The following is a 72089-nucleotide window of genomic DNA, read 5'->3' as shown; positions in this document are numbered from 1 at the left end:
TCGGGGAACCGAGTGCTCGGGGGTCACTATTCACCTCCCCGAGCACTCTCTACCGAGAATGCCCTTTCTTGATCCTCGGGGAACCGAGTGCTCGGGGGTACTGTTCACCTCCCCGAGCACTCTCTCCCGGGCACGCTTGTACGAATCCTCGGGGGACCGAGTGCTCGGGGGCCGCTGCACGCAGCCCCGAGCACTCTCTCCCGGAACTTCCTTCAGTGGGTCCTCGGGATACTTGGGTGCCCAGGGGGCCACCGCTCGCGGCCCCGAGCACACTTCTCCCGGTACTTAGCTTTCCTGATCGTCGGGGGACTCGGGTGCTCGGGGGCCACCGTATACCTCCCTGAGCACTTTCTTCCCGGCACTTAGACTTTGCAGATCATCGGGGAACTTGGGTGCTCGGGGACCACTGACTGTGGCCCCGAGCAACCTCTTCCGGGACTTAATCTTTTTTACCTTGCGGAGGAGACTCCGCGGGATGGCGCCACGTGGCGGATGCTGGCCTGGCCTCGGGATTCGGGGAGCCCCAGTTCCTGATTCACCGACAGCGTGGCTTATCCCTGTGGCTCTCATGAATATTTGCACGGACATCTGATACCGGAGGGCTACACCATGGTCGAAGTAGATGAGGCAGTTGATCAGTACTGCCATGTTGAGGTGGACTACCCCGCAGAGGAGGGGGCAAACACTATAGGAGAGAATGTGCACACATTCATCGTGTGGCAGAAGGTCTATATAGTGTTTCCACCAGGGACAACTCCCGAGACTCTCTACTCTCCACTACACCCCGGGCCGTCATCGCCTCAAAGATCTCCCTCTCCTTAGCCATCTCCCAAAAGAAGTCCACCTCCCCAGCCATCACCTCGAAGAAGTCCATCGCTCAAGAAGCTAGCACGATCAAGAAGCTAGCCATCAGCTTAGAAAACAAAATCAGGTTCTGCAACATTTAAGCAGATGACATCATCTAAGAAGTCGGTGGCATCTAAGAAGTTAGCAGAACCTAAGGATGTCTATTCACTCACTGCCGAGGAAACAAAAAGGATTGTGGACGCCAGTGTCACAGCTCATTTTCATCCTCCACCACCTCCACCGAAGCCTATTGTGCCTAAAGATGCCTTGAATTTTTTCAAGAAAATGGCCAAAGCTAAATAGACGGGGTTGGCTTCAAGTAAGCCGCCGACTGACTATGAATGCATCAGCAAGATGCAGGCCAAGAGCAAACCAGGCCCAATCATTAAGGATACTCTAAGCATTGCGGACTTCTTGGCTTCTTCTAGATTAACAGCGGAAGAACTAGCACGACTTACTATAGGAGTGGATATATCAAAGTCGGATGTTATATGGCCATTTGAGTTGGGAAAACCTTTGGTCAAACCAGATATAGAAAGGAACCTTACAACTCAAATGCGTCGATTACATCAATGGTACTTGGAGCAGTCCAGGTAGGGTTTTCAGGAGTTCCCCATGAGATACAAAGAAGGATATTTCCTTAACGGGGATGGTTTCTTCTGGTTGGAATTCTTGCACTTGTATGAACTATACAAGGAATATGCCCTCGATGTGGATATAGTCAGAGCGTGGACTTTGTAAGTGACTTATGCATATAATTCACGTTATATGATCTTGCACCTTATAATTGCATAGCTAACTTCTCTCTTTCATAGAATGGAGATCCAAGCATACGAACAAGACTTAGATAAGAAAGTAGGATTCATCGATCCTGGCCTTGTGAACTAGAAACTTGTAACGAAGAATACAGAGTTCACCGAGGCCTACTTATTGAAGTGTCTTCTTCACCACCAATACAAGAAATTCATACTATTACCCTACAGGTATGAGTACGTGTTTGTGCTCAAGGGCGTCCTCATTTTATAGGTAACTCGATTCTAGTATTAATTTTCTATGGTGACATATTCTGTATTTTTCATTGGATCCTCTTTGTCATCCACCCAAACTTGAGAAAGATCATTGTGTTGGACTCAGCAAAGAGAGATCAGACAACTTACCAATATCTCATTGACATGCTAAACAGGTTAACTCGATCATTTAATCTTCTCGACGATTGCATCTAAATTTAATTGGTATTCATATTCATGTACAGGGTGTACATAAGATACCGCAACAAGAGTGTTATCCACTTTCATTCAGGAAGGAGTACGCTGTAAAAACCAACTTTCTGATACACAATACATATTCATGTCTTGAATAAAAAGGGTCAATTCATTCCACTGACGATTCCTTTCCTCTTGAAGTGTATGAGGCAGCCACCCAGCAACAATCTGTGCGCGTTTTATGTTCTTACTTTCATGCACGCATTCAACCCGGACGGAGACGCTGTTAGGTTCAATGACCTTGAGGTATGAAATAACATATTGATGCCTTCTTTTTAATTTTTAAACGTGTTCAAGGACTAATTCTTTCGGTTCTTCAAACGCAGCACTCCAAACTACGCATAAGTGTGTTACAACCTGCTGAAATACATGCCCTTCAAGAATAGATGGTCGGGTTCTTATTGGAACATGTTATCAACCCAAATGGCGAGTTTCATTAACCGATCATGCCGTCCACGCGTGCGAGACCTTCAGATGACACCTTACCTTCAATCAGAGAGTATGCGACAAGGAGGAAGGCTACCAAGGGGCTTGACAATGTATTCTATTTCCGCAATTCACACAATATTAATGAATGACATTACTTGTTCTACGATATGTCACCGGTGTGTCAATGACATGTGGGACCAGGTCCCACTTGTCATCCTCACAATGGATGGCATATCATAGAACCAGCACTTTTTCAGTTGTAAATTGTAGATTTTTCCATTTATTAATGAATTATATGAATTACTATGTATGATGCGAAGTTGGTATCGTCGGACGACTCTTGGACACAATGACCTTCCAACGATGATATGAAGGAGGAGCAAGAAGCAGTGTCTCGTAAACGTGCCCAAGAGGAGGAGGATGAGAGGCTAGCTTGTGAGCTGTGCATTACGGAGGAGCAAGAAGTAGTATCCCGTAAACATGCCCAGGAGGAGGAGGATGAGAGAGTGGCCCATCAATGTGCTGCGGAGGAGGCCAAAGGCTCAAAACCTATAGGCGTTCAGGCGTTAGACTTTGATGTCTTTGACACGCCGGCGAGCCTGGATCATAGGCGACGCTGCGATCGATCAGGTGTTCCTGGGTCCTCCGCTCCACCACCATCGGCCCCACGGCATCCCCGGATGTACTCACACCATCAATCGTTAGTGCGGGGACACGGTCCTCGTCATGGGAGAGGTAGAGGGATACTAGACTGGCTCAACTCAACCGACTTTTCAGGGTAATATTGTTTGTTTGTCGATGCCTAACTTGTAATATGTGTTCATTACTATGTATTAATGAAGGTGTTTTTATTATTGATTTACAGTAAATATATGTATCATTGTATGCATGTATTGAGAGAGAGACGGAGAGATTGAGGAGAGAGAGAGAGAGTACAAAGAGGACAGAGAGGAGGACCGTGGAGGGGGGAGAGGGAAAACATTGCCGGCTCAAACCTTCGGCCGGCAGTGATACCCAAGGCATCACACTGGATGAAGGATTCAGTCGGCAGTGATAACCCCCTTCACTGCCGATCCACTGAGCCAGCACTAATAGAACTCGACTATCATTGCCCGTTGCCCACTGCCGACTCCAAAACTGGTAGTGAATGGGGTTTTGGATTCGGCAGTGAAGGGGTTTTCTGCAGTAGTGATTAAAAGTATATGGACATAAAAAAAACTCAGTTTATGGATGCTTTGCTTCCTCGACAATGACACCAAAAGACTTGTTGCCTGCTGGCTGTGACTAGCACAGGAATGCTCCTCTAATGTCACTAAAAATAATATGTCAATATTTCCCCCCTATAGTGACCCTAGGTTTAATATCGATCCCTCGAGGAACTGTGAAGGTCTAACCGTGACCTGCAGAATTTCTCCAACCATTGTTGTAATGGGGGGGGGGTATAATTGAATAGAAAACCCTAGAATTAAAGTTTTGAATAATGTGACTAACAATTAATACTACAGTGCAATAAACAAATGATCACATGATTAATACTAGACTTTGGTGCGTACAGGGCTGAGGGCATGTAGGGCTAGCAATGGGGTGGGCTGGGTCGGGTCCCCATGGGTTTTACCCCTGGCAGGGGCAGGGGCGAGGGTGGGGCCAGATTTTCCCCTGCGAGGCTCACGGGTCGGGGCCCCGATTTCAGGTCGGGGCTGACACCTGGCTATTGTCGCCACTCACTCGCACACCTCCTGGCCGCCGTCGCCTGCCCACGCCCGCCGCTTGCTACTCGCGTCTATCGTTTCCTACCTGTGCCCGCCTCCCACAGTTGCTTGCCCGCTGCCACCACCTGTGTCCGCGTCCCACCACCGTCTGCCCGCCTCGCGTCCACCGTGTGCGGCCTCCCCCCGCCTTTTGCGCTGGCGCACCTACCTTAGGCTCCCAGCCACTGCCACCCTTGCAGGTCCCTGTGCGGGTTTCATGTCCTAACTGGATTTGAGGCTGGGGGCATATTTCCACCTGTTAGGCGAATGAGTTCAGGTTGGGTTTTTTGTTTTGGGTTTTAGGTCAGGTGCGTCCTTGCTACACCCAGCCCAACCCATCCCGTTGCTAGGCCTAATGGCGTGGCAGTGCAATATAACTAATAATGTGTATAGTCAGGAGTTCATCTAGTACATACATATGCTTCATCACTTGCGCGATTCATCCTAATAATATTTGTCCTCTCCTCTGAGTTTCTTGTGTCCCTTTTAGACAAGAGAAATAATCCTTTGGTGCTAACATGATGCTATCATCGCACACCTCTATTAAGGGATTAGATCCCAGGATAACGTCTTACACTTCATGATGATATCATGATTCCCTGTAAGTACGGGTGGAAATTTTCCCCATGGGGGTGGGGATCCATAAGGATCATATCCATCCTGAGTTGGGAAAGTTTTGGGCCAGATTTTCCCTCATAGAGACAACAGGGAGGGGGCCTTGAGAATGGGCTAGGGTGGGGTCAGGTTGGGTCTCCCTTTTGCCCCATCAGGGGTCGTGGAGCTCCAAAGCTTGGCATAGATTTTTTTCCCATTTGCTAATATGAAGCTCAAAAGCCCACTCGTCTAAGTCATACATACTCCTGTCTCCCTAGGAACTCTAACTCCTTGAACCCCATCCAATTTCCTTCTCATAGCCACTAGTACTAGTTAGACCGAGATGTCAGCGGGGGGGGGGGGGGCATCACTATCACATATATCAGTCCATGTTAGCCATGTTGCCAAGTAGTTAAATTACAAATTGTGATGTACACACATTCTCACATGAGATGATTATAGAGAGAATATTTTTCTGGCATAAGCATCTCTTGCAGAGCCCCTACGAGGTTCAGGGACCTGATGGGGTGGAGGAAGGGGACAACATTTGACCTAATTTGTTGTTCCGAGCTGGGGCAGGGCTGATGGTTTAGGGGTCAGGACAGGGATGAGGGAGCACCGCTCCTGACCCGCCTCGCCCCATTGCCACCCTTACTTGCGAGAGTGCTTTCCTGTCTCTGTCACCGAGCCCCGATCACAAATGGGTTGTCTATGTAGTCGTTTCCTTGACTTGTGATCAACAAACCTAGGATAGGAGTAAGACAATTAAAAGGAGTCGCATAGATACATTTATGTTAATACTATTTCCAATGTACACTAATGTGGTGCTACATGACACCTATATGCCCCCTGTCCCTAAGGGAACTACTCAACCAATGCAATAATAGAAGAACAATAAAGAAATACAAGGAAGAACATCATCATGATAAAGATATGAAATAAACACAATGATAGATGCAAACGTATTAACTCCCTTGATGGCGATGATATAGTACACCAAGAGGCAATTGTTTATGGACTAGTACAAAGGTTCTAATGGTGGAGATGGATGTAGATGGTGGCGGCGAGGATGAACCCTAGATATGGTGGTGTGGTGGCAGTGTGGTTGTGATACAATGATGCCTTTGATGTGGATGGTTGCCTTCTCTTTATAACCCTTGTGGAATAGGGTTTTGTGCTGCCTCTGGAAGATATTCCATCTCAGAGCCTTCATGAAAGTTGTACGGTTTGACAAACCAATCTTGATGGGCACTAGTACGATTTGGTAGTACGGTTGCTATAAGAGATCGTACCATACCTCTCTAAACCTTCTGGAGACTCCGTTTAATGTGTGCTTGGTGCAATTGTCTTCCATTTCGTGAGATCTTGACAATTGTGTTCCATGATTTGTGCACTTATCCCTTTTCCTGTGGTTTTGATAATTAAACATAAATCTTGTGCATCTGGTGATTCATCAAGGTTACTTAAACAATTATTAACCATGATATGTATTAAATCGTAGAGAAATATTTAGGGTGCATCAAAACTGCATAGGTTATATATACATGTGTACAAATAAAAATACAAGGAATGACCTGAAGGGTAAGACCCATTCAAAATGGAACCAGAGGACCTAGATTTTGAGGAAGGACTAGAGGAAATCATTGACAAAGGTAAGTACTAACTCCTTGACCATACTGAATCCCATATTTGCAATCAATAATCATGCCAACTAAAACTTGGTAATTATATGCTTGCACAATATTTATTTTACTTAAAAAATTGTTCTAGTTATTCCTAAATATGTTAGAGCCAAGTTCCAGTACCACATACCTTATGAAATGACAACCCTAGGGAAGACCCATCATTTGCTATAATAATGATTACTTCATCTTGATAATAACATATTTGTCAAGAATATATGTTAGATACTAACATGTTTGTCATCTTGATACTAACATGTTTCTAGTTATTCCTAAATATGTTAGATACTAACATGTTTGTCAAGAATATATGTTAGTAGGTCTTATGGATGCAATACATGAAGAAGCCACCACAGCCGAGACAAAGTTGGACTGAATTGGAGAAATCCCAGGAAGATTTACCTAACCGGATGGTACGGTCTTCTGAGTGTTGAACTCACTGGAGCATATTTGGCAAAGGGGAGAGAGGTGTGAAGACCTCATCGGAAGGTCCGGTGAATAGAGAAGATACACACCGAAGCATTTTGTCCAGAGAAGGTTGCAGCCATTGAAGTTGAAGATCAAAGCACCAGATGGTCTGGTGATCAATGTGTTGCATACACCGGACAACGAACAGTGCAAAGAGGTAGAACAAAGTTCAACACATCGGATGGTCCGGTGATGAAGGCTGTGCACGCCAGAGCATTATTTCTAGAGAGGGTTGCATTGGCTCAGTTGGCTGAAGTCAACCCACCGGATTGTCTGGTGATGAAGTGATGTGCACCGGATGCTTACACCAGAGAAATTTACACCGAGAAGAAGGAAATGCTCGGATAGCTCAGGATAACTCACCGGATAGTTCGGTGACAGAGATGAAGTATACACCGGTATGTCCGATGTTCAAAGAGGCTTGAGTGAGGTTCTAACGGCTAGTTTATGAGAGTGTACTCACCGGATTATCCGGTGTTAGTACTATTGTTCTCACCGGATAATCCGATGTTAACAACTTTTCTGAGCCATTGGGTTAACGGTTAGTGCGCGAGTTTGAGGCTATAAATACCCATCCACTCAGTCATTTGAAGTAGTGATGTGCTACTGGAGTCCAAAGAAGTTCATGTGTACCTGAGAAGACATCTAAGCAACCAAGGTGTTTAAAGTGATTATCCAAGGCAATTAAGCATAAGATTAGAGAGTGTTTAGTGATTATAGGATTAGAGAGTGTTGCTAGGTGATTGCTGCCTAGAGAGTGAATCAAGGAGTGATCTAACCTTGTACCAGGTGGTACACTAGCACCTTGAAGTCTTGGTGACTCGCCGGTAAACTTGTTGACCCTCTGACTTGGTGTGAGAGGCGGCAAGGTGATTGTGCAGTGACACAAAGACCCTTGCCTTGGTGGCTGAAGCTTCGAAGTGATCACGGCGGCAAGGAACCGGAAGAGAGGCTAATGGTAAGACCTTGCCTTGGTGGCTTGGTAGCTCATTCGGGTGGAGGCCTTGTCTTTGTGACTTGGTGGCTCAAGAGCCGTGACCGGGTGCCGACCGGGAGCATATCCTTTGGGAAGCTCTAATGTAAACTAGGGGTGGCATTCATGCCATTGATACCATGAGAAAAAAAATCCCATGTGCGGAGTTTGCTCTCTATACCTTATTTATGTTTCCACTTTTACATTCTTGCAATTTACCTTCTTAGATAGGTTGCAAGTGCTTTGATTGGTAGAGTAGATACACTAGATAAATCTAGATCACATTTAGATAGAAATTGATATAGGTTTATCTTGTGTTATTTTTGGAGCCTAAATAGTTCTAAGTGTCCTAATTCACCCCCTCCCATCTTAGGACGTCACCGATCCCTTCACCTATCCGAATAGCCGTGCCCATAGTTAAGGATGCACTATGGTTTGGTCTCAATGATTAGCTTTATAGTATGAGTCCTCCTTGATACGTGAGTGGACCATGTGCCTGTGTGGTGGCTATGTGCCCCTGTTTTTGGAATTTACCGGCTTGGACATATTGAATTGGTCTCATGTTGACTAACTTATCAGGATGAATCGTATCTCCCTAGGTCTAAAAGCCATAATTAACTATTAAACCTGATTTTTATTCAATGGCTTTAAAATACGGGTTACACCTAATTCCACTACATTTAAAATTAGCTATCCACTCAAAACTAAAGCCCTATAGCCTTGTCCTTGACTTTTACTCCTAAGCATCTATCAAACTTTTTGAGTAATGTTAGGACTTGTTGAGTACCTTTCTTACTCAAACTTTCTTATTGAATTCAGATAAAGAAGCCAACGCATGAGTATTATGAAATATGTAAGATTAAGGCTACGTCCGCACCCAAGTTGCCTATAGTATTAGGCTCAATGAGTTTTCCACTGTTGAGTTCTCTTTTGGATGGCTTGTCTGTTGTGGATCTAAATAATCCTAAGATGCAAGGTTGTGGTATGGCTTTATTCAGGTAATATATTTATTCGAAGTATACCTGTGATATTATTCTGTTGTAATATGTGTATATCAGCTACTGATCTAGGGATTGATATACGGGGTCCGACACATGTGTGATGAAATGTTTCTTACTATTTTTGTGCTACAATTTGTATTTTTGTTCAGTGAAAGGATGAGAGGCTTTCTTTGCTTTCTAATTCTTTAAGGCAGCTATTTGGTGCCTAGCGTTCTTTCTGTTAGTGTTCCTAACAAATGCATTGATTATACTGGTTCTTGCTTCGTTGTATCAAGTGAGCGCAGACTGAAGCTGCCATTATAGACGATGTCTCCTCTATTTTAGATTTCTTTTATTCCAAAAAGTAACATGATTTAGATTTCACGGCTATTGCTTAGCATATATATCCTTTTCTATAGCTGATGTCCATAAGCTTGGTTTTATCCTGACAAGAATAAAGGCAAAGTTGCTCAGGACAAAATTGAGCAATACAAACATTGGTAAAAGGCCCAGATAAAAAAGAGAGATATTATGCTATCTCTAACCCTTTGTTTTGCATTTCCATAAATTGATGCTGGCATCGCGCTCAAATAGTTTTACCGTCAACTAATAAGAACACACCAGCAATATGGCTTGCTCTCAGTGGGATATTCAATGACATGTTAATTTTACAACACAGAATAAGAATGTGTTTTTATACTATTGTTGTTTTGAATATATTAGCAGGTGAGTTAGGATGCTGTGTGTGGAAACTTAAAAGAACTGGACAGTAGTAGAGCTTCTCTTTTTAGTTTACTTAAGTTATTAATTCCAGTCTCCTGTAATCATGTCTATCTGCTTTTTCTTAAAGAGGAATTTATAATTTAGGTGCTTTTAGTTCATTTCTGCTGGCAAGTATTCCACTAGGGTTGAGATATGCTTGTAAAGGCTTTCCTGGCGACTCTTATTTCGTATAACTATTTTTCATCCTTCATACAGTGTTGCATTATCCATTGGTGAAAACCCTTTGAATCGGTGAGCCCCTTTGGGGATGTACATTGAGTTGTAATTTGAACATATAGGTCTAATGTATGAGTGACATGATGTAAGTGACATGCTTTTCTACAAGACATTCTATGAGAGATTGACAAGATATAAGCGACATGTTTTTCTACAAGGTTAAGACATTCTGGGCGAGATTGACAAGATATAAGCGACATGTTTTTCTCACCACTACAAAACCGGTAAAAAATAGCGCCCCATCAGTGCTGGTTGAACAGTAACTGCGACTGAAAATGTATCAGTGTCGGTTTTGAATCTCCCGCGCGTGAACAATTATTGAGCCGCTAAGAACCAGCACTAATAGTCTGTTTCAATGCCGGTTTCATCCACCAACCGACGCTGATGTTTGCTACAGTATAAAGCCCACCTTTTACCCCAAGCACGACCAGAACAGAGCCACAACATGCCCAAGCAGAACAACATCGGCCGTCATTTTTGCTATTCTTGCGGTTGGAGCATTCAAAATTTGGAGGAACCAAAATGCTCTAAAGTTAGCAAGATGATCTATATTTTATTTTTAAATAGATTTACTTGATAGATTGCTCTAGGGTTGATGGTTGGTACTTATTCCATGGTGATGAATTTTGAGATTTAATTTAGGAAAAGTTTACAATTTTGTCATTGTTAGATGTATAGAGATGATCTACATTTCATTCTTAATTGGATTTAGTTGCTAGATTGTTCTAGGTTTGAATTTAGATGGTTGTTCCTTAGTGTTGAATTTTGGAAGGAGCAAGAGATCCAATTGAGATCTAATTTAGAGAAAGATCGCAATTTTGTAATTGTAGATGATGTAAGGAGTAGATTAAAGTCACATGTAAATATATGTGGGTATGTATATTAAAATCTAGCTCTAATTTTCTAGTATGTGGATTGCGTATATTTTTACAGTCTTGAATTTAAATACTAATCCAATGGATTTTCTCTATTCATTAATCAACATAGTGAATTTAACACAATTGATAGAATATTGTGCTGTAGAGATGGCATGTTCACCCACAAGTCACAATCAAATACGACAACCTTTGGAAGGCGGGTTTAGTTACGACCCGGCACTTATGCTTTATGTATATAGGCAGCACTTAGAACCTTGCTCGGACCATTTAGCATTTTTGTTCGACACGTCGCCTCCTTCGCGCTATGTCGTCGTGCCGCTCCTCCTCCCAATGCCACCTCCTCCCTGACACGCCACTCTGCAGCTGGCCGCCTCTTCCTCTTGACGCAACCTCGATGATGGTGGCGTCCTACCTAGCGACCTCCTCCGCATGACCTCCTCCCTGGTGACCTCCTCCCTGTTGACCTCCTCCATCTTCTTCCTCATGGCCAGCCGCTCGAGCCCCCACTCTTCGTTGACTGCCCTGATCCCCATAGGTGAGCCTCCCCCGCTCCTGTGTGTATGTGATTAGGGTTGGAGAGCCTTTATGATGGCGATGCTCTGTGATGGTGATGCTCTGTGATGATTGATGCTCTATGATGGCGATGCTCTGTAATGGCTAATGATAGCTGATGCTCTATGATAGCATGCAATCTCTTTAGTTTTCTCTCTCTCTCTCTCTCTCTCTCTCTCTCAATGGTAACATTTGCAATATTGGTGAATGGTGATTTTCATATTTCTAAGGCCATGTATGATGACCTAGAAGGAAACACAAACCATTACTGCATTTACATTTTCATGGTTGTTATTTTTCAGCATTTTTCTGCTCCTAGCTAATTGCTGCCTTCATGAGATCATGCTGAAATATTGAATTAAACCATTCGTGATGCATGGACATGCCAATAAATGATGCAGTCTAAAGTGTGGTTCTTGTACATGTTTAATCATTTGAGGTTCCATTGTTGTACTTGTTCTAGCCTAATATGTTCCATTGTTGTAATACCATATAGTTTGTATAATAAAAACCATGTTGGTGCCAGTTTGTTCCCTGAATACCTTTGATGCACACATTATAATCATGTTGAACCTTTGATCCAATTTCTATTCACTATATTAATTTTTTTCTTAGGAACAACTATGTACTATAGGCAATTCCAGAATAATTCTCAAAAGGGTATAAGCATATAAACCCACGATTATATCATTATGATTGTAACATTGTATTGGTGAAATTGATGTAATTAACAACTCTACATGTCTGTGAATTTGATAGCTTCAAATGTTCTTTGATTGTACCATTTAACAGTTCACAAGTTATAATGTGTCTAGGCTACTTTTAAGTGGTAGCATCCATCTTATAAGAATAAAAGTTACTGAAATACTGCTCTATAATATCCTACTTGCTGGTATAAACTACAAAAAATCAATACAAGTATATGGACATGAAGCATTAGTTCAACTCATATAATCTAAAAAATTAAACATATTTTGAATGTAAACAAATATTAATAAGATGTCTACTTTGACTCAATGACCTCTTCAATCTTTAGCTGAGCAAATTTTGGAGATGTATAGATTGCAAATATATGTGGAACAAATATGTAATCTAAATCAAGTTCTTCTTGTTTCTAAAATTTTTATGTAGGAATAGCACATCCAAAATCCAACCGCCGTGCACGGTCCGAACCCACCCCTCCTCTGATACAAGACCCCTCCTCAGATCTAGGTCCAACCTCAGTGCAAGATGAGCCTACAGACAAAGATGTGGACTAAAAGGATGATGGTAGACTGAGTGCCTACCTCAACTTGGATCAACATGAGGTTGAGACATCCACTGAATCTGCGCATGGCACGGCCAAAGATGATGCTCTGGATAGTTAGATCGATCCTGATGCTGATGCTCCGGAAGGTGAGACGTTCGGAGAAGAGAGGAGTAGACGAGGTCCCAACAGGATGCCCGATGGATGTTTTGTCATCACGGAGGTCAATTCAGTCGGGAAGCCCATAAGACCTTAAGTTTTTCTGGGGTCGTTCAAGACAACAATCGGGTGTCTCGTGAGGGGCCATGTTGCAGTCACCTATAGAAGTTGGAGAGGCAGACTAGATAACAAGTGGGTGGTTCTCAATAACATCAAGGATTTGATATGGAGCAAGTTGGCAGTAAAGTTTGAATACCCTAAAGGATACAACATGGCCAAAGTGAAGAGTCGTGTCATATTAAAAATGAGCACCACGTTCAGGAGTTTCAAGGGTAATCTATGGAAAGAGTATTAGTTGAAGGGTTGAGCATCGAAATAGGAGGATTATCCGACGATGGAACCATTTTGGAGAGATTTCATAGAGTACAAGCTATAATAGAAAGCAAAACTGCTAAGTGAGGCAAACAAGACTAACTCCGACAAGAACTTATACCCCCACAGAACTAGCTCACGTGGGTACATGAGGAAATACAACGAGTGGGGAGAGATGGAAGAACAAGTAACCTGTGATGGTGCCACACATGCGATGGCCGATGGGATTGAACGAGCAAAGCACTATCTATACGTGGGAGGGATGGCTTTGTCAGTAGAGGGCAACCTAATCTTCAAAAGCAATAGAGAACAGGAAGTGACTCAAAGAGCTACAGATGCCCACACTCAGTCTTCCCAAGACTGTTTTAGGCTAGAAAGGGAGAAAGACTAGCTAACCTTGGTATTGCGAACCAAGGAGCACCCAGGTCACACCAGAGGCAAGGGTGTGATGCCTTGAAAAGAGGGATTCCTATAAGATGCTGAAAATTATAGAAGTAGGAAGAGAACAAAAGAAGAATTGGCAGATGTGTTCGCTTTAGTACGACAAGAACTTGCACAAGAGCAACAGATGACAGACGCCAAAATTAAAGAAGCACTTCGGAGAGGAAACAGGGAATAGCAAGCCGAAGATAATGCTTTGAGCCCTAGTGGTCGTCAGAGCAACTACACGTCCGTGGGGTTTCTAGAAGAAGAATTGACCCATTACCCCAAGGATGTCATCACAGAAAGCAAAGTGTGCAAGCTTGTCGTGCCCACCTTGAACATTACCACCACAGTGGCTATGGAGCAGGTTGACCAATGCGTGGAAGGGGCTCTCTTCAAAGATCTCCCGATACCGCAGAGATACGTCAAGGTCCATGTGGACTCCGTACGAAGGACATACCATAAGATTGACATGGATTACCCTGAAGAGACGGGTTCCGAGAGGCTCAGATCAAATGTAGGTAGTTTTGTTCTGTTGCACAAGTGCTACATAGTGTTTGAAGAAGCGACAAACGAGCCGACTAATGAGGATCGGACTCACTACCTAGAATATCTCCAACTCCTCCATGGTCACCATCATTGCCACCGTCACCAAGAAGATCTCCAACTCCTCCCTCACGGAACTCGCCACCACTTCCACCAAGAGAGCAAACTCCTCCTCCTCGAAAGTCGCCACCACTGCCATAAAGAGAGCCAACTCCTCTCACTTGGAAGTCGACATCACATACACAATCTAGGAATTGGAGTTCATCTCAGAAATCAACTTCATTCCAGAAGCAAAGGCCACATAAGAAGGTGGCAGCACTTGAGAAGTTACCTTATGAACAAACTGCAGAGGAAACTAGAGTGATAGTGGACACAAGTGTTAAGAAATTCTTTCAAAAGCCAAAATGTGAGAATAAAATACCAATCCATGCAAAAAAGCAGAAGTTTTTCTTGAAGACGGCAACACCTGTTGAGCCTAAGCGTAAATCAGACTAAGAGCGCATCAGTAGCAAGAAATACTTAAAGGAGTCTTCGATCGAACAGATGATACAAGAAGAAAATTTAGAAAAATTTCTTGAAGAATCCAAAATGAAAAGAGAGCATTTTTTAGATGAGTCCTTGGTACCAAAATCAACCGAGAGATGGAAATTAAAGTTGGGCGAACTATTATTCGTGGTAGATGTGTGACACAACCTAACATTTCGACTTCAAAAATTCCATATATGGTACATGAAGGAGTCGAGGGAGAGTAGACAAATGTTCGAGGCCAGATACAAGTATCGAGATTTCCTTCACGGGAATGACACTATTTTTATATTATTCAAGAAAATGTATAGAGTGTATCAGCAAGATGCCCTCGACGTGTCTATCATGAGTTGCTAGGCTCTGTAAGTGTATTATACGTATAATCCATAGTATATATTTTTGTACCATTAGATTGAATGTCTTAAAATTGAGGTATATAAATGCAGGACGGACGGCATCCACCATGTGGGATTCATCGACCCACATAAAGTAAACCTGGCAACGATCCAAAGCATACTAAAAGAAATCGAGGACTATGCATTGGAGTGTATTATAGAGCTACAATTGAATAAATGCATACTTTTATCCCACCACTTTGGGCATGTATTTTCCTCTATGAATGTTCTACTCTTTTTAAGCAATACAACGTTAGAAATTAGGACCAAATAACCTATGGTGACCTATGTGCAGTATTCACTGGATTCCCCTGATTATCTAGCCAGACATTAGCAAGATCATTGTCTTGGACTCACAAAATAATCCAACAGAAACCAACCAATCTGTCATTGACTTGCTACAAAGGTAAACTTGATCATTTCGTTATTGCTCTTGTAATCTTTGATTTGATTAAATTTAAGTCTACTTATAGTAATAATCACACACATATAGAGTGTACATATGATACATTAAGAAGAGTATTAGATACTGGTCATACGTGAAAGAATGGATAGTCTGATACAACTTCCCTTGTAGGAAGCAGGGCCCGGGCAACAATTTATGTACTTTTTATGTAATGGAATTCATGCACAGATTTACCGGAGACGCGTGCAAGTGACCGATGCTAAGGTATGTGGCATATATATTGATGATTAATTTTCATGTCTGATATATGTTCATAAGGATTGATTTCTTCAATTTTTTAAATTGCAGCTCCTCAAGCTGGCCACAGATTGACTCTTGCATATTAAAATCAACGCACTTCAAGAACAATTTGTCGGATTCATCAATGACTAAGTCATCAGTCCAACTAGCGAGTACCATAAACTTGGCTGATCAATCTCGTTACCTTCATCTAACAAAAAAAAAAGGCAAAGTTCAGACCCTTCAATTAACAAGAAACCTTAAACTTCTTATCCTTATGGTAATGAAACTTGACATGTATACGGTGTATATATATTGTGATGATACTTGATGTTTTATGACTTAAATTTATATGTGCTTGTGTATATATGTTGCGATAAAACTTAACATCTCATGAATAAAATTTATATGTACATGTCTATAAATATACCGTATATTATTGGCGACAACAACTATAATTTGAAAATAGGCACGGTATTGACGGCAACCGCCAAGATTTGAAAAGAACAAAAAACACGTATCACTGCTGGTTGGAAAAACCCGGTTGGAAAAACCAACCGGCAACCGGCAGTGATACTCCACATATCACTGCCAGTTGGATCCATGAACTGACAGTTATACTGATTTTCAGTGCCGGTTCTATACCGACACTGATAGTCACTGACTATCAGTACCTAATTAATGACTGTTCAATACCCGCTACTGATAATAATTTTGAACCACCATTGATGACCAGTTCTGTAATAATACCTATAAGGATAAGACACTCTAGGCGAGATTGACAAGATATAAGAGACATGTTTTTCTATAAGATAAGACATTCTAGGCGAGACAAGTTCATCTGCATGTCTTCAGGTATCTTTCAATGTCCTTAAAATGTTTTCAATGTTCGAAAAAAAATTATTGGTTCCGGCATCTATAAATACTGCCATATTTCTTTAAGCATGCATTATGTTGTCACTCACTGATGGAATGATGCTACTATTTATGGCTATAATAGTAGCTCTCTTTTGGTTCTAGGATACTCCATGACGATGTATGATGGCACCGCCTCTTTTTTTTGGACTGCTGCTTGCTGCTCCTACCTGTCTTTGGGACAAACAATCAAGATTACCAAATACCATGGTTACTGTTGGAATGCTACTGTAAACATGTGTCGGCTATTGTAAATGTTGTACTATTTAATCAAACTAGACGTGCCTGCAGAGAAAACTTTTAAAAAATGCACACACATTCATTGTTATGCTTCACACAACATGTGCATATTTTGGTGCATATATTTTTATATTATTGGCTGCAACGCACAGTCAATTAGCTAGCAATCACAAGTAAAGCAATCAACACAACTTGTTGGTCAGATTAACCTCTTGTCTAGGTCTTTCAGAAATGCATCTCCTGATCCCCAGTTTAATTCTTTCAGAACCATCTGCACTTGATCTACTGATTTATTCAGCTCAACCGGCATCCGTGCATCAATTCAAAATTATCAACTGATAATCTGCTCGATCATTCGCCTCTCACTACTGTATACTATTACATAATACCATATATATAGTATCTTATCAGTATCGATTCAATAGTAATTGACACTGAAGACGTATCAGTGCCGGTCTTTAAATTCCCACGCGCGAACAACAGCTGAGGAGATAAAAATCGGCACTGATAATGACTGTATCAGTGTCGGTTCTAGACACGAACTAAAACTGATACATCAGTGCCGGTTCTAGCTACGAACCGCCACTGATGATTATTACTGTCACAACTCATCTTAAAAAATTCATAATTTTTTCACACAAAGTTAGATGAGAAAAAACTTTATATAATAATTATAGCTCTCGATGAGATCTACAACTTTTTAGTTGAAAACTTTTTAATTTAAGATCATTTATATGCCCAAATAATTATAATAATATTACAGCAGTAATCAATAACAACTCATATTAAAAAATTCATAACATATTCACACAAAGCACGATCGATTTTGCCGTTGAAGGGGAGCGAAATTGACTCTCCCTCGTGAGCAAGGTTTTTCTAACCCAACAAGGCAAGGTGGCACTCAAAAGCGAGAAAAGTTTGACAGTTACAGACAACTAATGTTGCCTAGCAAGAATTTTTGCCGAGGATCCAAACGCACCTGAGTCGTAACTTGGGGCTTTCTCCAAGCCTAGACGTGGAGTCATCACTTGAGCCATTGCTTTGAATCCACAAGTGCTACGTAAATTTTTACCTAGTACATCTACTTTGCTCCACATAAACTCAAGTATCATAATTATCACCGTAAAAAAAATTATGCATAATGGTTAAATGATCATTTATAAAGCTTCTCGTTGCACACCTACGATCCCTTTAGGTCAGCTCCTCTCCTAGAAATCCTACAACATCATCCTAAAAGAGACTACTTTTCAACATGGACATCAAAAAGATAAGAATGGAGTGAATAAATAATAATATACAAATCATGACACCTAATTAAATCAGTGAATTCATACGCATGATCATCACTTTTCAACTTCCTATTTTTGACTTCTAGAATCATATTCATAAAACATGTTTTGTGTATGGGGTAACAAATAAATACCATGAAGGTTGGATCATAATGAATCCTGTGCCTCAAAATACATTAGTTAAAGAAAATATCGTGCCTAACGAAATCTTTTGCCTCAGTGCAACATTACCACTTTCTAGCTTCTCGTTTTTCTCAGTTTTGTTTCTTCGTTGAGGACAAATTTTACCAACAAATAAAATACACAGGTTCTAGCACCAACTATATAAAACAAACACCATGTACAGACAAATATGATGTGTCACCGCTTGCAAATTAAACCATATCATAATAAACTAAACACAACTTCTTATATTAAACAAAAATAGTTTGTACACGTGCATCCCATCCATATGGGCTCAAACATTCATACATATTTGCCATACAAACAAAAAAACATACAACAGTAAAACAATTATGTGCTATTTTCCTCACGGCACACCTACAGCCGTCCAAATTAATGACTAACAACTAAATTACTCTAAATCATAATCCCTCTTAAATCAATTTAATCGACCACTTATACTTAGGCTAACTTCAGCAGGTACTCCAAATGTGCTGTATCCAGTGCTACAATACTTTGCGAGGGGCTGTAGCACTGAAAATCAACTCCAGCAACATGGTATCGAGTGCTACAGCGCTGCTACAGTGTTACGGAGATATAACGGGTGCTGTATATTTGCGAAGTTGCTGTAGCACTGCACACACTGTAGTAGTACTGTTCATATGGTCTGCCAGTGGATCCGGAACCAGAAAACGCGGGGTTACTGTAACAGTACTGTAGCGACACTGTAATGATACTGTTTACAGAGGCCGACAGAGATCTGACAGAGAAAAAGAGAGTAGAAGGTAGGAAATAGTGTAGCTGCTGGAGATAAAAAAATAAAAGATATTGTAATAGTGATAGAGGATGCTGTAATAGTATTTTTAAAAATAAAAATTTAAAATAGCCCGCTGGAGATCTAAGTTCATCCAAATTCTCAACGGAAGTTCATGATACCCTTGCAACACAAAGAAACAAGGAAATTCAGACAGAACCTTGTAAGGGCATTCTAGTCATTTCAGAAATGTCTCCCATCACTGAGACAACACACTCAGTGTTCCATAAATGGAGTCGAATCATTCCCAACACATCATCAGTAACTCAAAAAGGAAGAACAGAAGAAATTCCAAGAGCCGGTAGAGGGCACATCACTCGACAGTGTCAGTCAGCTCAGCAGTCACTACCCCACCACCCTCTTCTCTTGACCGTCGCCGTGAGCTCGCTCTGCCCACTGCCGACGGCGACGGGAGCGGTGACTACCGCCACTGGGCCCCACCCTATTCCCCGCATACTTGACAAGACAACATGCTCTTGAAAGTCTTAAAGGCTCTGTTTAGTTCAGTTATTTTTCTTTTTCTACTCATAAGTAAAAAATTGAATCAAATAATTTGTTTTTAAAAATAGTTTTTATAAAAAAAGCTGTTATTATTATTAGAAATTAGATGCTGATCTGGAGAAGTTTTTTTAAGCTACTGAAGGATAATATTTTGAGGGTATTATATGTATTATACGTTTCATCCGTATAAAAACCAATTTAAAAGTAATTTTTCTATAATTAACCTTTTAACAGTAACTTTTAAAAACGATTTTTTAAAAACTCAATCCCAACCAAATATACCCTTAGTTTTGATTATTAAGAGTTGGCTACCGTGAACCCGTTTCCTGCATAGCCGTTGCTGTACAGTATGGATTTCAAGGCTTCATCCTTACTAAGAACATGAATACGATCAGCAAGAGCAATACCTTCTACTTTGTGGTAAACATGGAGATATTGCAACTTAACCACAATTTACCTCCCAAGAACAGATGTCAGTATGCTGTGCTGCGACGCGGTGATCGCGGATGGATCAAGCGTGCTTCGTCTCCTCCATTTACACAGTGTAGAGCTGAAATTTCTAATGTAGAAGTTTGAAGGAACAAAATCAGAACAAGTGAGAAGCATATAGAGAAAATGAAGGTTCGGTTTTTTAAATATGTAGGATCGAGATAAGCGACTAAAGAAATAAATAGATGTCTTAATAATTTTTTTAAAAAAATTGATAGCCTTTTCCTATTTTTAAACTCAACACACCTCAAAATCACACGTGGAAATAAGAGAGACAAGAACAAATACAGAACTTCCAAAACCAACGCTACTTATAGATAAATATGAACACTAAGTTTCGATTAATGCTAAATTAAGAGTCATAGTTCAAGAAAACAAGCAACTTGATAAAAAAAAACTACTAAACATAAGAAAACTAGCTCTTAGAAGAAATGATTCTTCAAGTTAATAGATCTAGCGGGTTGAAATGGTTTAAGACCAACTAATATGAGATGATTAACCCTTAGCAACTAGAAGAACATCCCTTACATGACTGAAAACAAAGCAGCTCTCTAGGAAAACAAAAATCAATAAGAAAACACCAAAAGTTTGTACGAAAATGAGAAACCAAATTGAAATATACCTTAATTTATACGTGATAGTGATTGACAAGGTTATTGATTTAGTTTGTCGAGTTTTGGATTGCTTGAGCTTTGTTTGAGTATTTTGATTATAGACTAATTAGAGTTGGAGTTAGAGAAATGTATTTGCTTGTCTCATGGTGCGTAGGTGACGGATGCAGCTTGACGGTCGACGGCGGATGATCGTGGCTAAGTGGATGCTTGGTGCCGGACAATCAAGGAGACCAGGCAGAGTTAAAGGTGATTCTAGTTGTATGGAGGTTAAGCAAAGCATGAAACGGAGGATGAAGACGATGTGTTGAGAAAGTTAAGCGAAAGAGATGTCGATACAAGTGACAACACGGTCTAAGAGATTAGAAGCGAGAGAGATTTGCCGACGGTCAGGATCATAAGACGGAGTACATATGTCAACATCAGAGCTCTTGCTTAAAGTTTAATCAAGTGGAATTTCACGTTTTGAGGAGCATGCGGAGGGTTTCACGGTTGGGTCTCAAAACCATGGGAGGATTGGAGGAGTATGTGGCACCATCGTGAACCTTGCGTCGAGACAAAGCTAAGTTGTGAAGGTGCCGTAGCCGTTCGATGGATGGAGCAAGAAATAGACTAAAATATCATCGATGATATGTAGGAGTGTACTACAAGAAAGAGGTATTTTGGTAACAAGATCAAGTTTTCTATGCATATAAATAGAGGGATAGTGCTATTAGAGAGTTTGAATCAGCCACTCGAGCCCTTTGTGCTACCCATTTGAGAGCCTAGTGCTAGGGCTTTAGATGAGAGCAAGACGAGTGCTTAACCTATGTAATATGTGAGAGTTTTTGAGAGAAAAATCCTTGTAATCCATCTAAAATGGGACTGATCTCTTTGAGTAATGAAGTTTATGTTTTTGCATATGCTTGAATTTCCCTCCTATAAGTCTCTCTCTATTTCCCTTACATATTTGTAAGTTTTCTTTTTTGGTTGTGGTTTTCTTTTTCTTTTTGAGCTTTAGTTTTTGTATCTTTGTGAAGTAATTTTTCTTGTTGTTAAAGGTATAAATGTTTATACTCATGTATTTGAGAGGGTCTTGAATTTACTTGTCTATAGACCATCAACTTAGAGAGTTATTTCTTTCGGTGACTGTTTTTTTTTATTCATTCAAGTTTTAAACTTTTATGCACAAAGACACAAGGAATGGTCCTGAAGAGCCTATGGTTCATATTACAACTGTGAAGTTATGTTGTCTTAGAACTTTCTTTCTTTCTTTTTCTTTCTAAATTTATGCTTCTGTTTGTGCGTTTTTAAGGAGCGTTGGGTGAACAAGAAATAAGCCATATATTTCGCAAAAAATTTGTAAGGTGCCTATTCACCCTCCATTCTAGTCGCCTATCTCGGTTCTATAGAAAACAAGAGATCCAAAACTATGAGACTAGAAGGAGATAAACTCAAGCAAAATAAAAACACACTCTTTATAAAGCTCAGAGAAACACCCTCTTTTGACAGATTATAAAGTATTTTTCTCACAAAAGCTCTTCCCTAAATATAGACTAAGCACTCATCTCTTCCTCTCCACACAACACAAGTGGAAGGCTCGCAATACTCTCAAAGATTCTCCTATTTTCACCAGCCATACCCCTTTATTTATAGGCCTATGAGGCTTACTTAACCCTTAAGCAATCATGTCCATAAACTGCTCTTCATTTACAATGCGCTCCCACCTACCATGAGGGTAGTTTTGTCCGAATTTTTCTCTATCCATCGAATGATCGTGACGCCTTCATGAATTAGCCTCGCATCGACACAAGCTTCGTGATGATGCCACATGCACTCCATCCTCTCATGGTTTTTGCGACCAAACCAAAAATCGCCTTGCATGCTTCTTAAAGCGTGACTCATAACCACTTGTATACACCTTATACAAGCATCCTGATAACGACACGTGTACTCCGTCTTGCGATCTTTACCACCGGTAACTCTCTCCCGCTCCTGATCCCTTAGGCTGCCTTGTCAATTGCACCGGCATCCCTTTTCGTTTTACTTTGCCAACACGTCGTCTTCATCCTCAACCTCATGCTTTGCTTAACCTCCATGTGTACTGCTAGGATCACCCTTGACTCCACCTGGCTCCCTCGATCATGCGGCACCAAGCTTCCCGCTTAGCTCTGATCTACCAGCCGTCGACCGTCAAGTTGCATCCATCACCTGCACACCATACGATAAGCAAATATGTACTTTCAACACCATTTAGTTCCATCACAAATTAGTCAAAATCAAAATCCTTCCAGAAATGAAACATATTTGAAAAATTATGAACGTCGGATAATCCGGTGTTCACTCCTCCTAAGCGTTAGACCATACAGCATGTTCAACTCAACAGACTAGGCTGCTGAAATTTTCTCTGCAAAAAATAGTCCGATGTGTATTCATGCCCATCACTGGACCATCTATATTCATTCTTGCTGGAACCTGTTTTGCACCCTCTTTGAACAAATTACTCTAGCGAAGCATCTGGCGTACATATTTCCCAACACCGGACCATCCGGCATATACAAGTCCATCATAGTTAGTTTGCAACCTCTCTGCATGAAAAGCTCTGGCGTTCACTGATGCACAAAGCCGAACCATCCGACGTGTACTTCACTCTTTGCTTCTTCGTTGAAATACTCCGGCATGTACTGCATGTGAACGCCGGATCATTCGGCAAGTTTATTTTCTTCAGCACTAGATCATCCGACGTGTATAATTTTCTCAACTCAGAGATATAACACGCTAACTCTATTTTCTCTGTAACTTTAGTTAATTATAATCATAATTACAGCACATAACTATGCTTATACAATCTCAAAATTATCAACCTAAATCAGCATCATTATCAATACTCATCACATACAAATTAACACATATTTCAACTTGGTTTTTTAAAGTATGAGGCATGTTATTTTGCACAAAGCTTCAGCTGAAATTGGCAACAGTAGTACTAGGAGCAGTAGCAAAGCAGAACAGAGAGCTTACTGCAAATCCATCTTTGATACGTGTACATTTTTCATCGCTAAATTTAGGTGAAAAAGGCTAAAGTATATTCCATCCGTTTCGCAATGTTTATCTATGCTTATTATTGTGTATAAATAAAAATACTAAAATTGAGTGAAAAATACAGTGAGATGATCATGCTACCCCTAATCAATGCAAGGATGAGAGCAAATAACTTATCAGCGTTGAAGTAAATATATGTATGCATTCAAGCGCATAGCAGAAAAATAAACCATAAAGTATTATTGGTTACCGCAATGGATAAATAATTTGAGACAGATACTCTAAGGTTATAGATAAATATTACGAAACGGATGGAGTAATTTGGTTTGATAGGCTTTGTAATCAAACATGAGTACACGAGGAAGCGATAAAATAAATAGATAGGATACCACATTAGTTTCTAAGACAAAATGTCGTGTGGCCATCAAAGTATATAGATTTCGTTGTTTTGATCCCCATGTGACGACTCCACAATTATGATATTGCAGTGTATCACTAATATGCTCAACTTATGATATCAAAAAATTAAGGAGAAATTACAAATACCCTCAACAAATCACTTAAAGTTATAAATACCCCTTACAAATAAAATAGTTGTATTTACCATCCCACCCTTGAATGTCGTGACGTGACCTTGAATATTGTATATAGGCTTCCAATATATGAAGTAAGGGATGAAAGAAGGTTTAACAAAATATTAGGGCCAACTAGACTTCTAATTTGAACTAGTTCATAAGCTAGGGATGAAAACGGATCGGATACGGATCGAATAGTTCATTTTTTATATTGTTATCTATATTTAATGTAAATACAAATACAAGTTCGAATATTCTTGAATGTGAGTACGAATCGGATAGTTCAAATTTGAATCCGCATTCGAATATCTACTCGATCGGATTGTAAACAAATATCCTACACATTTAACGATAAGAATTAACCCTTATGTGGCTGCAAAAGTTGTGCATTACAGGAGCCAGAGAATACCAAATCAGTCAACAATTAGGGCGAGTTTCCAAATCGAACTTTCACTGCTATCAGGTTGAGTCGTGAAGAGTAAATAGGCCAACTGCTAGAATCACTTGATTTCTCAAAGCACTGAGCACTAAATTTTAGGTGAGACGGAGATGCAGACGGAAACGACAATTTTATCTAATAGTAGCACAACATATTCCAATCACACTTCTAATAATATTATTGGCATTATCTTATAAGCAGGAAAAAGATTGAATAACTATGTAACCAAGCAGAGCTCGGAGGGGCACAAAATAATAAATTGATCATACTAATTATGAGATGGTGCTTACATCTGCTGGCTAGTGGCAGAGCCACGATTTTAAGGGTGTGTATTCGAAGTTTCTGAGAAAAATAAAATTGTTCAATAGCAATACAAAGTATGAAGGATCATAATAGCAAGAGCTCAAATATAAAATATTTAACATATATCCCAAATAATTTAGAAAGATTATAAAATAATAATAAATTTATAATATAACTCTATGGTCCCACTCGGAAGCGAGTTACGATAGCCTTGAATTGTTTGGTATTTAAAGAAATCTTCTCCCGAATTGATGCTTTAGATGTAATAAGCAAATTATATTTTTCTTGAGCTCCACTGTGAGCATTAGTGACAGAACCGACTGCCTGTCGCCGCCTCTCTGGCATCGGACGCCCACTGCGATGCAAGGGGGCGTGCGTCGTGCGGTCAGTGCCTTCTTGATGGTTAGCAGGTTACGAATTTTCTTTTTATTTACTAGTCATTGCACTTATCCATACGAGGGTGAGCCAGCGGCTGCGTGAGTTAGAGACAAAATACAGGAGTGGAACACATATGAGCAGAGTAGTAGAGATGGAGTGGTATGAGATAGGTAATTTCTGCGAAGTTTAGGGATAATATATAGGACTGGAGCCAGGATGTCATGCCTGGTACAAGAATCACTACATATATTTTTTAAATAGCAGAGATTAATTCGATTCGCATGTTTCGTATGTAGTAACACGGGAGTGTGCGCTACCAGCGAGCGGTAGCACGCGGGAAGCGGGCCCACGCGGGAGTGCAGGAGCGCGTGTGGAAGCGAGCGGCAGCACGCGGCAGCGTGCAGGAGCGAGGGCGCAGGAGCACGCGACGTGGGCCCATGCAGGGAGTGGAGCAGAATGCAAGAGGGAGCGGGATTTTTGAGAGCGGAATGCGGATGAGTGAAACAGGAACTGGTAGGTGTTTTTTAAGTAGTATAGATATATTTTTATTTTTCAATATTTGCATATATACATGTTCATTTTCAAAAAAATTGGATCTAACTAGTCATTGGGCCCACTCATGTGTGAGTGTCAACCAGAAGCTGCGGGAGGCGGCCGACTTATATGGCGTGCAGCACGCTAGGCAGGTGGGCGCGCGAGCTAGAGGCGAAACGCGGGAGCGGGATTTCTGAAAGCGGAACACATACGAGCATAGTAGTAGAGATTGAGTAGTATGAGGTGGATAATTTTTGTGAAATTTAAGGGTAATCTGCAGGACTAGAGACAGGACATCCTATCTGGTACGAGAATCACTATGTATTTTTTTAAGTAGTAGAGATATATCGTCATCTGTTAGAAGGACGACATCACTTATTCATGCAACGATGGACGACATCTTGAATTATCGTTGAGCGTTGAGGAGCGAACGTAGTGAGTTGGAGAGATTCACGAATGTGTCAGAGCCGATGAACGAGGTCTCGGCTCTAGGAGCGAGCACAGCTAGACGGAGAGATGCACGGTCCTCTCAAATCGCCTCCATCGGTATTGGGTAAAAATCCGAATCTAGATATCTGCAGCGGTTTACAGGGGATTAGAGGAGAGAGAGGAAACAACCGCTACTTAAAGGCTAGCCAGATGAAAGCCTAATTTTTTCCTATTAGTTAAATTGTGATTTCCTGTTAGTTCATGGGTCCTTCCTCATGGGTTAATAAACTGATATTGATTCAGTTTATTTCTAACACATTTACTGTTTTGAATATGATGGTTTCTGCTTTGTGAAATGATTGATTATGTTTTTTTGTTACCATCATTTTTACTACTTTGACTATGAGCGTTTCTGTTTTCTAAAAAGCTTAGATTATGTTTAATTAATACCGACACATTTACCGCTTTCTGCATACATTCGTTTCCGCTTTGTGGCACATTTACTGCTTTGAAGATGCTTTGAAGATGAATGATTCCTATTTCTGAAATGCTTGATTACGTTTTTTTCCGGCTTCAAAAGTAAAATTAATGTTTTTTTAGTTGTGGGAGTAAACTTTCGCTTCTAGTTGTGGAGTGGATGCCGTATTAATTTTCTGGTTGTTAGAGTAAACTTTCAATTTTTTCGTTGCGAAGTGGATGGAGTGTTGAATAGTTATTTAGTGCATCGGAGGTTAAATAGAGGTTATATATATATATATATATATATATATATATATATATATATATATATATATATATATATATATATATATATATATCGCACACTATATATGAAATTTTTCCAAAAAATGTATTCAGCTCAATACTTTTTTTGAAAAATAGATATTTTAGATGAATACCCTTGAATCAATGTAGATCCGCCCCCAGCTCCTGGCTCAACCTTCTGAAAGTCCTCCAGGACGATGGAGGCGGTGCGGTTAGCGACCTCACCGTCGTCGAGGGACGATGATCCCTTTGCCTCCTCCGTCGTCGACAGGTGCCGGGCGACGGGGAAGGGCCCTGCCGCTGCAGCAGGGCGGTCCACCAGCGCACGAAAGTGGTTTTGGATCGGTTTTTTCGTTTCGCTTCTTTCTTTTCGACACTGTTGGACGAGTCTAAATTTCGATCCTGCGGGATTTTGGCTTCATCCTTCTCTTGATCTCACGAACTTGCAATGTCACACTTCTAAAAATTTGAGTCGCACACACTTCGTCCTTCTCTTGATCTCAGGAACTCGCATGGATGGGGTAATATGAAAACAAATTAGGAAAAATGCGATAGCAAATTTGTACAATTTTGATATGGATGAAACTATTTTTCACAACTAATAAATAGTATGCTTATGGTTTGTAACACATATATTTCCAATAAATATATAAGCAAAAGAATTATCAAAAGGAATATTTATTCTACTATAAACATAAACTAAAGAGACCATTTTGATATTATCGCATGTATAATTTTGATGAAAAATATTTTTCACAATTAATAATTATAATGTAAAATATTTGCACAATTAATAATTTTGATCATAATTATTTTTCATAATTAATATTTTGTATGCTTGTGGTTTGTAACACATATTTAGTTTGTGAAAAGAATGCTCAAAAGGAAAATATTTATCCTTATAAACACAAACTAAATAGATTATACTAATATTTTACATAACTTTTTATAAAATAATGAGACTGGTAATATTGATCATAGTAAAGAGACTTGAAGCCAAGAAACTAGTATCGGTTTTAAGTCTGTAGTGAAATATTTGTAAGTTTGTTTATATAAAAGTTATAGCTCGATGGTATCTATAACTTTATCGGTTAAGAATTTTTCCATTTGAATATATTTAGATGCTCAAATAATTGGTGAAAGGTTTAGCTAACAAAGGTCAAAAGTAATACCTGTCCTACGCAAGTTAGTAATCCTTGTTAGCTGAGATTGTTGAAGAGCTTGCGCAGAGTTAAGAGGCTGCATGTTCGAAATCTAGGAAACACATGTGTGAGACTTGTAGCTTCCTTTGTTAAAATAGAACGGAACCGATAATAACCGATTTTCAAGGTCTGTGATTTTCCTTTTTCAAGTAGTGGGTGTCCGAGCGCGTGTGCCCACACCTCTAGGAGCCCGCTCTGGCTCCGCCGTGCACTGTGCTTCTTATTGAGAAATTACTGTTATTAGATGTAGTCTAGTAATTTTTTAAAGAACAATTGCAAAATAGAGATATAATATAGGAGAAAGACTGTCTATTTTTTATTCATCTGTATTTATAATTATGGGTGTTATTCGGTATATATAGTGCTAAAAACTGCTAAGAGATATAATTGAATTTTTAAGAGATCGAGACGGACCCATATTTAGTTGTGAAACTCTTGGTTTCTTAACACTCCCCTTTGTCACTTCTCGCAAAATGCATATGTGCTATCAAAACTCCTCAAAAACCTAGTGAAAAAATTAGAAGAAAGAGTATATAGCTCGCGACATGATCACACAAATTGCCTTATTAAAAACTTTAACATGATAAACTTTAGGAAAACTTATTTAAGAAAAAAAAAAGTACAATTCACCCGAAATACTTCATGTAATCTTCATGATTATCTTTAGGCACTTAATTTTCTTGACTAAGATTTAACTCTTCATATCAGTATTATGTAAAAATTCTGCTTCTAAAATATGCAACTCTCTAAGCCTCATCATCCTAATAACACAAACACATCTATCAAAACTAGATGCGGGGAGAGACTTAGTGAATAAATCTACAAGATTTTCACATGACTTGGTTTGCATTACCTTTATTTCGTTCATCTTATGCAATTATGAGCATAAAAGAATTTGGGGTTGATATGCTTTGTTAAGTTGCTTTTCACATATCCCGATTGCACATGTACGACACATGCAGCATTATCTTCATAGATAATGGTAGGGGTGTTAGTAGTGTTCAAACCACATGACTGTTTGATATGATTGATTCCTCTTCTAAGCCATACGCATTTCCGTGCGGTTTCATGTAAAACTATTATTTTCGAGTGGTTCATTGAAATAGATACAAGACTTTGCTTTGATGATTACAGGAAATTGTAGTTCCGCCACATAGGAAAACATAGGCAGTCTGTGATTTCACTGTATACGGGTCTGATAGGTACGCAGCATCTACGTATCTAACCAAACTTAGGTCATAATTCTTTCGATAGAACACTCCTAGATCTTTGCTACCTTGTAAGTAGTGCAGAATATCCTTCAAACCCTTCCAATACTTTTTAGTGGGCTCTGTACTGTAGTAGTTTTACTGCAAACACTATATCTAGTATAGTGCAATTAGCCAAATACACCAACACACCTATTGCACTTAGTATGGGAATTCCGGTCCCAATACTTCCTCCCCCTTCCGACCATGGGGTTTTAGCAAGAAATAATTTTTTAAAACCAAACCGCTCTAACACCTTCTGAGTGTAGTTTGATTGATGTACAAAGATTCTATTTGACACATGCTCTAGCTGCAGGCCCAAGCAAAACTTGGTTTTACCCAAATCTTTCATTTCGAATTCAAACTTCAAGTATGAACTTGCTTCTTCTATTTCTTCTTCTGTACCGATGATATTCAGATCATCTACATATACAGATATTATGCGAAATCCATTATGGGACTTTCTTATAAATGCACAGGGATAATATGTGTTATTTGTGTAGCCTCGTTTTCGAAGACATTCACTCAAACAATTGTACCACATTCTACCTGATTGTTTCAACCCATATAGCGACTTCTTCAACTATACGCTATAAAAGTGTCTAGTTCCTCTATCCTGATTCGGCACTATTATTCCTTCAGTACCTTCATATACATATCTGAATCTAGGCTCCTATAAAGATATACGGTCACAATATCCATCAATTTCATTTTCAACTCTAGGTTGACTACCATTGAGATTAAATATCTAAATGTAATGCCACCCATCACCGGGGAATAAGTTTCTTCATAATCAACGCCTGGTTGTTGAGTGAAACCTTGTGCCACTAGTCGTGCTTTGTACCTCACAATTCCATTCCTTTAATTCATCTTACGAACAAAAACCCACTTGTATCCTACTGGCTTGATGTGGGGAGGTGTGTGGTATACTGGCCCAAAAATCTTTCTTTTGTTCAGGGACAACAGTTCAGCTGTTAGCGCCTTCTATCAGTCTTCCCAATCTGACCTCACTACATTCAGTGAGTGATGCTGGCTCAGAGTCATGATTTATGATTGTGACAATTTTATTTGCGAAGTATGCGTCAACTATTGTGGTTGCTCTATTCTAGGATTCCCCTAAATTCATATAGTCTATTGCTATTTCATCATGAGCTACACTTTTAGGTGCTTCTACATCTTGTTCTTCATAATTTCTTACTGTTGGAGTAAGGTCCTTTAGTTTACTAGCGTTAATTTCAGCGCACGCATTTTTGCTGGTTTCTTCCTGCGTGGAAAAATTCAAATCCGGTATGCCTACCTGATGTTCCATACCATCACCAGGTCTCAACTAGCTCCCTTTCTTTTTCCTTTGAGGCACTCTTGTGATCGGCTGTAATAAGCTCTCATTTCCCACTTACACCAGACATCTCTGGCTATTTGGACATGAGAAACCGAATTTCTTGTCATTTTATTATTTTTCGAAGCTCCTAGGACAAGATGAAGGGTACCTTCCTTTGCTACTTCCACCCTCTCCGGTGCATTGCATGCAGGCACATGCGACTTAGTCACGCTCTTCAAATCACAAAAATAATCAAGTAGATTGTTTTTAATTTCTATAAATCGATGATTTTCTGTACTTCATCATTTGCTTCACTAGTGCAAGGATCATGTGCTGCAATTCCTTCAGCTTACCGTATAATTTCCCGACATTTTTCATCTAAGGGTATATTTCCTCCCCCTAATGATGGAAAATTATTTTCATCAAATATGCAGTCAACAAAGCGGGCCGTATGCAAGGCCCCATAGCGGTTCGCTGTGGCAGCGATATCGGCACATGAACCATTCATCCAGGTTTGTAAATGGGAATTTTTTGGAATTATCCCTTGCACTAGTTGCATAGTTGAATGAATGTTATAGGGGTATGGTCTATAATTAGTGAGATCTGTTGCATGTAAGACTGCATATCCCTAACATGTAGCAGGCAAATTATAATGCTGTAACAAAGGTCTAGCAATAAACTTTATTCTTTTAATCAGTGCTTCGGCTAGTCCATTCTAAGTGTGGACATGCGGTACAAAATGTTCAACTTTAATTCTCATACCAGTGCAATAATCATCGAACGCTTTATAAGTAAATTCCCCAACGTTGTCCATTCTGATGGACTTCACTCGTTGGCCAAGAAAAATATTCCTGATTTGTATGATCAGTGAGATCAACTTTACGAATGCGTGGTTGCGAGTAGGTAATAGACATACACACGACCACTTCGATGATGCATCTATTAATACGATAAAGTGTTCAAACATGCCAGAAAGCGGCTGAATAGGATCACAAATATCCTCCTGGATTCAGTCCAGGAATGCAGGGATTTCATCTTGTACCTTCAAGGTAGACAGTCTTATAATTAATTTCCGGGTAGCACATACAGGGCATATAAATTCTTCCTGATTCGGGAAATTCTTCATATTTATGCCATGACCTTGTTTCTCATCATTCAAAGACCAGGGTGACTTAATATTATAAGGAGAATAATTCTGCACTATGAAACACAGTCTTCGAGGTAGTGAATACTTTAGGTGCCTTAATATGAGTGTAGTATAAGTCACTGCTCATGGAGGAACATTTTTTTAGTATTCTCACTTCACTATCACGCTTAGTAATGAGTAGGTGCTCCCTACCATCTTCTTCACCAGTTTCTACCTGAAAATTGTTAGCGTGAATATCTTTAAAATTTAAGACATTTCTTTTAGATTCAGGGTACAACAATGCTTCTTCGATGTACAAAGTAGTTCCCATAGGTAATATAACTATGGCTCTTCCAGAACCTACTATATAATTATCACTACCAGTGACAGTCATCACTTTCTAAACTATTTCTAATAGACTGAAATACATATTTTCTCTTAAGATGGTGTTTATGGTTCCGCTATTTACAATACACACTTCCTTCATGTGGACGCTGCACATATTCTATACCAAAAAATATTATTTGCAGCTAAGCTTGCTCTTCTTGAGCTCTCATTCAATCATTTAATCCTTCTAATTTAGCAACTAAGTAAATATCTAATTACTCTAATTCTAGATAGAGTTCGTGAAATATCCGGCCACTTCATCTTCAATGGCTTTCTTTTTCGCTTCATCCATTATTGCATCATCTATGGTAGTGGAGGAGGACAAAGTAGAGGCATCCACATCTTTCATTGGGAGGTCTTTCACTGCCAGTGCGGGAGCGTTATCAACTTCCATGTGAGATGCTTCCCTTTCAACTATTGTTGCTTTATCCACTTCCATCCCCACTGCAATGGTGAGGTGTGCTTCAGTCTACTCCTTTTTCTTCTTCTGGTATGCTTCTACAATATGCTTTGGTGCTTTGCAGATTCGGGACCAATGGCTCCAAAAACCGCACTTATAGCATGTCTGTTCTGCTCACTATATGGCTTGACTTCTTTCTTTGTCTTGACATTGTCATCACCAGGTTTGACTTTGTCTATCACCACTTTCTTTCCTCCCTTCTCCCATTTCTTATCGCGGTTCTTGCGTGCTTTGAAAAAGCTATGATTGACTTCTAGGCCACTGCTCTTCCCTTGCGGCTGGGATAAAAAGTTCTTATTTATGACTTCATCATGAACTTCATGGAGTTGCAACACATCAATCAATTCAGAATACTTCTTATAATTCGATTGACGGTGATTGCGTGCGAATTCTGCCACATTCGGGTGGAAAGTGGAGAGAGTCTTCTCAATTTTCTCCTCTTATGTGATCTCTTTCCCACAGAGACACAGTAGTGTGCAAATGCCGTACAACGCGGAGTTGTACTCTCTAACACGCTTAAAGTCACAAAAGCAGAGCCGGGCCCATTGTTGCTCCGTGAGAGGCTTGATGGTGTACTTAAAGCGCTCAAAACGCTCTTGCAGTGTGTCCCATAGTGCCTTAGCGCTGGTCATTGCCATATACTCATCCTTCAAAGTAGGGGAGAGATGGTGGTGGAGAAAATGAATGCCTGATCATTTTCATCCTCTGTGAGAACCATTGCACTACTTATTCCTAGGCCAATGGCAGTGCGATGCTTTTTAGCTCCAAGTACAATCCGGACATCTGATACCCAAGTGAGATGGTTGCAGGTATCTACACACAACTCTTCGAACTCCTTGTTCGTGAAGCCAACCATCTTCATATTTTAAATGACACAAGTATTACTACTAGTAAGGTTGCATCGAGTTACTAAATATGATTATTGCAAATTTCTAGTATTTTCTATGCTATTACATGAATTTTACTGGATTTAAACGCATAATAGGCAGTTTAAATAGTAAAAAAAATAACATAATAGAAACAATAATAACGGAATTAAGTACTACATAAATACTAAAACAAATACAAAAGCAAATTCCAGGGGTATTTCTATGCAAACATAGGGCTTCTAGATAATTTTCAAAGTTAACAGGGGCCTAAACGCAAAATTTTAGGATTACGCTCAAATACTGGAAAAACCAGGGGGCTAGAAGCATAATTCAATTTTTTTTTCTTTTCCTTTTCTTTTCATCGGTTTTCTTCTTCTTTATTGGGCCGACCTGCTAGCATTTGGGATGGCCCGACCCATACCGACCTGTGCGCCTCTATACAAGGGACGTCTAGGGTTTGGAAACCCTAGCCACCACTCGGCACTTTCGGTGGCCACCATTCGACAGTGCACTTTGCCCGTGAGGGGGCGGCGTGCTGCCCGGTTGGCGGCCCGGCCGCATGCGGGCGATGCAGAGCATGGCGGGCGTGCACAGGCGAGGCGGAGCGCGGTGCGTTGCGAGCGGCGCGTGCGACCGTCTTGGCGACGGCGCTGCTCGGCTGGTCAGCGACGGCTGGACTTCAGGCAGCCAGCTTCGGGAGGCGTCCAACAACGCTGGCGACGGCAGGCCGCACAATGACAGCTTTGGGCTGGGTGCGCGACGGCCTCGGCGACGACGCTGCTCGGCTAGCTGATGACAGATCGACTTCGGGCGGCAGCTTGCCAGTGCGGCGTACCTTAACAGCCAGCGGTGCGGAGAGCCCGTGCAGGGGCGGTCTGGTGGTGAAGGCGAGTGGATCCATTGGCCCCGTGGCACGGCGAAGCTAGAAGGCCACCGTCTTCCATACCGGCGGTGTGCCTGTAGATCTGTGGCGATGGCTTTTGAGCCACTGCGTTCAGTGCTTGAGGGTGGCCGCCGATTTTTGGCCAGCGGTTACGGGCCCCACCAGCTTAGCTACGCCGTGTTCATTGCGATGTATAGATTGCACACAACTGTTCATGAATACGCGCTACTGTTTATGCATATACACTACTGTTCATGCGATTTCAGATCTATTTAGAAGCAAAGACAGTAGTAGCGACAATATGTACCAAATCGATCGTACCTTTCAATTCTTGCGAGTAGATTCGTGTCACGTAGGGTATATAGGCTAGGCCATGACCTACCCGCTCGATGCAGTGCAGATCCATTTCGATAGCTTGGTCTCCAGCAGAGCTTCGTGCTGATAACATGTTGAGAAACCATTGCTACTGGGTGTAGTCCAATGATTCCTCGAGAGAACGATTGTAAAAGAGAGACACTATATAGAGAAAAAACCATATATCCTTTATTCATCTATGTTTGCAATGAGGGGTGCTGTCGGAGGGTTAACTCCTATCGCAGGGATCCTGAGGGACCCCTTTTTAGAGATTCGGCCGGAGGGATGATCCTGAATATGTTTGCCGGAGAAATAAATGGGTATAAATGCGATGGCTGGCGGGGTGGAATGATCTAGTGCGGAACGAAGTAAATGCACTGGGGTTTAGACAGGTTCGGGCCGTACGGAGGCGTAACACCCTACTCCTGTATGGATACTATAAATGCCCTGAGAATGTCCCTCAAGGATGTTGCTGGTTACAAGAATGTTTGTCTATCCTAGAGCCTGGGGCTACTTGTTCTTCAGTCTGTGTGTATCTGTTGGCTTTGGGTGCTCTTGGGCTTTTCGATCTTCTCTACTTCCTTAACTTCTTCAACCTTTCCTGAGCCAGAACCACCTGTCTTTGTCCGTGCTGCCGGCTGCCTTAAATACCTGCCGGTAGTAGCGTGCCCCGAATAGGAGGGCACGAGTTCCAAGGCACCATAAATGGAAAGGGCATCATCATAGCCTCTGTGCGAAGTGACCGGGGTGGAAAATACGCCCCGCGCCGGGTCATCCGTCACCATAAATGCACTGGCAACGAGCGCTGTGGAGAGGGCCCACCGGGCAGCCGCAGAGCGGCCCGGCGTGCCCGCCCTGTCTTGTTCTCCTGCCATAGCAGCACGGCAGACGGAACGCCTCGGCCCTCATGACGTTATCCCGAGACGTGCCGGATGGCACGGGATGGGACCCGTGCATTTAATGTCCCCATGTCCTTCTGCCAGAATGTGGCAGGAACTGACACCGAGCATGACGGGAGCAGTTGGAAGTGACAGGCCACGCACGCTCTTAAATGCGGCCTCGGGCCTTTGACTGGCTGACACCTCATCAGTGGCCCCTGTGGGGGCCACTGACGGAGGGGCTTCCTGGGTCGTCGGGGAACCGAGTGCTCGGGGGTCACTGTTCACCTCCCCGAGTACTCTCTCTCGGGCATGCTTGTACAGATCCTCGGGGGACCGAGTGCTCGGGGGCCGCTGCACGCAGCCCCGAGCACTCTCTCCCGGAACTTTCTTCAATGGGTCCTCGGGATACTTGGGTGCCCGGGGGGTCACCGCTCGTGGCCCCGGGCACACTTCTCCCGATACTTAGCTTTCCTAGTCGTCGGGGGACTCGGGTGCTCGGGATTCACCGTATACCTCCCCGAGCACTTTCTTTCCGGCACTTAGACTTCGCAGATCATCGGGGAACCTGGGTACTCGGGGACCACTGACTGTGGACCCGAGCGCCCTCTCCCACGTGGCGGATTGCTGACCTGGCCTCAGGATTCGGGGACCCTCGGTTCCTGATTCACCGACAGGTGCTGCCCCATATATATAGTGTTAAAAATCTCTAGGAGATAGAATCAAATCTTTCAAGAGATGAAGACTCATTTTCGGTCACAAAACTCTAGATTTTCTAACACTTCTCTTATAAAATGTCTTATAATACAAATCATGACATCTCAATCCTTTCATAAGATTCAGGTGCACGATCATCACTATTCAACTTCCTACTTTTCGCATTCTTACCTAATAATATTCACAGATATGTTCTGTTTTGTAAAGAAACAAACAAATACCTTGAACATTGAATCGTAATGAATCATGTGTCCTGAAATACATTAGTGACAAAATGCGCATAACTTATTTAACAAAATCTTTTGCCTTAGTGCAACGTTACCACTTTTCAGTTTCTCTTTCTGTTTCCTAGTTTTGTTTGATAGTTGAGGACAAGATTTACCGACAAACAGTAATACAAAAGGTTATGGAAAAAACACCATATACAAACAATATGATGTGTCACTGTGCTTTTAAACATCAAAATAAACTAAACACAACTTCTTAGTATTAGACAAAATTAGTTATTTACTTAGTATTTTCAACACCATCCATATGGTGTTGGAAATTCATACACACTTGCGATGCTAACGAACAAAACACACGGAATTGTTAAACATGTTCATTTTTGTCGTGGCACGTCTAGAACCCTCCAAGTTAATCACTAAATATTAATGCCTTGAAAATCAATTTAATCTGCCACCCATGCTTACTCTCACTCCCTAAACCTCAAGACCATCGGTGATGGCCTTGCAAAACAAAACAAAACAAAACAAAAGCTTGAAAAGAAATTCAGAGAGAAACTCACAAGGGCAATTTGGTCATTTCAGTGATGCCCCCGTCGCTGGGATGCAGACATATCATTCCCTGCAGATCACCGCACCAGTGACACAAAAAGGAAGAAAGCAGAAAAGCCTCCGAAACTTGCAGAGCCTCCGAAACTCCACAGTGTCAGTTCCTCGGTCAGTGCCCCACCACCGTCGCTCGGCCGTCGCTGCGAGCTCGCTCTGTCCCACCGCCGATGGCAACGGTGACGGGCGCGATGGCCGCCACCTACAGGGCCCCGATACCGGCCGCATTCTCTGCCCCCGGCGATCTCGGCCTCGGCCGCCGCGGCGCGGGGTCGCCCGGTTGGCGCTGCAGCGCCGGCGGGAGGTGGCTGCGGGCGGCGGCGCCGGCCGGGAGGTCGTTTGTGTTCTCGCCGATGGCCGTGTCGGACTCGCGGAGCTCGCAGACGTGCCTCGATCCGGACGCCAGCACGGTAGGCGATCAAAAGTGCCATCTTGGGGGAGGAGGGGTCGGATGGGTCCCCCAAGATTTTCATCTTTTCGCGTCGGCGATTTCTTTTTCTCGCCTTTGGTCTTTCAGTAGTACTTGCTGCGATTTCGAGATGTACTTTGCGCGTTTACGTGGGAAAAGATCGAATCTTTTGGTGTGCAAAGTAGGGAAATCGAAGGGTCGTTCTTGGAGTTCGATAACGGAGTCCTTATCTTATTTGATTCATTTGGATCAGTAATTTTTTTCTTATTTTTTCAGATGGGTAAGAAAACGTTCAATTTCAACTGCCTTTCCATGTCCATATATGTTGTACAGTTTTTTTTTTTTTGCATTGGTTTCCTTGAATTTCACTATGATCTAAGAAATGATGGAAAGATGATAGCGACACTTCTTCTATGTTAGTTGCTGGATGACACACCTTAGCGATGATAGTTGGTGGGAGGCCTTCAATTTATACGTCAAGGATCTATGCGTGGTCCATGGATTGTATTAAATAATCGGCTTAAGATCTAGAGGTTGTACTTTGCCGTTCACTTTATTAGATTTTCTGATAGAACCTGGGGTAGCAGTGCCGGACCAGTTCATCCGTACTCAGTCACTGAATGTTCTGGCACAATTTCATGTAATTTATGTAATTCATTTATCCCTGCAGAGTGTTCTTGGGATCATCCTTGGAGGTGGCGCAGGGACAAGGCTGTATCCGCTGACGAAGAAGAGGGCGAAACCGGCGGTGCCGTTGGGTGCCAACTACAGGCTCATAGATATCCCTGTCAGCAATTGCCTGAACAGCAATGTGTCCAAGATCTATGTGCTGACGCAGTTCAACTCGGCTTCGCTCAATCGCCACCTCTCGAGGGCCTATGGGAGCAACATTGGTGGGTACAAGAACGAGGGATTCGTTGAAGTCCTTGCAGCGGAGCAGAGCCCGGAGAATCCTAACTGGTTTCAGGTATCTTAGTCGTTTTGACTTCGAATATATCTATCACAGTATGTCATTCTGTCTTGGCATGCTAATCTTTAGTATCAGGCACATCACTGCATTTTCAGCTTCTGTGTATTATTGCTCCCTTGGATGACTAATCTTATCTATTTTGTCCTTAAACTATTTGCGAAATGGATTGGTGTTTTAATTTGGGCAACAAATACAGCTGCACAGGTGTGCAAATATCACTCACTTCGTAGTTAAACTTCAGAGGGTCCGTAAAACAGTAGGGGAGAAATAATTGATATGAACACTTTAGTTGATCAAAATAAAATAGCGTTGTGTCTATCTCCTGCTTTGGTTAACAGATATTTATTAGAGTTAATGCATCTCTTGGCAATTGATTTGAACTATTGTACTTTGTCACATCAGCACTTGGTGTTTAATAAGTGGAATTTGTCTTTATAAGTTCTCACGAGTTTAGAGGGTCAAATAGTTGCGTTTGGCTGGAACTAAAGTTAACAATGATGCGTGAAAAATATACGAAGCAAATGATTGTCTCTTCCGGTGCCCACTTACATGTTTTGTCCATTCTGTACTAAAATTCCCCCATGGCACTTTGTGAACTGTTGTGCTGATTTGTTTTGCTTCTTCCCATCTCAGGGTACTGCAGATGCTGTGCGTCAGTATTTGTGGCTATTCGAGGAGCACAATGTTATGGAGTTCCTTATTCTGGCTGGCGATCACCTGTACCGTATGGACTACCAGAAATTCATTCAAGCCCACAGAGAAACAGATGCTGATATAACTGTTGCCGCCCTGCCAATGGATGAACAACGTGCAACTGCATTTGGTCTTATGAAAATTGATGATGAAGGGAGGATAGTTGAGTTTGCAGAAAAACCCAAAGGAGAGAAGTTGAAATCAATGATGGTACAAACATGATAAGCCCTTTTCATCTCAAGACTTATTCACCCTGATAGTCGAAGCTATTTACTTATGTAATTGGGCTTTTCAGTTATTTGCTGATCGTTTTAATTTTGCAGGTTGACACCACTATACTGGGCCTTGATCCTGAGAGGGCCAAGGAATTGCCTTATATTGCTAGTATGGGAATCTATGTTTTTAGCAAAGATGTGATGCTTCGGCTTCTCCGAGAAAACTTACCTGCAGCAAATGACTTTGGAAGTGAGGTCATTCCTGGCGCAACAGAAATTGGAATGAGGGTATGCCATTCTCTCGAAACTTGTTTGTTTTCTTTCCCTCTGTTTTCGGTTCATTGTGAATTTGGGTATTTTAGTCAATCGAAATATTGCAGTTACATCATTTATTCAGAGATTTTGCTTTGTGTACTTAGTACTAGTTATTTTGCTTGGCTCCGATATCCATATTCCATATTATTATGTTTGCTTATTCTGCAATTGTGTTTGATAGGTTCAAGCTTACTTATATGATGGTTACTGGGAAGATATTGGTACTATCGAGGCATTTTATAATGCAAACTTGGGAATAACGAAGAAGCCTGTACCAGATTTTAGGTACGGTTTACATATGTCTACAGTAAGAAGTTAGGAGGGTGTATTTTTCTAGATTCACTACCTACTTATTTTGATCAAACATTCTTTATGCAGCTTCTATGACCGTTCTGCTCCAATTTATACGCAACCTAGATACTTGCCTCCTTCAAAGGTTCTCGATGCTGATGTGACAGACAGTGTTATTGGTGAAGGTTGTGTTATTAAAGTAAGGAGCTTTTTCACATGTTTTCCAATGTATTGCTTTATATTGTTTTCAGAGGCTTTTGTATTAATGCATTTTAGGGTCTTTTTAGTTAATTCATTGGATCCATTTGTCATTGCTTCTATGTAGTTTCTCACATTTCAATGCACAGACTTCCTAAATTCGTTCTTATTATTATTTTTGCCCCCTTTTACCTTTCTTTTGGCTAGGATTGCACAATCAACCATTCCGTGGTTGGACTCCGTTCCTGCATTTTTGAAGGTGCAGTGATAGAGGACTCTTTGCTAATGGGTGCAGACTATTACGAGGTAAAATAAAGTCAAACAGAACTCTAATATTGTGCCATGTATGTCTTGTGAGAACTTATCATGCTTTTTGTTCAGACCGAACATGATAAGAAAGTCCTTTCGGAGACTGGTGGCATTCCCATTGGTATCGGGAAGAATGCGCATATCAGAAAAGCAATAATCGACAAGAATGCTCGTATCGGAGAAAATGTGAAGGTATTTTATACATATCTAACTCTTTTTAAGCAGCTGATATTTTGTGTATCTATTGACTATTGTTCAACTATTCATTACTTTGGAGAAAAAAGAGGAAGTAATCCAGCATCTTCATTTAAATATAAAAAGGTTTCTCTTTGTTTTTTCGTCATTTTTTAAAAGATAGTAACTGTTGTTTCCTAGTGATGTTTCTTTTCAAAAGCTAGATGACATGATCATGCATCTGCTTTCCCATATGGCCATTAGAGTATTACCATGTTGAGTTGTAGGCCCTCTGTTGCTAAAAGAAAATTGAAATATCAATGGAAATCATATGCATTTTTGTTCAAATTGTATCGCACTTCTCCAGAGAAGGTAATGAAAACTGTTTATTTTGTTACCTATTGATCATTCTTTGCTTTTACAGATAATCAACTTTGACAATGTCCAAGAAGCAGTAAGGGAGACAGAAGGATACTTCATCAAAAGTGGCATTGTCACTGTGATTAAGGATGCCTTAATCCCTAGCGGAACAGTCATATAAAGTTAACCTTCACCATGTAGATAAGGTTATATCTCTCACAGTAACAAAAAAATTCTTATGTCGGTGCTACATGGAGGTCACTGTAAATCAAAACATGCACAATTTTTTACCGAACTTCTCATTGTAACTGGACCGACTGCACTGCTTAGAGCCAGGATGTAGTAGTAGCTGATTTAGTGGCATCCGTATTCTTGACTTGCTATGGTAAATCCTTTGAGCCTATTTGCACAATTGGCACTCATTTTCTGCCTCTTATACATTTTGCAAATAGCTCATACTATCTGTATTACAATTAATGATGTTCATGAAACCAAAGGTTGTGGACACATAATGATTCCCATTAAACAAGTACATGCACATGGAGCCCATTCCGGTCCATTAGGGACTGTGCACTATGGGGCAGAGGCACAGATGCTAGTTCATGAAGAACACATTCTACGACTCAATTTTAATCAATCCTTGTTGCATTTCCCTGTAGGTTGGTTTCCAGCAGATGTGATCGCTGATGTGCATCAAGTTATCTCCTTCCTTTCCAGACCATGGCTTGTTTCCATGTTGCAAAGTCACCAAGCTCCACATCAACGTGCGAGGATATCACCAAAAGAGTGAAATGGTGCCACTTAAGGGCACCATTTTCCTGTCACTAGTATGAGGCGATGGGAAAATATGTTGTCGAGTCTGAAAAATCTGAATTTTCAACAACAAAAAGAATTTGGATACTTCGATACATGTAATTGCATATTTTTGCAGTTTCAGACTTCATATATCTTGTGTGTAGGCACTTTGCCGCCTGAATGCATGCTCCCTGCCTTGCCCAGGGAAATGAGGATCAAATATGCCATCCATGTCATGGATTTTTTCTGAGATTGCCGTAACGTATATGCAAATTCTATAGAGCTTTCGTAATGTTTCTCTCAGTTTATACAGATTTTTACAGTGAGAAGGACCGTCTTTAGATGTGTGAAGTTGCCTGTGTGCTCTGAGCCTATGGCAGTGCAGGTTCCGGTGCATTTTTGTGCATGATGCTATTTTATAGATCTCCAAAGTGTTGGTTACACTCCTGTTTCGAGAAACTACAAACACTTTATGAAGAAAAAAGCCACATTTATAGGATAAACTCTTTTTCCATGCAAACATGGGCAATCCTGCGGGCGATATTCCCTAAAAAGTTCCAAATATGTGAACACTTTAGGCAGGAAGCCAGCCTATGTGTTTATCCATATCCGCTATCTGCTTATATGCACTTCAGTGCACTGTTTATTGACATAAATGATCAGGTTCTAGGCTTGTCACCAGCAAAAATGAATACGAAACAAAACAAACTACCAAAGATCAGTAGCCGTAGAAGGCACCGATGATTCTCAACCAGTTCTAGAAACTGGGGTGATGTCACATGACAGACAGATGTTGACTGACAAAAGTTGCTTATCTGATGAAGATCAAAATCAGTTGAAATGGTAGAGGGGAAGCTCAGTGTTGGGGGGGGGGGGGGGGGGGTTACATGACCTTCGGCACGTCCTTTACTGACGCGATCGAGCTTATTGCTGCCTTCATAATCTCCCTTAGCATCCAGGCTTCAGAATGGTCCTCACCTGATAAATCAGGTTCAACAAAGTTTCAACAACAGGTAATGATTTTCTGGTACATACATATCAGATGCAGGTTTTCCATGCGCAAACCTTCTGCAAGTAGTCTCGCAATATCTCGATCTCGCCCAGGTAGTCTTGATCTTCGATTGTCAATGTGATCGGCTTGGCGTCTGCGCCAGGTCCCTCAAACTGAATGCTTCCTGGAGATCTGTAGAAGTCATCTAACAGAAAGCTTGAGGCTTTCTCCCTCAGGAATCTGAGTAATGTGAGAAAAAATGAGTTTGTTTATACCTTTCCTTTTTTTTCCTGAATTTGCAGAGTCACTGTGAAATTCAATGTTTTTAGAACAAATTGATGTAGCTATGTTTTTGGTGGTCCTGAAAATTAAGCAAAAATCAAGATTTCTATTTACGTGCTGTTGCCTATTGTTATTATTATTATAATTTATTTTCTAGCCATGAGTTCAATTTCTTTGTTAATGTTTCCTACATTTTACAGGGCGAATGAATACAGCACAACTTGAATCTCGAATTCTTTAATGCCATTCAAACATTTCAGGGTTCAATCTCTAGGTAAAGCACGGAGGACAAAAATGAAAAGAAATGGGGTTTTGTATTTTGGGAGCATGACTTAATGTGCTGTAACTGTAAATTTCGACTTACGCATATGAGTTCCTTTCAGGTCAATTGGAGATGGATGAATGGCTGGCTTTCCGATAGGAACAGCTCCAGGACCACGCAAGTGCCTCCTCACACTCATCATTGCCTGGTATTGACGGTGCATCACATTACAATCTTGACATTGGTTACTTGAGCATAATTCAGAAAGAGAACAAAGCATCAGACGAGAAGAGCACACTGTTAGAGGAACTGCAGCGCATCGCCACTTGTCTGTCGAGTCCTTCAGATTTGCTATGGTGGCCATGCAACCATTCAACCCAGCTGCTAGTATGTGCACACAGACATGGCCAAGGATCTGCATTCTTAAACTTTTAGAGGCCCGCCACCGCCATACAGATTGTTTGTTTACCTTTTTAGAGAACAAGATCTTGTTGGTTTATAGCTAATGAAGTTATTTTGATTTGCTTCTTACATAGGCATAATCACAATCAAATTCGATGGTAGTGATCCTCGAGCTTGTGAGCCAAAGAAGTGGCAGACTGAACTGAATTTTCTTCCCTCGTACTTTCCTTATTTCTGAAAATCAATCAACAACATCAAAACATAAAAAGTGCTGCTTCTAGAAATGCTATATGGTATATTCTCGTATTGTAGAGGAACTCACTGTTCTTTTGTTCATTTCTGCTGAGCATTCTGTAAACCTGGGATAGCTGTGCTGAGTTATCAGATTCTTCATGCAGGAGCAACTGAACACAAAATGTTTCCGATCTTGAGAGCACCATTTATTTAAGTAAAATTTTAGTACTAAGAACCAATCAATTATTCAAGTAATGTAAGACCTCACTCCTGATGAAAGGCGGCAAGAACTTAAACAAGGCAGCGGCCCACGGAGAAAGTTGAGATGGAATGTCATCCTTAGGAACATTATTACTGTAGAGATTATTAATTCCTGAAATATTCAGAACGAAAACTGGTAAGATGTAAGAGAACGCAGATTGTTCATCCTATGCTTTAGTCGTAGGAATTAAGATGTACCTGAATGAGTGCATACATTTCTTGTATGCTTTCGATCAGCCCCTCGGGAATAATTAGCACTCCATGGTACTTCCCTGAAAATTAATATCCAGTATATCAGAAGCCACAAAGTTGTAAATGTTTGGGTTAATTGAGCTATGCTCAAACCATTCTTCAATTAATTTCTTCAAGTGAAACAACCAATGAATTGTACAGACCTTGTGCTGCTCTTGCTTCTACTCCATCACATATCTAGTTTGTAATTTCCATCAGTGTGAGCTTTGACAACGCCACCTCCTCTCCTAAGATGACATGAATGGAGAAAATTAGCAAAGACAATCCTAACACTGCTCACTTGTTTCATTTGATCAAACCAGACCATGTTTGGGTGTGACTGAAGCGCGCACTCCAAGGCAACATGAGATGCTTTGCGACCCATCAAGCGAACAAAATAGTAGTACTGTCAGATAAGAAAAAGATAACCAGAGTAAATACAATAATCAGGTATTCCCTCCTAACTCTAAAAAACAAATGGCCAGACATTCCGATATTTTCAATTCATTGTGAATTAAGCATATTGCAATTTACCTTCCCAGCTCAGACTGCATCAAGGCAAACATTGCTTATAAGCTGAGAATTCACCTGAAAGCAAATTATCATATAAACTTGTCAGGATATGAAATTTGTATGCTGCATCCGAAATTTAGCATTGCTGAATTGCTAGTGCATCCCACAAGATTCACCTTGCACATTGTATCAAAACAAACAGTTGTTTCCACAAACTGATTCTTGAGATCACCATTTAATGTAACAGAGACAAATACAGCCTGTTAAAAAGACGCGGTATCTGAAATTTTCTTTTGTATCGCAAGATTATGAGCATGTCAACTCAGTAATGACTTCATACTTTTGTCTTGCAGTTAAGCTCGGCAAAGGTCTCTGCAAGCTGAGCAGTATCTGAATTGGTGACGAAGATTACAGTATTTGTCATGAAAACTGCGATGTCATCATGACACATGCAGCATATTACTGCAGGGCAACAAATAATAATCATACCTACATGATCAAACATGTCAGAACCATGGAAATATGGACACGTAAATTACTCCAAATTTATCTTAAAAAATGTAAAGCAGATCCCATAATATGAGAGTCTGAAATTGTACTGTTCTTACACAGTTCAATTAGTGACGTCATGGAAGTAGCCGCTATTACTAGTTACCATGTGCAACCAACAGATGGTTTCATTTTAATGAAGAATATGGTTTTATTTTGTTATCTGCTAGTAGTACCTCCAATGATGATTGGGCCATCCAAGTTAAGATCGCAGCATGTTGATATTGCAGCATTTACTTACTCTGTTGTGCGGATTTGATCTACAGTCCTGCCGAACAAATCAAAACCACCTTCAAGAAGGTAAAAAGTTTTCCGTTATCAACAAGTGTAATATTATTGAGAAATTAAGAGGAGAAGTGATTGGTTTGCATATGATGAGATATTGACAACAGTTGATATGTCTTTAACTTGGTTAGCATATGTTTATTGATGCTTATTTTTGTTCGTGTCTAACTTGAGTTGGCGGTGTTTGGAATTGACAAATTCATCTCTGTACGTAGAAAAATTACACATACCAAAAATTTCGATGTGAACATCGAATGTTCCGCTATTCACTGGAAGTTCCGGTGTGAGCTGTGTGTACTCGCCAGACTATTTCTTCTAGAGAGCAATTTTTCATACAAAATTGGAGATCAATGCATCAGAAGATCCGGTGAATGTTGTGGCTATAACGGAGGGTGTCATTGGAGTATTTTTAGTGCAGAAGCAGAAATGAAAGTAAACACCGGATGGTCCGGTGATGGACTTTAAGAACGCCGAAGTATTTTCTATAGAGAGGAGATTTTTTACGCCAAGTTTGATTATGTACGTCGAATAGTCCGGTGCTGAGATTGTGAACATCGGAGAATGCATCAGAACTTTTATTATAGAGAGGTTGTAGAAGTGTGATTCGATGGATTGCCACACACACCGGATTATCCGGTGATGGACATGAGATCACCGAAAGCTTTCACCGGATATTTGCTTACAGAGAGCAAAGTTTTCCTAGAACAGATAGTGTTACACTCACCGTATGGTCCGGTGTTCAGGAGCATAACACACCAGAACATCCGGTGTTCACGTTTTTTGCAGGATGTGTTCTGAATAAAGTTTTTATTTTAATGCTAACCTGGAGATGTTTTGGAGTGTAGAAAAATGTGTTTGCTTATTTCAAGGTGTGCATGTGACAGATGCAACTTGGCGATTGACAGCGGATGATCGGGGCTAAGCAGGTGCTTGGTGCCGGACGATCAAGTAGGGCCAGACGGAGTCAAGGGTAATCCCAGCTCTACACATAAAGGTCAAGTAAAGCGTGAAACGGAGGGTGAAGATGGCGTGTTGGTAAAGTCAAACGAAGGGGATATCGGTGCAAGTGACAAGATGACTTAATGGATCCAGAGCGGGAGAGACTTGCCGATGGTCAAGATCGCAAGATAGAGGATACACGTCATCATTGGAGCGCTAGCTTCAGGCGGAAGCAAATGACAGCTAGTCACGCTTTGAGAAACGTGCTAGAGTTTAGCGGTATGGCCTCAAAACCGTGGAAGGACTGGAGGAGTACATGGCACCATCATCAAGCTTACATCGAGGTGAAATTAAGTCATAAAGGCGCCGCGGCCATCTGATGAATGAAGAAGAAAATGGACTAAAATACCCTCAGTGGTAGGTAGAAGTGTACTACGAGAGAAAGGTGTTTTGGGAAAAAGCTAGGAAACTTGGGGGTCAAATTTTCTAGGTCTGCCCCGCCCACACCTCTGTCGTCGGCTACAACTCCATCGATAGGGGAAACTATAACCATTTTTGGCTATTTAATGGTTTTAAATGAAAAAGTGTTCAATTATAAAATTGAAGATAACGTTGATAGGTATAATTTTTACGTAAAGATCATCTCCATCCAAGATCATATACAAAATTATAATTTTTTTGAATATCATCTATAGGATACATGACCTATTGATGACAGGCCCTAGGGCTCACTACCATATAGCATGTCGGCTCACGGAGCGTTAACAAATCCCTAGTCGACACTCTGCGTGATGACAGATAAAGCTAGCCACCTAGGTTGGCATGAGGTCCGCTACTGTAGGCACGACCCAAGGGATAGGCAGGTTGGGCCGACACCATGGCACGCCATGCTGGCCTAGCCCGGCCCAATTACACCACTCGATCGGTCACTCCATCCTATCACCACTCCTCCAAGCTCTAGAGCTCTGCCCCGCCCAACCCAGCCATAGCCTCGTCCCGCCGTCGCTCCTTCGAGCTCCGTCGCACCACCCACTCGTCCATTGCATCGTCGCTGTGTTAGTCGTGCCTGTGCTGACCCGACACGATATTGTACTTCCCGAGTCGTGCCATGGGCCAAGCCTCTAGCATGCGGGCCGACACGACACGGCTTGATTTTGTAGACAGGCCTAATGGGCCGTGCCTATGCATGCCCATGTCGGGCCAGCCCATCAGGCCCACTTGGCCAAGTCTGCCGATAGGTACTTATTTTTGCAAATATCAAAATTTAGATATTATTTTTTTGCAATTTTCTAGTAAAATAATATTGTTTAAAGAAATTGTTGCTGACATGGGAAACGGTGAGCTCACGGTGCTCGACAACCACACCGTAGTCCAGGGGCAAACCCACCCTTTTACTTGGCCTGGGAGCTGAAAAGAAAATAAAAATGAATTGAAATAGGATAATGGCAAGAAAATTATGAGGAACCGTCCAAATTAATTTCTAATTAATCATTAAATCAATCATTTACATAATCATAACTATAATGATTAATCAGAATGTAATCTCGGTAGTCCCGATATGTGTTTTATACCTAAGATCGAAACACACGTCTTTCCAACATATATCATCACAACAGAATTTAATAAAGAGCAAGTAACGAAATTATATTACTAGTCTTAAGTGATTACAATTTACAACATTGTACCAAACACGAATGCTAGGAGGATGAAAGAACAGACTCGCCTTCTAGCCACATAAAGATACTATGCAGCGGAAAACAAAATTTTCCTATAAACAAAGATGGATGGAACCATTGACCACCCAAACAACATCGCACGAGTAGATAGCATTACTCTTGCCCGTCGCTAGCATCGGTTGGCATAAAGTAGTCGGAAACTAACTTTTCCTCATCTGCAAACCTATAAAAGCAGCATGAGTATGAAGGTACTTACAAGATTTAATCCATAGTGGGTACATATAATAACCCAACTCCAAGAATTATGCATTCGGTTGAATTAGCAAGGAATTGACCACAAGGTTAAGTGAATTCATATGCATAAGCAGTTTCAACTAAAGTATGTGAGCATCTATAACTTAACCAACTGTACTTTCATATCATGTGATCAACATCATTAACATATCTGTAAAAGAACTATCTCATCTCATCATAAACGTCAACCACTTCCCCACATACCAAACCTCCCAACATCGGAACTCTACAACTGCTACAAATAGACAGAAGCATGCTTGATAACCGAGAGCATGACAATTCAAATTGATTTTTCACCCTACACGGAGGTACTCCTGTATCCACACTACACAAGACCACCACCCACACAACCCATCAGTTGCAAGTGATGATTCATGTATCAGTTATTTACGTACCCACCTCGAACCTTTGTTTCCATGCTGAGCCATGTGGAGGCCACCTAGATCTCAAGCGTGCGACGACTTACTGGCACAATCTCAAGCACCTCTAACAGCATTCTTGCTCATATCTCGGCACATGAGTCAAATGAACGTGGCGACTTACGATACTTGGTTTAACCATCCCATATCCAGGTACGTGATAAGGACAGAAAATGCTAGAGCTAACTGCAATAACAGTCGATGCTTAAACGATGCAAGTGGTCTATGGCATTCGGGTTTCTCTCCCGACCTACCTTTGGCACCACCCACATCTCATCTCATTCTAAAACTCATACTTCCCAATATCATAATTATCTTGGTGAACAATAAAATAAGCTCTAGTCTCGTGAACAATGGTTGAACCAATTCTTGACTTCTACCGAAGACCTATGTATTGCTAAGCATTTCGGTCAACCTTTTCAGTTAGACATCAACAATATTCTACCCAGGCTACAAGGATATGGATCATCAATAATTCAAGGTACAGGTAATGCATCAACATAGGTTCTACCCATATAACCTGACACAGATTCGCTAATATGCACAACATACATATAGCATAATTTATCATTTAGGCTCAACATTATCCACAATACAAAGTGAAATATGCCCAGATGCTTGCCTTGCTACTTCAGTGCTTCACCCACGTGTAAATCCGGTTCGGCGTCGATCTCAACCACTAGGATTGTGTCACATCCCAAATTTTGTAATCGCGTGATTAAGCTTAATCATGAATCATTAGCGCCATAATTAGGTTCGAGGTAAATTATTTAGGCACACTAGAGCACTTTGTTCTGAGTCATTTGGATGAGAAAGAAATTCGGGAGAGAAAATAATGTGATTCGCAGTTGAAACGAACTTTTTCTCTAACATGTGGGATCCACCACCTAGCCCCACACCCCAGTCACTCAAAGAGGCAGCAGCCCCACCTGCTCTCTCTCTCCCTCACTCTCCCACCTGCTCCCACCTGTGCTCAACCGGCCACAAGAGCAGCCCTCTCTCCCTCTCTCTCAAGCACTCTCTCCTTCTCCCTCAAAATCCCACCTCAAGACTTGGAATTGAGGTATGCATGTGGTACACATCCGTTCCTTAGCTCGTAAGCTATCCATCCCTCCAATTCATTTTCATTTTCCCGAAAGATTCAAGCCGATTTTGATGTCTTTTGGTGTTCATGGTTGAAAAACAAGAAGCATCGGTGTTCTTCCTCTTCCTGAGCTTTCTTCCTTCAATTGGTAGTCCCCAAACTCGACAAATCATCGTGGGTGAGTCCCCTAGGCATCCATGGCAAGATTCCATATTTTGGTTGGATAGATTTTGAATTTGGAGTTAGGGTTGTGAAGTTCATAAGTTCTTGAGTTTTGGAGCAAATTAGAGTATTGTGGATGAAATTGAGTTAGGAATTGAGTTGATAGATTAGTGAGTGAGCTCTAGACCTACATGAGCCATTGCAAAATCTTGCTCTTCGATTTGGAATCGAATCAACCAAAGTTTCCCTTGAAATTTCTTTTTGCGTGAGGTCCGAAGTGTCCAGAGAAATCTCCAGACTCCACACATCTTCGGAGAGTCTGGAGAAATCTCCGGAGACTCCGTAAATCTCCGGAGAGTCCAGAGAAATCTCCGGAGCCTCCACAAATATCCGGAGAGTCCGGAGAAATTTTTGAAGTCTCTGGCCTTCTGTATTTCTCCGGCATTGTTAGTTCGTGAATTTCATGTTCTTCTTTATGTCTTATCCATTTAGCTTGTTGTCATGCATATTGTAGAATACATTGTTGCACTTCATTCATGCTCATCATTGTATGTGTTCTTATTTAGTGAGCGAAGAACCGGCGCGTGACACGGCTGTGGCTGAAGGCGACACCAACCTTACCGAGTTCTGTGAGTGTTGTGCGGGGAGTATCAACGGTCACCTGAGCAGTAAGGCAAGCATCTAAGCATATTGTACACTTTGAATGAATTGTGGAGTCTAAATTGATAAATTATGCTTTATGTATGTCTGCATGTTTAGTGAGTTAATGTCGGGTCAATATGGGTAGAACCTATGTTGATGTAAGATCTCTACCTTGACTTATTGATGAATTTGTATCCTTGTAACCTGGGCTTAATATAAGGTTGTTAATATAAAAGTGATACAAGATACTTAGCAATGCATAGGTCATCGGTAGAAGTCAAGTGGTAGATTGTTTCATCGCTCGCGAGCTATAGGTTTACTTATGGTTCATACTGCAAATATTGATGATGGTTGTATGAGTGGTGAGTATGAGACAAGATGTGGACGGTGTTAGAGGTGTTATCTGCTCTATATATGTTCAATGGTTCCAGTTATTTATGTTCAATGGCATATGGTGAGTTGGTCTTTGCTACATATATGTTCAATGGTTCCAGTTATTTATGTTCAGTTGGTTATGGACGGGTAGAAGCGTGTTGTTGTTAGTTAAGTTAGTTGCTTACATCTATGTGTCTGGGTTGCTTACCGCTTATGTTTAACTTAACCATGTATCTTTCCCTTGCTAATAGCTCAATGCATAATCCTTGGAGTCGAGCTATGTATATGTGCTCTATATGGTTTAAATCATGCGAGTACCTTCGTACTCATGCCTGCGTTTTCATGTGCTGCCGGTGTTTGGCTACTTCATGCCTGCCGATCAGGGTGGTGGGCAAGAGTAGTTCATCCTACTCTCAGAGATTGTGCTTTTGGGGTGGAGCCTAAGGGCATGTGGCTCCACTCTCTTTTGTTCTATAAGTTCATGTTTCCGTTGCGTAGATGTTGTTGTCTTTTTTGTAAATTGGTGTAAATGGTTGAATTGCTAAAGTCTTGTAATATAATATTAATTATTCTCTCTTTCTTAAGTTTTGTTGTGATGTATATGTTGAAAAGGCATGTGTTCCGATCTTGGGCACGAAGCACGTGTCGGGACTACCGGGATGATATTCTGGTTAATCATCAAGGTTGTGATTTTGAATAATGATCATCCTGATAATTAGTTAGAATATTATCTAGACGGTTCCTTACAGCGTGGTATCAGAGCTTGATTTAATGAAGTAGCCTAAAAATGCTTAGGACGTAGGTTAGCAAGTGTGTAAACCTGCTAAAGCAACCCACTAAAGTATCCTTTCATGCTAATATGTATAAACTTGCTATACTATGCCCCTAAGTATAATGCTTTCTTGGTTGCTGCATATAAGTTGTTTGTGTTTGAATTGTGTTATTCCTTATCATCATGTTATTGTTAATCATGTTGCATTGGCGCATCCCGATAGCGACTAGTATCGGGGGCTCAACCGGTGCGAGATAGGGGCCCGGTGTGTCTCATATGGTGATGGTACGGGAAGTGAATACGTTAGCAATAACGTATGAACATCCACCATACGATGGTAGATGTGGTCATCTAACCATGTGGTAATTATATGGGGTGTCCCGTAAGGTGACGGTACGGGAAGTGAATACATGGGAAACCACGTATGAAACATCGCTTGTGCGGTGAGTTGCACAAGCATCATTTGTGTGAATACTTATTCTCTTTGTGTGAAAGGTGATATATGTGTTGTGATGATTATTTGGGGAGAGACGCATTCAGAAAAGAAACGTAAAGATAAGGATCGAGCATACTTTCGTGTTCTATTGTTCATCTTGCACCATGCACTTGAGCATGCATTTTTCCCTGTTAAAATCCAAGTCTGAATTTTTTGCTAAACTGTGGAGACTCCGCACATTTTTGTGGATCCTTCGCAAAAGTGCAGAGATTCCGAAGATTTTTGCGGACATTCCGCATTTCTGCGGACACTCTGCACATTCGAGCGTGCATTTTTTTCGCTAATGTGCCTTAGTGTGTCACTTGGAATTGGTGTCCCGCTAACACTAGTATGCTATGTTGGAGTTTGATCTTTCTTTTTTTTCGTCTTGGCGCCAAAACAGGATGAGAACCGGCGGCAGTTTGAGTGAGCTTCCTGAGGCCTCGAATGAGAATAACCCTCTGCCGCCTCCACCGCCGAGCATGGTGGATGTGCTCATGCAAATTGAGCAGAACCATCAAGCTCAGATGGCGCTTCTCGAGGCTCTCATGCACAACACGACCCCTCATAGAGGAGGTGAAGGTGGGTGCCAACATGACTTCTTAGATATTCTATGGACTTAGCCACCCACATTCTCACGGGTTGAGGATCCTCTGGATGCCGACCACTAGCTCTGAACTATGAAGCAGAAGCTCGCTCTCCTTCGATGTGAGGACCATGAGAGGGTGCTCTTCGCTGCCCATCAGCTTCAGGGTGCGGCGGGCGCGTGGTAGTCCAACTTTCTGGCTATGTACCCCGCTAATCACCGGGTGTCTTGGGCGGAGTTCCGTCATGCATTCCATGACTTTCACATTCCGAAGGGCCTTATGGAGATCAAGAGGCGAGAGTTTATGGACCTCAAGCAAGGAGGGAGAACTGTGATGGAATACGTGCAGGTGTTCAACCACCTTGCACAGTATGCTCAGGATGAGGTCAACACCGATGAGAGGAAACAATACCATTTTGTCAATGACCTCAACTCAAAGATGCAGGACCGGCTATTCGCACACTAATTCACTGACTTCAACAAGTAGGTGAGCACGCCCCTCACGGTGGAGTTCAAGCTCAAGAGGGGTCCGTCGCCTTCAATGGGTAGGAGCTCTCAATGTGCCCACACTGAGAGTCAGTCTCCACAATCTCACGTGTCGGCACCGACTGCTCCACGACCGATGTGGTTGGTGCAGCGTCCGGCTCTCTCCACTCCACAAGGACAGCCTGCAAGACCCGCCGGCTCTCAAGTGAGAGTGACAGGTGGCCCCGGCGGCACGTGTTACAATTGCAACTGTGTCGGCCACTATGCTCAGGATTGCCCATATCCGAAGCCAGGAGCCGTGGTGACCGCTACAAGGCCACCACCTGCTCAGTCTGCACCACAGTCTTCTCAGGCCACCCACGTCCCCGAGCATGGCCGAGCATGCCACACCATCGCTGAAGAGGTTCACGAGGGTGACAACGTGTTGATGGGTACGTTGCTTATGCATTCAAATTCTAGCGTTGCTCCTGCAGTCGTTCTTTACGATTTTGGAGCTTCTCACTATTTCGTAGCGATGAGCTATACACGACGGCACGGGTTGAGAATCGGCACCACCCCTACGCCTTATCTTATAGATGCACCCAGAGCTAAGGTTCTTATTAAGCAATGCGTGTCCAACGCATTGGTGATGATTATCAACGAGATACCTTTCTGTGGTAATCTATTGGTGATGGACTCAAAGGGGATAGATGCTATATTGGGGATGAATTGGCTTACCAAGAATGAAGTTGCCATGGATTGTGCTCAGCGGACCATCACCCTTAATGGTCTGTCCGGCACCCGAATTCATTTGAAGCTCAAGGCCGTTGATCCTTGCCTTTACGCTCTAAAGGTTGTCCCCACCATGGATCTGTTGAGTATTCCTGTGGTGTGTGAATTCTCATATGTCTTTCCGGATGAGTTGCCAGGGATGCCACCCGACTGCGGACCCGGTGCTTCCTGATGTATATATCTTACATACAGTCTTGATACGTGCTGGATATGCTGTGGTTATGATGGATATGGTACATAGCAATACCGCCGATCACGTGTTGGAGCTTCTGTCCAATGATGAAGTCACAACTCTAGGTGAAGCTCTTCATCAAAGGATCCAGTGGAAGAGGGGTGACATCGTGGTCTCCACTACATTCTAATATGGACGAGCTTCAACTGCACCGCCACCAGGCCCCTCACTTCCAGAGAAGGCAGCTTCACTGCCTTCTCCTCCTCTAGAGAAGCCAACTTCATTGTCTTCTCTTCCGCATTCGGTAGCCTTGTTCTAGCTCCAATTCCATATCCCCCAAAGAGCATAAAGAAGAAGGAAAAAGGAGCCAGGAAGAAAGGCTCTAAGAAGAACCTGCCGAAGAGGTCGAAGGCCATTGTACTGACAAAGAAGTCTGCATATATGGGAGCAGTGTGGACTAGTGCCAACATAAAATTCCAATATGGGAAACCCTTGATGATAGTAGATGACCTAATAAGGGTGGGACAAGCATGTGTCAACTTGCATAATTACTATATGCAGACTTCTAGAGACACCAAAGCTCAATTCATAGTCATACAATACAAACGACAACATTTTTTAACTAAAGACGGCTACTTCCTTGTGGGTTTCAATGACTTATATGACCTATTCAATCTTGATATCTTGGACGTATCATTATTACAGATTTTCATAATGTAAGTTCCTTGAAACTCGATGTTCATTAATTAATACCACTAAGTCTTGAATCTAACTATATTATTATCTATAGACACTTGATCAAAAAACAAAGAAGAATAAGGAGCGCATCGGATTTCCTAACCCTAATACTATTACAATCTCAGTCATCTAACTTTATAGCGACTACGTTGTGGACTATGTGGCCAGTGCAATACAACAATATTCTAAAATGGACTACCTGTTGGGCACCCATAACACTGGTGGTCATTGGGTTTTACTAGTCATTTGTCTTAAGTGGAACTTAGTGTGGTACCTCGACTCATCAAGACCAGTAAGACAAAAAGGCAAACCTGGAGAGCGTGATTATAGCGTTGTAAAAGAACTCCTCAACATGTACGTTTTGCCTAGCTTAGTTTACATATTTAACTTTTCTAATATTCAAATGCTCCCTAATCGATCCCTCTTTATGCAGAGCTTTTAACAAGTATCTTCGAGCTGATCCTGACTACAACGCGAAAGACGGTCGCAGATTGACACACAAGACTGGGTTCATGGTAAATGCTACCAAACAGATTACCAAATATTCTTTGTTGCTATTTTTTTCCTTTTGATCTAACAGTAATTTTTTTTGTCAGTAGTGTCACCAACAACCACCGGACAACGTCTGTGGATTCTATGTTATATGGAACATGCTCATGATCCGAATAAACATATAAAATCCCTCGATGTAAGTTCAATACAAGATTATTCGTAACTAATTTTAGTAATTAGTTTAATTCCATGATAACATGATATTGGTTACGCATCAAATTATGTAGGATTTCTCAGCTTATTTTTTTGACGACATTGCACTCCTGGGGATTCGACAACGAATTATCGAGTTCATGATGTCTGAAGTCATCAACCCACACAGCAAGTTATACTATAGAAACCGTAGGTTGTGAGATCTTATGTAATATGAATTGATTTGAACTTTGTAACCTTTAAGATTCTATGATGAATTGATTGAAACTTTGTAAACTTTGCAATCCTGTGATGAAGTGAGTTCTTATATAAGTGTGTTTGTTGATATAGATTTGGATACATTGATATTCTTTGCAGGAAGAAGACGGCTGCCAAATCCTAGCTATGCTCCAGGATGCAGCCAGGAAACATGACAATCCTGTAGGATAACCTACACATAAGTGACGTGTAACCTCTTTACCCATTACTTATATTATGTAATAAGTGACGGGTACCTGTTACTTATGTTTTCACATAAATGATGGGTGAAGAGGTTACCTATAAGTGACGGGTAACCTGTTAACCCATCACTTATGTCTTTCTCCTCAACACATGAGAGACATATGTCAGTGATGGGTCATAGTTATGACCTGTCACCTATGACCTCATTGGTGACAGGTCATAACCCGTCACTTATGATTAGTCATCAGTGACACATTCGGAGTGACGGGTGTGGGCCCCATCACCCATGACGATTATCACCCGTCACCCATGGTCTTTTTCATGTGGTGATACGAATGCATGTGTGGTCATATAAGAATACCGCAAAGAGGGCATGAAATTTATATAGGTTCGGGCTTTCGAGTGGATAATAACACTATGTCATGTCATTCCTTGATTAATCTCATGATCACAAGTTACAAAAAAAGGGGTGTGTATGGATCTCTCCATAAAATCTAGGTGGATATCTCTTTGTTCCTACTGCTAAAGCTTTAGTCGGACGGTGGTTACTTTTGTCATTGATCTTCACTGGGTGTTGATTGTTCCTACCCGACTAGGCTTTCTATGGGGGATTATTTAACTATTTGACACTCTTATCTTGTGCTAATTTGGTCTCTTACTAATATGTGGGGCAACCTCAGTCACTAACAGTAGGCTTTGGTGGCAAATTTGTTGCCACTCACCTGATAAGAGTGGCAAATAGTTAAATACCGCTGCTATGGGGGTTCACGACTTCGCATATCTAAAGGTGTGAGTTGTTGTGAAGCTATGAGACTTGTACTTGCTCTAGATTGACGTGTCTTGGATGTACACCCCCTTCCCTTCTTATATAGTAGCGAAAAGGTAGGTGTAACCTACCTAGACTCTTTAGGTGTAACTTACCCGGACTCCTCCTGATGTAATCTTTTTGAACTGTATTTCTCACGAATATCTAGGAGACTCCTTTCGCATAGGGGAAGGCCTCCCTATCCGATATATTACCTTTCTTATATTTATCCCGATATCTTATTTTCTGTGGCGGTTACAAATTGTACCAAAACGAGTTAAGTATTCATGTAGATTGTATACCCCTTACAGATATACCGTATTTATAAAATATATAATAAATAATTATATATCCTCATCAGCAATGATAAGAAGTATCACTGTCGATTCCAACAGACTCAACGTTTATTGTTAGTTCCAAACATATTGTAACTGCAATTGTTATTAGTGCATCCTCACTGCGTTTCTTTGCAATTTTAGTGTGTTAGTAGTATCTTGTAGTATAATTGGTTTCCATGAGCATATTGGTTAATAGGTGCTACTGGAAATTTAAACTTCGCTCAGGCTGCATGCAGCAGCGAGCTAAATTGCACATTTCAGGCAAGAGCGTTGCTATTATGACCTTTATGCATATTCTTTAGATGGGCAATTATGTAATTTTAGAATTTTTGTGGATTTTTTAAAAAGGACATGTTTGTTGCAATATGTTTGCTGAGTTGGCATATTTGGTCAGTGGGCCCATATTTGTTATTCTCACATTGAGTATTTTTTTTGTTTAATTATGTTACTTGATGTTCATATGCTCATGCTAATCGCAAATTTATCCAATGTTATTGCTACTTCTTATTAGCAGGTTTTAGTATCAGGCCCGTTAAGCAAAAAAAAAAAAAATGATTTGAAGTGGAAAGTAAGATTATGTGAAACACTTTACTACTTTAGTAAGGTATTGTGCTGGTTCTTAAACATAAATTACACTTAGGTCTCTGAAGTTGGATGGATGGTTCAACTATGTCCCTCAACTTTGAAACTAGATATTTAGGTCACACAACTTGAATAAGTAGGTCAAGTGAGCTCCAAAACTGATTTTACTAAGATTCAGGGCATCCACCTAGCACAAGACACTAATGTGGTGCGGATTCCACATCGATCACTTATTAGTAAAAAGTCAAATTGAAGCTCATTCGACCAACTTATGCAGGATTTTGATCGGGATGCTCCATTCTAGTTGGGTTGCTTACCGTAACTCGCTACATGTTAGACGTGCTACATATTTTTAATATATGTCTGGTTCAACATTATAATTATGGCTCATCAAATTTTCTTATTCTCTTGCCCGACATGTCATAGACTTATTTTTTATCAACCTTTTCTAAAAATATGGTGACTATTTTTTTCGTCATACTTTTTATGACAGCACACTTTACCTAACCCTAGTTTTAGCAAAGTTATGTATCAACCAGGCAGGCCCTTCATGGCCAGTCCAAATCATCGGGTCCAAAGTTTAGGGACCTTATTTTTACGTTTTTAAGCTCCTTTGGAAATAAAAAAAATTACACAGAAACTAATATGAATTTTGCATGAATGAATTCCGAATCAAGAGGATTCCTACAAAATCCATGTGTTCTATATATAGCCAGTCATTAGCCCATTACATTACAATTTGCCTATAAAACACAAGCTGAGTTGGTGTATTAGACCCCGCTCACCATTATAGGACCACCACCCCTTGGGCAAGACTCCAGTGCAAGGCCCGCTCAAGTCCGTCGGATCGCACGCCCCACTCTACTACTGGACGGATCGGACGACGACACAAGCACTGAGCTCGTGGCCCACCATGGCTTGTCAGCGATAGCTGCTGGTTGCTCTCCACAGTGTGGCGATACGGTCCAAGCCCACATCTGCCCACCGCAAGCGGGCCCCGTAGATGATTTGGGCCCATATGTCAGTGACCCTCCTAGTTGCCTGCTCTGCTCAGCCTCATCGTAGCATAAAACGCTCCAACCCTCGTGCAGTCACTAGGCATCACTAACTGACCTCACCAACTAGTAAGCCTTGTGCTCTCCACGACCGCCGCCTTCGCATCTGTTCGAGGCCTCCGCCCATATATATATATAATTTAGACCTCTGCACATATATATAATTATTGTCATATTAGATTAGATCTTATTAACTTTAGACTTATTTTTTTTATTGATTTATATGATATGGTAGCTATTATTTTATAATTAAATTTGATCCAGTGGAGCAGGCCGGAATTTGATCTAGTGGAGCAGGCCGGTCGGGTTGAAATCGGGTCGGAAAAAAAATCATCCGATCTCGAATTGGAACGACATGTTAGTGGAATGGGTGAAGGCTAAACCCGTCTCCGCCTGCATGTAGATCTCTATTGGCAGCACCACCTGACCTCGCCCAACAAATAAGCCTCGTGCTCTCCGCCTCCGCCTCCGCCTCCGCCTCGAGGCCTCCGCCGGCCGCCCGCAGGCCTCCCGAAGCTTCCGGAACCGTCGGCGGGGAGACCGCGTTCCTTTCCCCCGGGGCAATGCAGAGCGCGGCGGCCATCGGGCTCCTCCGGCCATGCGCCGCGCGGCCGCTCGTCAGTTACCCTAGCCCCCGCCGCGGTGCCGGCGTCTTCTGCGAGCCGCTCCTCCCGCCCCGCGGCCTCCGCCTCTCTGCCCGCATCGGGCTAGTGCCGGCGTCGCCGCTGGAGGAGGAGGAGCAGAAGCGGAGCGGGAGGGCCTGCCGGCACGTGGCGGCTGCGGCAGCAGGGAAGGTAGCGGCGGAGGGGGCGGCTGGAGGAGAGGAGAGCGGAGGGCTCGCGAAGACGCTGCAGCTTGGGGTGCTCTTCGGGCTGTGGTACCTCTTCAACATCTACTTCAACATCTACAACAAGCAGGTGAGATGATTGATACACACGCTGCCATGCCGTCGCCGTCTCGCCCTCCCTCCTTGTGGCATGCCGTGTAGTTTTCTTGGGAAATTGGGGTGGTGTACTTGTGGTTGCTCGTGTAGTTTTCTTGGGAAATTGATCTTGCTGGAGTTTCCATCCGAACATTTCCGTTGGATTCTGTGAAGAGCTACCTAACCTCAACTTATTGCCCCGAGAAATTCATGAATCTGCGGCAGTGGATATCACTTTTTGCACATAATCTGCAGAAAAAATTGGCAAACCCCAATTTTGTGTGACTGCAAGAATTTGCTCAAACTCATCAAGATCTTCAGCTGGTACAACCTCTAAACGTATTTATAGAAGAATAAAATTTTGCCTTTGTTTCTTTTTCTCTTGCTTTTAGATATATGAACCCCATAGCTTTGTAAAATCCAGCCAAGTATGGGGAGTAGCCCCACAGTTGTTTTAACCTTATTCGATACAATAATGATTACAATAAATTCTGATGCTTCGTTCATACATGTGTAAATGATACTACTTTCTAAACTGTTCGTATGTTTGGCAGGTTCTGAAGGTTTTGCCGTACCCGATAAACATCACAACAGTGCAGTTTGCTGTTGGAACTTTCATTGCTTTGTTCATGTGGATCACTGGTATCCTTAAAAGACCAAAGATTTCTGGTGCGCAGGTAAATATTAGTTCCCTCAAACAAACTTTCAGTATACGCATATTGCACCAAAATAAATGTCTGTTGTAATTGTTCTTATTTCCCAGCTTCTGGCTATCCTTCCTCTGGCTATTGTCCATACTATGGGCAATCTTTTCACAAACATGAGCCTTGGAAAGGTTGCAGTGTCATTTACACATACTATCAAGGCAATGGAGCCTTTCTTTTCGGTTCTCCTTTCAGCAATCTTCCTTGGCGAGGTAATTTCATTTTTTGTTGTTCAATAGTAACTATGCAACTGTCTGTAGTATGATAAAACCTTTCTTGTTTCTTGTTTTTGCTGACAAATGAATGACTTGGTAGTTGCCTACTCCTTGGGTTGTTTTGTCTCTTGTTCCAATTGTTGGTGGTGTGGCATTGGCATCTCTTACTGAGGCTTCCTTTAACTGGTAAGCAATATAAGCACCTTCATTTGAATACTAAAAATTGTTAGGATGCTTGTTGTGCAAATTACAATTCTAACATATGCCTATTGATCTTATCTTTTGCTATTCATTTCGTTTCTGTTGTTCCAATGCTTCAATCATCTGTCGGACCTCAAACTTTACTCGGACCAATGTTCCAGTGCTAGTGTTTGGTTGTACAATTAACAAATGATGTGTGTGCCTATGCGTGTCCGTGCGTTCAATGATTCTGTTTTCTCCCAAGACTTACTTGATATCTCTTTTCTTACTCTAGACTTGTGCGTTATCTATGATTCATTTTTAACTTCAACTTTTATGACACAGGGCTGGATTTTGGAGTGCAATGGCTTCAAATGTAACCTTCCAGTCAAGGAATGTGCTGAGCAAGAAGCTTATGGTGAAGAAAGAGGTAACTGAATTATCACTTTTCAATTGTCTTGAATGATCAAGCAATTTACTCGTGACTAGTTGATTTGTTAGTTTCAGTTATGAATGGGTATATGCCTTTTATATCTTTCCCGAGTTTATGCCTAACCAATTTTCTTTTCCCCACTTCTGACCAGCAATCTCTGGACAACATTAATCTCTTCTCAATCATTACAGTCATGTCATTCTTTCTGTTGGCCCCAGTAACCTTACTGACAGAAGGTGTCAAAGTCAGTCCTGCAGTTTTGCAGTCTGCTGTGAGTATCCTGCTGTTTATTTGTCCATGACACCTTATAGACTTGCTTGAGGACAATTCTATATTTCTGAAAATTTTCGTTCTTGTGTAGGGTTTGAACTTAAAACAGGTATACACGAGATCTTTGATTGCTGCATTCTGTTTCCATGCGTACCAACAGGTCAGCCATCTATACAGTAATATGATGATCCGTCTTGTTGGATTTGTTTGTTCCTTTGTTTACATCTTTGGCGCTGATCTCAGCATATATGCACGTACAGAGCTCATTGCATGTGTATGTGCTATCATGCATCACAAGCGTAGCTGACTTATGTTATTAGTCGGAACTCACTTACTGATCTTGTTAACTTTAATCCTTTGAAGGTGTCATACATGATCCTCGCTAGGGTGTCCCCAGTCACCCATTCAGTGGGTAACTGTGTCAAGCGTGTGGTGGTCATTGTGACTTCTGTCCTGTTCTTCAGGACCCCTGTTTCTCCTATCAACTCCCTCGGTGGGCATCTTTTCCGTTCGTAGCCCTAACTAAATAGATCGTGTTATTGGTTCAACTTCACAAATTCGGAACATTTGGTTTGTCCAGGTACTGGGGTCGCTCTCGCCGGAGTTTTCCTATACTCACAACTGAAAAGACTGAAGCCCAAGCCCAAGGCTGCTTGATCACATTTTCAGGTCCATCCAGGAGAACTGTAGAAGTTCTGCCACACCGTCGGAGGTACTAGTGAGTACCGTAGTTAGAACGATATATTTAGAGAAGCCCCTTCGGTTTGCTACCACTTCATCGATCATTTGCGATTTAATCACAAGCGTTTTTGAACGGTTTAATTGATGTATTAATAAATTTGCCGTGGTGCAGCTTTTGTCGTGCTTTTATACAAAACAGCGAGGATGTTGTTCTATGGGACCATTGTCGATCCTAGTCCGAAATTTGGAAGACAAAAAAAAAAACGCTTTGCCTATACAACAATCGACTGAAATTGGCGGATTTTACAGTCGACGTTGTGCTTCACTCGCCATTAGGTCGGGTTTAGCAGGGTCCCATCGATTTATTGAAACACTTTTAGTATATCTTCAGCTTAGATTTTTAGAGCTTTGTCAAATATGCCCTTAATAGAGTTCCCTGGGAGGTGGGGAGCAGAGAGAAGCACGCAGACGCTGGGACGAAGAAGATAAGTTTGGAGCTTTTTTCATGGTAATTGTATAATCGTGATCTTTTCAGCATGAACAAAATAATGCACAACTGATCCATGATTCCGATGACCTTGAATCGCATGGCATGGACATTGTGTAATCACTCAAAACCCAAAATCTCATTGCGAAAAACTACTCTAAGGTACGAATTCACATTGACGTCTATAAAAGTGAGATATTACTACTGCTACACTAGTGCTGGAATCTTACTGCTACGAATACATGGACGTAAATTAATCAGCTAGTTCTTAGCCCCGCCGCCGCAGCCCATCTCAATGTCTCCTCGGCCGGCAACGTCGTCGGTGACGAAACGCTTCCAGTACCAATGCGCCTTCCAGACTTCGGCCATGTCCTCAATGGGCACGCCCTTGGTCTCCGGCAGGAAGAAGGCAATGAAGAGCGTCATGACGACGACCCAGGCGGCGAAGAAGAAGAAGAGCATGAACTTGAGGCGGCAGAGCATGGGGAGGAAGGCCTGCGCGACGGCGAAGGTCATGAGCATGTTGACGGCGACGGTGATGCTCTGCCCTGCAGGGCGAACCTCCAGCGGCATCACCTCGCTGGGCACCAGCCACCCCAGCGGGCCCCACGACCACGCGAACCCCGCCACGTAGGCGCACATCACCACCACCACCGCAGCCGCGTACCCCGGCGGGATCGCCGCCACGCCACTCCACCCGAGCTTGGCGCCGATCAGCGCGCCCACCGCCACCTGCCCCGTCAGCATCTGCGCCCCGCCCTCCAGGAACAGCGCGCGCCGCCCAACGCGGTCCACCGTGAACACCGAGACAAGGGTCGAGACGAGGTTGACGAGGCCGGTGATCACGGCCGACATCAGCGACGCGCTGCTGCCGAAGCCCAGCGTCTTGAACAGCACGGGCGCATAGAACATGATCACGTTGATGCCCGTCAGCTGCTGGAGCAGAGGGATCGCCACCGCCATCACCAATTGCGGCCGGTACCGGCGCCGCAGGATGTCACGCCAAGGGTGCGACACGGCCTTGGACACCTCGCTGGCCGCGACCAGATCGTCGTACTCGGCGCCCACGTCATCCGTGCCGCGCACGCGCCGCAGCATCCGCTTGGCCTCTTCCGGGTGGCCGCGCTCCTGGAGGGAGTTGGGCGTGTCCGGGAGGAACAGAGAACCGACGGTCATCACGACGGCCGGGACCGCGGCGAGCGCGAGGCTGAGGCGCCAGCCCCACCCGCCGGCGATCCGGTCCGTGCCGTAGTTTATGAGGTTGGCAATGAGGATGCCGAGCGTGATCATCAGCTGGAAGCCGTTGTTGAGCATGCCGCGCATCCGCGGCGGCGCCATCTCCGACAGGTACACGGGCACGCTCTGGTTGGCGAACCCGACGCCGACGCCGAGGAGCACGCGTCCCAGGATGAGCATCGCCACGTTGACCGCGGCGCCGTTGAGGGCGCAGCCGGCGAGGAAGGTGAGCCCGCCGACGAACATGGACCACTTGCGTCCGGCGGCGCGGGTGACGGAGGCGGCGAACAGCGACGCCACGAGCGCAGCCACGTAGAGCGACGAAGTGAACAGGGTGAGCAGCTGGCTGTCGAACTTGCAGTACTGATTGCCGCCGTCCGCCGCCTCCGCCTGCTTCCGGTACACTGACGGGAAGAAGCGACTGAGGAAAGGGTCCATGGACGTGACGCCGCCGGAGATGCCGATGTCGTAGCCGAAGATGAGGCCGCCCGTCGCCGCCATTAGGCACGCCATGAACACGAACAGGGTCAGTCCGCCGGGGTAGTCCTGCCGCCGGCCGGCCGACACGCTCGGCGCCACCGCCGCGCCCGCCATTGCAACGCACACGTCCTACGCACTTAGTATGCGAAAACCAACGACGTCGACACAAGAACGCGACGCGATTCGTGAACGGTGATCACTAGTTGCAAGACGAGTTCGCTCGATTGCGTTTGTTGTGTTGTGGAGGGAGGCCATTGCGTGGATTTATATGTTGAGAGCCGTGATCACGTTCGGATGCTGCTGCCGATCCCAACTCCGACGAGGTGTTCCGTTTTCCGCCTTCGATTCGGACATGCAAGTAAGAGCAGGCCGTACGTACGTATCCGTCCGCTATTTGTACATCGGATACATGCGGCTCTTAGATGAACTGCAGTTATTCAGTGATGCATCCAACATATTCAAAGCATCTCTAACAAAAGCCCACAGAACGATCGCCATAAGACATTCAAACATGATATGATCATTGGTTTGTTTCTGCCCTCACAATTTGGAATTCTTTCCTCTAGTCTAATCCCTTTATGTTTGTTGAAATTCTATTGGCATAGGACAATGGGTCATACTCCTATTTCGGATGGACTACATTACCAACTCCTACTCACTCAGCTATGTTAGAGAGCCGGAGAGGAAGATGTCCTAATCGCCGATAATGTTATTTAACACAATATTTGTTGACCTCGCTATCACCTATACTGTTATTGGCGGGACCACATCGTCTACCTGCTTCTGGTCTACACAACATCGAGCTACCTCCTGCGTCACGCGATCTACCTGCATCACACCCTAAGATATGATCCAATATCGCGTCTCGCAAAATCGCTTGTGTGTCCAAAATAGGGTCTATTTTGCCCTATTTTTCTACACACAAACATTATAGAAGTCGTTGTCATTGAAGTTCGTCGTTGTCCCGAACTCGCTGTCATCAATATCCCGAATGGATCCACCGTCAAAGTCGGCAACCCAAAGTGGCTTTCTTTCGCCTCAAACTCAGCAGATCCAAAAGGATCGGCCAACTCATTCTTCAGCGTCGGTCACAGGCCTTCACATCCACCACCACCATCGCTGCCGAAGACCACGCCTACATGTGTAGCATCGGCACCATCTCCCTCCTTATTCTCTATCTCCAGTGTCGTACTCTATTTCCTTCTTCTCGCATCAGTGTGTTGCCGCATTGGTCGCACTGTGCCCTAATCTGCTGACCCACCACCAAATCAATGAGCTCACCATCTCGAAGCTCCATCGCATGGAGCTCCGACCTCTGCTCGTCACCGTACACCATCTTCGCATCTGTGCAAGCATTGGGCCACATCCTTGCACCAACTCCTCTATCGTCGCTTGTTTGAACACTACTTGTCATTGTCATCCGCACGCCGCCACCACAACCACAGTTGTGGCCTCTTCCCCACATCATGGGTCCCCAATCAAATTGGGACCGCCACATGCGAGAAAGAAGAGAGAGTAGAAAGAAAGCACGACAACTATTTAGGGTGTGTTTGTATCGGTGTATTGAGTAAAAGGGTACGCGTACGCTAGCAAATAAGCCCCGTGAGGGATATAACGGTCAGAGGCGTATATTTTCTAAAACTGATCTGTCACACGATCAGCGTATGGTTCCCACGACCAGTACAAGGCATATGCGACCAGTCTCCCTGGTCACACTAGTCACAGAGCTGGATCTGACACAACCTGTCCAATTGTATTTATTGACATCTACTCAAGTATTTTCCTTCCCAGGCGCCAACTCTAACGGACGAAGTTACGGACAGCGTAGAGGGGCATTGTCCCATCTCATAACATTAAATTGTCGATGTAAAGATTATAGGGGTCCCCCACCGGGATGGCCCGCAACGGTTAGTTTTGGACAATATCCACTTTCGTTCTTTGGCCCATGATCCCTGCGCGACCAGTCGATGCCAGCGCGTGACCATGGCCAGGGCCTTCATAGGATTCCCCACGACCAGTCCTTACTGGTCGCGGGGCAAGTACTCATCTAGGCCAGTCAAACCTCATTTAATACCGCTACTCACGCCGTTTTCCTTCCCCAGGTAGTTCACTTCGGCTGAGGCGGCATGGTCGGTGCAGAGTTCTCGTATCCCGTCCCGCAAACATTAATTGTTGCGGGACGGGCTCGCAGACGTGATAGGGGGTGTAGCAGGCATGCGTGGGAAGCCTACGACAGGAGAGGGCAAGCCGGCCACTTTGGGCGTGATAAACGGGGGTGCGACCGATGGACGGGACGAGGACCGTAGGGACCCAGGGCAGGCACAACGCATGTATACTTGTAATGATTATTTATATTGTTTCTCTAAGCAGGCATGGGTCTTTTTGTTGGGCCCGCCTATAAGACTTCTACGCCTAGGAATATAAAGGGGGATATCTTCTGTAAAGAGGGAGGATGGAGAAGAATACACAAGATGTAGGGCTATTACCCCACGGGAGGCCTGAACCTGGATAACTCTGTTTTTCTTGAACAACAAACACACACATTCTACAGGCACACCCAGAACGCTGATCACGCATCCACTGTCCAGCATACCCTAGAATCATTGTCAGGGACTTACCCTCGACATTTGGCGCATTAGGTAGGGGGGCACATTTTCGAGTTCTGGTAAGTGCCATTAATTTCTTTTGGGCTATCCATATTTGAATTCCCGACGACTGACGAGTCCCGCTCAGACGATCCAAGTTGTTGCGAGGTGTTCTTCATGGGATACGACCCAGACAAACCCGATATGTTCCAAAGTCAGGATATTGGACCAGGATCCGAAGGCCTCGGGGTTCAATGAAGAGCAGCAGAGGCATACATGTTCCCGGCGCCGACGGGGGCTCACAGACTGCAAGTCCCAGAGGAACCAGCCTCATCAACGGCGCCGAGACAGTCAACACCCAGCCATGTGGCGCAAACCAAAACCATCGGCCAGGTATGATCTGATCGGGTAAAAGAGTACCCAGAAACTAATCGGGGGTGTTTTTTCTTCGAGCAAGTTCAACGCGAGGATGGACAAAGGGGTCCCCACACTTTACACTTCTGACATGTGTAACAACCACTTCTCACTGGTACCAGGACCTCAGAAAGGTAACCCTCTCCTCCCCCGGTACTGACCACCCATCGATAGGAAGGGGGAATCTTTGTCCTACCTTGCAGGATTTCAAGGCACCACGGGCGTAGTACTGGTCCCTAAGCGAGGCACGTTTCCACCAACCACGAACGAGCACAGGTGTCACGTCCCAAAATCCGTAATTGTATAATTAAGCATTATGTTTAAATTTTGCGTGATTTTGCTTTGTAACTATAAAGCAATTCGTTTAAAATCATTTGGATAAGAGAAAGAAAATTGGGAGAGAAAAGAATAGAAATCGTATTGGAAATACCTCCATTCTCTAACATGTGGGCCCCACAAGTGGCCCCACCATCACAACCACTCAAATGGGCAGCCCCACCAGCCCCCTCTCTCTCCTCCCTCACTCACAACGCTCCCACCCGTGCAGCACACAGCAGCTGCAGCTGCTGCCCCTCTCACTCCCCTCTCACGCTCTCTCACTTTACGCTACCCCTAACATGTTCCCTTTAGGTTTGGAGAAGATCGCAACTCGAATCGACCAAAAATCCACTCGAGAACAGTTTTTCTGGGCTGACCCGGATACTTCGAGTTCAACAGAAATTGTCCGTCGAATTGTGTTCAAAATTTGTTAGGGTTTAGGGTGCAAGATGGGTTTAGAATCCAAAGGATAGGGCATATACACATTTGTGTAGCACATATTTGTAAAGTGAGTCAAATCGACCGAGGGAAAAGTTGTGGTTGAACCTAAGTTTGCCTCACCAGGATAATTCGGATAAACCCGTAGACTCCGGGTAATTGCGTTGGTGATTAACCGAGAGCCTCTCTCTGAGCCTCACTTGGAGTGTTCGACACAGTCCGGATAGTTTGGACCAGCTCAGAGGTTCCGGGTTAAGTTGGAATAGTGGCTAACCGAGCACCTTCATCGCAGGATGGCCTGGAAGCTCCGGAACCCAGATATTCTGGATTCACCTGGATACTCTTGGCCAGTCAAATAAAAAGGCAGTAATCGAGCGCCTCTTCCTGAGGTTCACTCGGACGGTCCGGACCCGAATACTCTAGACCAATCCAGATACTCTGGGTGGCTGTTATTTTTCACATCTCATTTAGTATGGCAAGGTTTTGCATATCTTGTACTTCTAGCATGTTGTTAAGCATTGTGACAAACCTTGTTTCATTCACTCATGCTCATCATTGCACGTGCTCTTCTTTAGTAAATAAGGAGCCGGAGCGGGAGACGATCGTGGTCGAAGATGACTCCAATCTTCTGGATTTCTGCGAGTGTTGTGTGGGTAATTATAAGCAGCCACCTGAGCAGCAAGGTAAGCAACTAAGCATATTGCACCTTTGTTCAATTGAATGAAGTCTAAAATTGATAAACTATGTTTATGTATGTTTGCATTTGTCGAGTCAAAATCGGGTACAAGTGGGTAGATCCTATGTTGAATGCATTACTTCTACCTTGAATTGTTATTCATCCTTTCCTTGTCGCCTTGAATATGTTGTTGGTGTCTAGATTAGAAGTTAAATCGAAATGCTTAGTAATGCATAAGTCATTCAATAGAAGTCGAGCGATGAATTGTTTCATCGTTCACGAGCATAGGTGTTATTCACTTTCGTAATGATAACAATGTTGGATATGGGTTGATGATGGTTGTATGAATGGTGAGTATGAGATGAGATGTGGGCGGTGCTAGGAGGCGTTTATCCTACCCGGATGTGGAGTTCCCCTGGGTAGGTCGGAAGAGGAAATTGGACACTGTAGACCACTTGCATCATTTAAGCACCGATCATCGGTGTAGTCAGCTTTAGCACTTACCGTACTCACCACATGCCGATCTAATGGTAAGGCAAGCCGAATACCTTGTAGTTGTGGCCATTTGGGGCCTAAACATTGACGGTGTGAGCGAGCGGGCTTGTAGTGGTACTAGTTTGCTCTGGGAGTAATTCTAGTACCGCTGCGCCGAGCAATGCATGTTTCAAATGATCGGGGCTTATTGGAAAAGTTGACATGAGTACCCCCTTGTATGAATCTGTGTGGTCATGCAAGCCGTATGGTCCTCAAGTCGTGTGGGTCCAGGAGTATCCCTCTGCAGGGTGTAAAAATATTTCGAAATGCCTCGCTCTCGGTCATGAGTATGCTTCTGTTCATCTGCATCTGTTAGAATCTTCACTTGTGGTTGATGGTTGGATATGTGGGAGATGGTTGAGTTGGTCTTTGTTATATGTATGTTCATAATGGTTTCAGTTATTTATGTTCAGTTGGTTATGGCAGGGTAGAATTATGTAGTTGTTGGTTAAGTTAGTTGCTCACATATATATGTCTAGGTTGCTTACCGCTTATATTTAACTTAACCATGTGGCTTTTCCTTACTAATAGCTCAATGTATAATCCTTAGAGTCGAGCTATATATATGTGCTCTATATGATTTAAGTCTTGCAAGTACCTTCGTACTTATGCCTGTGTTTTCAGGTGCTGCTGGTGAGGAAGAGCTGGTGTTTGGCTACTTCGTGCCTGCCGTTCAGGGTGGCGGGCAAGAGTAGTGCATCTTACTCTCGGAGGTCGTGCTTTTGGGGTGGAGCCTAAGGGCATGTGGCTCCACTCTCTTTGTTGAATAGGTTTATGTTTCCGCTGTGTAGATGTTGTTGCCTTTTATTGTAAATTGTTGGAAATGGTTGCATGTTAAAGACTTGTAATATAAATGTTAATTACTTGCTCTTTCTTAAGCTATGTTGTGATGCTAAATGTTGGAAGGCATGTGTTCTGATCTTGGGCACAAAACACGTGCCGGTACTACCGAGATGATATTATGTTTAATCATCAAGATTGTGATTATGAATAATGATCCTCCTAGTGATTAATTAGAATATTATTTGAATGGTTCCTCACAGCATGGTATCAGAGCGTGGTTTAATTAAGTAGCCTAAACATAATTATAACATTGTTTAATAAGTGGTTAACTTCACTAAGCAACTCACTAAAATTTCTTTTGTGCATCTTCTTGCCAATATGTATGAACTTGCTATATTATACCGCTAAGTATAACGTGCGTAGTTCTGATGCTTGATGGGGTGAGATGCATTTGAGAAAGATACGTATAGTTCAGAAGCGAGCATGCTTTCATGTTTCATTGCTCATTTTGCATCATGCCTTTAAACATGCATTTTCATCAGTATATAGTATACGGATCCAAATAAGCGAGGTCCGACATAGCAAAGTAGCATTAGTTGGAGTTGGATCTTTCACCTATGTCGCAGTTTAACCTTTCGCCTCTCTTTCTTTAGATCGTTGTAATAGGATGAGAACTCGTGGCAGTTTGGGTGATCTTCCTGAAGGTTCTAATAAGAATAACCTGCCTCCACCGCCGAGCATGGCGGAGGTGCTTATGCAAATCGAGCAAAACCGTCAAGCTCAGACGACGCTTCTCAAAGCTCTCATACATAACACGGCCCCTCAAGGAGGAGGTGGGGTTGGGCGCTGAGATGACTTCTTTGATTTTCTGCGGACTCAACCACCTACCTTCACGTGTGCTGAGGACCCGCTCGATGCTGACCATTGGCTTCGCACCATCGAGCAGAAACTCACTCTCATTCGGTGTGAGGACCACAAG

The 72089-nt window shown here is 42.5% G+C and overlaps 3 protein-coding genes and 1 pseudogene across 3 annotated transcripts; 2 read left to right on the top strand and 2 right to left on the bottom strand.

Annotated features, from left to right (window-relative positions):
• The first annotated feature begins 37526 nt into the window (after positions 1-37526).
• Positions 37527-42474, top strand: LOC133897820 (glucose-1-phosphate adenylyltransferase small subunit 1, chloroplastic/amyloplastic). The gene is made up of 10 exons (XM_062338649.1): positions 37527-37908; positions 38578-38874; positions 39511-39780; positions 39894-40073; positions 40282-40385; positions 40479-40590; positions 40797-40895; positions 40971-41090; positions 41497-41638; positions 42092-42474. Exons 1-9 carry the CDS (start codon positions 37669-37671, stop codon positions 41611-41613), a joined length of 1539 nt encoding a protein of 512 aa, XP_062194633.1. The 5' UTR covers positions 37527-37668; the 3' UTR covers positions 41614-41638; positions 42092-42474.
• A 636-nt stretch (positions 42475-43110) lies between these two features.
• On the bottom strand, positions 43111-46440 carry LOC133896871 (pyrophosphate--fructose 6-phosphate 1-phosphotransferase subunit alpha-like; annotated as a pseudogene).
• Positions 46441-60133: 13693 nt separating this feature from the next.
• Positions 60134-63374, top strand: LOC133897678 (phosphoenolpyruvate/phosphate translocator 1, chloroplastic-like). Its single transcript, XM_062338476.1, has 9 exons — positions 60134-60671; positions 61231-61353; positions 61440-61592; positions 61696-61781; positions 62121-62205; positions 62360-62479; positions 62570-62638; positions 62842-62971; positions 63059-63374. Exons 1-9 carry the CDS (start codon positions 60318-60320, stop codon positions 63133-63135), a joined length of 1197 nt encoding a protein of 398 aa, XP_062194460.1. The 5' UTR covers positions 60134-60317; the 3' UTR covers positions 63136-63374.
• Positions 63375-63907: 533 nt separating this feature from the next.
• LOC133896870 (sugar transport protein MST6-like) lies at positions 63908-65476 on the bottom strand. The gene has a single exon (XM_062337510.1). The coding sequence runs from the start codon at positions 65474-65476 to the stop codon at positions 63908-63910; it is 1569 nt and encodes a 522-aa protein (XP_062193494.1).
• Between the last annotated feature and the right edge of the window lie 6613 nt (positions 65477-72089).

This window comes from Phragmites australis, chromosome 17 (assembly GCF_958298935.1).
Source record: "Phragmites australis chromosome 17, lpPhrAust1.1, whole genome shotgun sequence".
In the NCBI taxonomy this organism is placed as follows: domain Eukaryota; kingdom Viridiplantae; phylum Streptophyta; class Magnoliopsida; order Poales; family Poaceae; genus Phragmites; species Phragmites australis.
This window is presented reverse-complemented; position numbering and strand designations above follow the sequence as displayed.

Excerpts from the sequence above, each read along its gene's own strand:
- LOC133897820 (XM_062338649.1), top strand. The coding sequence starts at position 37,669 with ATGGCAACGGTGACGGGCGCGATGGCCGCCACCTACAGGGCCCCGATA. Across the intron at positions 37,909-38,577 it reads TCGATCCGGACGCCAGCACG|AGTGTTCTTGGGATCATCCT; the intron begins GTAGGCGATCAA and ends TTATCCCTGCAG. Across the intron at positions 40,074-40,281 it reads CAACAGAAATTGGAATGAGG|GTTCAAGCTTACTTATATGA; the intron begins GTATGCCATTCT and ends TGTGTTTGATAG.
- LOC133897678 (XM_062338476.1), top strand. The coding sequence starts at position 60,318 with ATGCAGAGCGCGGCGGCCATCGGGCTCCTCCGGCCATGCGCCGCGCGG. Across the intron at positions 61,354-61,439 it reads CAAAGATTTCTGGTGCGCAG|CTTCTGGCTATCCTTCCTCT; the intron begins GTAAATATTAGT and ends CTTATTTCCCAG. Across the intron at positions 61,593-61,695 it reads CAGCAATCTTCCTTGGCGAG|TTGCCTACTCCTTGGGTTGT; the intron begins GTAATTTCATTT and ends ATGACTTGGTAG.
- LOC133896870 (XM_062337510.1), bottom strand. The coding sequence starts at position 65,476 with ATGGCGGGCGCGGCGGTGGCGCCGAGCGTGTCGGCCGGCCGGCGGCAG.